We start from the raw sequence: 58,523 nt of genomic DNA on the forward strand, positions 1-58,523 counted from the left end.
TCCCACTGCTGTACAGGCTCTGGGAGGTGGGGCCTGCATCTGCATCTGGTTTATTCTCCGCTCACGGCAAGTGCCTGGCACAGGGCTGAGTGTAGACAAGGTTACCCAGACGGCAAGCGCCCGAGCTGGGTTCAGACTTCCCTGCCTGGAAATGCCATGAAAACACGGCCTCTATCTACACTTCCCACCAGTGCTGCAGGCGTCCCCAGGACCTCAGCACACAGAGAGGCTGGCTGGGGGTCTCTGGATGCTGACCCTGGTAGGCCGTCAGTAGTCACTTAAAAAAAGTTTTTAATAGGCTGAGCATGACGTCTCATGCCTGTAATCCCAGCACTTTGGGAGGCCTAGGTGGGTGGATCACTTGAGGTCAGGAGTTTGAGACCAGCCTGGCCAACATGGTGAAACCCCGTCTCTACTAATAATACAAAATTAGCCAGGCGTGGTGGCGGGCACCTGTAGTCCCAGCTACTTGAGAGGCTGAGGCAGGAGAATCACTTGAACCCGGGAGGCAGAGGTTGCAGTGAGCTGAGATTGTGCCATTGCAGTCCAGCCTGGGCAACAGGAGGGAAACACGGTCTCAAAAAAAAAAAAAAAAAAAAAAAAAAAAAATATATATATATATATATATATATATATAAAATAAAGATGAGGTCTCCTTAGCTTGCCCAGGCTGGTCTTGAACTCCTGGGCTCAAGTGATCCTCCTGCCTTGGCCTTCAAAAATGCTGAGATTACATGTGTGAGCCACTGCGTCAGGCCAGCAGTCACCTTTGCCTCCAACTTGGGCATCAGTAACATCTCAGGGGACTCTGGGACCTGGGGAACAATTAATTTTGTTACTTATAAAGGGCAGGGGGTCCCTCCTCGAGTTCTGCCCTGGGGCCTACAGTCCCCAGCAGCCACATGGTGGGGAACGGGGACAGTGATTCTCCCAAGAGCCACTGGGCCGTTGTGGTCACAGTGGAAGCATCTTTGGTTAAGCAGTGCATTTATTAAGTCAGCTGAGCGAAAGAGACCAAGGAAGCACCCTCTTTTCCGGCCGGCATGGACAGGAGGGACGTCACTGTGCTGTGGACACTTGAGTCCGGCCGCTGCTTCCGCACTTCCCAAACTGGCTCCAGCGTGGTCCCAGTGCACAGTCCACACCCACAGGGTGGGTTTTTCCAGCCACCTCTGGTGCCCCAGTGATGCCTCGTGGTTTGGTTTGCCTCCCCGTAGGAAGGGACTAAACAACAGATTCCTGGTGAAGCCAGCATGAGAGGTCAGTGAAGGTCATCATATGGGTTGGCAGCATTGGCGCCGCACCCACTGAGCTCGTGTTGCCCTTTGCCAGGTGCCATCTGCGGGGCTCTCCTCTCCTTTTCCACGGCCACTCCTCAAATGCCTCTTCAAATGCTGTGCCTGCCCAGTGGCGTTCTCTGCACCCACGAGGGACCTGCCGACTCCAGCAGGCAGCCTCCTTTTGCAGGCACAAGCCAAAGGTCAAAATTCCAGTTCAGCGAAAGAAGGTCCTCCTGCCTTCGAGCTCATGGTGCCAGCCTCTCACAGGGGTCTTCAGTGTGCTCAGGTTAGTGTGTGCAGAGCCCGTACTTTCTCTTGGGACACTCCGTTTGGGTAGATTTTTCTCTAAATTGGGCCTCTGTACCATGACTCCACTGTCCAAAACGTAGGGGGCTGTCCTGTGTGCAGGATGCTGAGCAGGGTCCCTGTCTCTACCCACTCAATGCCAGAAGCACTCCCCTCACCGATTGTCCCCAGACATTGACAGATGTCCTATTGGGGGCAAAGTCTTCCCCAGTAGAGAATCACTGCTCTAGGCAGGGTGTTCCTGAGGACGGCACTGAGGCTCCATGTGTCCCTGCTCAGTGAGGGGGCCTGCCTCATGGCCCCCTCTGTCTGATGCTGGAATGGCCCAGCCCAATCCTCTTACCCGGGTCCTGGGAGTGCAGTGTGCATGGCGTAAGCTGTAGGGCTGTGACTCTGGGCTGAAGTCTCAGCTCTGCCACCCACTCCCATTGGACTCAGCAAGTTACTCCCTCTCTCTGTCTCGCCTGCCACATCCATAACGTGGGGATTGAAATGTGAGATCACTCCTGGGGCACTTGTGAAGATCAAGCACTCAGCATAACCTGAGATTACTGTTTTTATCAAGGTTAACCACAGTAGACAGCTCCATTTTTCTCTTTGAGTACGGGGGGCAGCTGGCCCTGGGTCCCTCCTCAAGGAGATTATTTAATTTATTTATTTTTGAGATGGAGTTTCACTCTTATCGCCCAGGCTGGAGTGCAATGGCATGATCTCGGCTCACTGCAGCCTCTGCCTCCCAGGTTCAAGCGATCCTCCTGCCTCAGCCTCCCGGGTAGCTGGGACTACAGGTGTGCGCCGTTAAGCCTGGCTAAGTTTTTTGTATTTTTAGTAGAGACGGGGTTTCACCATTTTGGCCAGGCTAGTCTTGAACTCCTGACCTCAGGTGATCCACCTGCCTCAGCCCCCCAAAATGCTGGGATTACAGGCATGAGCCACCAAGCCTGGCCATTTTATTTTCAAGACAGGGCCTTGCTCTGTTGCCCAGGCTGGAGGGCAGTGGTGCGATTGTGGCTCACTGTAGTCTCGAGCTCCTGGGCTCAAGTGGTCTTCCCACCTCAGCCTCCTGAGTAGCTGGAATTACAGGGGTGTGCCACCACACCAGGCTGATTTTTGTATTTTTTGTAGAGATGGGGTTTCCCCATGTTGCCCACGCTGGTCTCGAACTCCTGGGCTTAAGCGATCCTCCCACCTTGGCCTCCCAAAGTACTGGGATTACAGGTGTGAGCCACTGCACCCAGCCAAGGAGGTTCTTAACATGGGCATTTTTCTTTCTTTTTCTAAATTAGAGATGGGGTCTCACTGTGCTGTCCAAGCTGGTCTCAAGTGATCCTCCTGTCTTGGCCTCCTAAAGTGCTCAGATTACAGGCGTGAGCCACGACACCTGACCAACACAGATATTTTTCAAGGGCTCTTCGGGTCCCTGCAAAGGTCACCTGCCATCCACAGGATGATGATGGTCAGGGCATTGTTCCTCATGCAAGGTTGGCACTGAGGTGCCCTCTCAACCTCCCGATGTCTCTGGTAATGGTCGCTGACTGCTCTGTTGAGCTGTGGTCTCAGGGCACCCTCAGGGCAGCCCACTTCCCACCCTGGAGTCCCCGAGAGGCCTGCGCAGCATCTGGCCCACAGTTGATGACCATGCAGGGTCAGGAATGAGCTGCCTGGGCTCCCGTCCCTGCTTTGCCCTGTCACGAGTTCTGAGACATGGGCACGTCCCTGTACCACTCCTGGAACCTCCTGTGTAGTATAAAGATGATAGGAGCACACAGTTTCAGGGATGTCGTGAATGAATTACACGAGATTACGTGACAGGCTCTGGGTGCAAGATGCATCACATGTACTAACTCGTGGCATTGTTATGATTCATTTAATTTTACAAAAATTAGGATAACAGAAAGCGTTCAGGTGCAGCAGAACAGCCAAGCTCGTCCCGCCCGTCCCCTCCCACACACTTGGAGGCTCCTGTCGTGGCAATGTGTCCAAATGGTCAGGGAGCTGCCTGGAAAGGTATTTTCAAAGTGGACAGACTTTCTGTTCCTGATTTGTAGGTGGACGAGGAGGGTCGATCATGGAGGAGAGGCCCCGCCCTGGCCATGCAAGTCTGGTTGAGGGTCTGCAAGATTACAAACAAAAATGATTGCTGGGGAGCCTGTGAGAAGCTGAATCCCAGGAAACATCCAGGGCTAGGACTAAGGTGGCCTCGGCCTTGGGGTGGGCTCAGGGTGGCTGAGACGATGGGGCAGCCAGCTCCGGGACAAGCCCTGCCCCTTCCCTCCCTCCAAGAGGTGGCTCAGGACTCAGTGCCCAGTGAGTCAGTGGGGGCTAGTGATTTGCAGGGGGTGAGAAGTCAGGGCCTGATGCTCCCCACCCATCATCCAGTGCTGCTTTAAGGGGGAGTTGAGCCCCCCACTTGTGAGAGCAGGGCAATACCAAGAGGTGGGAAAGGAAGGCACACCGGGACAGCGCGGCAGTCGAAGGCTGACTTCTAGGCTAAGTCTTCTTCCACTTCTTCATCCCCTTCTTCCCCTGCTGCTTCCTCTTCCTCCTCCACCGCCTGGTCTTCCTCTGGACTTGGTTGCTGCTGCAGGGGAAGACAGCACAGAAGTGTTGGTGTTGGTAGGGGGCAGGCCTTCCCCACTTCCCTGGGATGTGAACCCCACGAGGCCCAAAGCAGCCAAATGGCTGAAGCCTGGGTCGCTGAGCACCCTGGAACCCATGGTGCCAGCTCTGTGGCTGGTGAGGGCCCAGACGGTGCCGAAGGTGGGCAGAGCTGGGGGAATCTGGCAGACTTGGGTACACGCCTGGCTTCTGCCACATGCAGACTGGGAGGCCTCGGGCTAGCTCCTCCTAAGTCTCCTTGGCTCCCTCACCCATAGAGAGGACAGGACACCTTGCAGGCTGTGGCCAGGATTAGAAATAGTGGGCATAAAGACCCAGCCTATGTCAAACGGCTTCAGTACCACGCGGTACTTTGTGACCACCAGCGTTTTGGGCCAGCTGCAGACTGAGAGAGACAGGAAGTGTGTGGCAGGCAGGAGGAGGAAGGGGCCAAGTTCTGTGAACCTGAACCCCTTCCAAGGCTCAACTTCTTCATGTAGAATGTTCAAGCCATGGTGAGGAGTACGTTTTGGGACATATGTCACAAAGCATGGTGCCTGCCAGCCACCATTGCATTGTAAAAGGTGGCCAGTGTCATCTTTGCCTTCTGCAGGGCTGGATAGGCCAGGAGTGGTGAGTGGGAGGAGCCCTGGACTAGGCATCAGAATCCAGGATTCTAATTTTGCCTCCACCAGAAGTGGAGGGAGCTCTCTGTCCCACCTGTATTACCCAATGTGAGAAGAAAACATCTCATAACCAAGCACTCTCAAATGCAAAATGCATCTGTGGAAATCACAGCTTTAGTCCCAGGGGGAGGGGGCAGAAGAGGGAAGAAGTCACAAGATGGAACCAGTTATCTTCCCTGTGTGCTCATGCACCATCCTTCCCTCTGTCCACTCTATCAGGGACAAAGAACTTGCCATACAGCTCCTTTTCAAGCAGGCATCATGCGTGGGAGCTCTGTGCAGATACACTGGACCCTGTCTCAGCAGGGCCCACACTTGGTTTAACGCTTTATTGTCACCGTTTTAAAATTCTCAATACTTTTTAAACAAGGGCCCTCACATTTTCATTTTGCAGTGCCCTCATTCCCCAAGTCTGCAGCCAGTCTTGCCTACAAGGGTAAATCCTGGCACATACCCGCTGCTTCTTTTCCCTTCCATGCTGCTCTTTGGCTCTTTCATATCTTGGCATCTTATCTGTGGGGCCTAAAGGAGGTGACCCAGACAGACAGTGTCTTTTCCTCCTCTCTCCGCTGGTACAAAAGAGGGCCTGGAAGGTGACCAGACACCATCTTTACAGCAACATCTCCTCATTTTCCAGATGGAAATGAAGGAAGCCAGAAGTGAAGTGACCAGCTCAGGTGATACAGCTAGAAAGTGCTTTAGAGCTGGGGCCACGGGCAGATGAGCTGACCACAGGTCATACTCCTCACACCAAACCTGGGTAAGCCAGCATGACGTGCACACCGCTAATGTCACAGCCCTTCCGTCCAGGGGTCTCAAGACTCATTCCTCTCTGACAGCTCACTTACCTCTAGGACCCTCGTTCAGTCACTCAACACACATGTTCCCTCTTTCAGTCACTCAACATGCATGTTCAAGATGTGCCTTTTCTGGGGGGAGGGGAGGATACAAGGAGGCATGGAGTATGGTTCCTGCCTGTAAGGAGCCTGAAGTCTGTTTGGAGACTTAGGATTCTTTGGAAGGAAGGGAATAATTCTTCCCACTTGCCAGGTGAATAAATTAAGGTCCAGCAGGTAAGGCTACTTGCTCGAGGTCACCCAGGAAGTCAGCAAGCAGAAGCAGAACCCAAGTGCCATGTGTCCCGCCCAGTCCCCAATCCACCCAACCCCTGTCCAGGCCCCTACAGGCACGGGCTTCAGCTTTATGGCGTCTGCCTCCTTCTTCTTCAGCTCTGCGAAGATGATGTCGAAGAACTCCTCCTCGGCCTTGCTGACCAGCGCTTCCAGGTCTACAGCCAGCTCCTCACTTGTCTGCTCCTTGTCTCTGCCCTCCGCCTTGCCCTTCTCCTTCAGCCGCATCTCCCGGTGCCTGGCCTCCAGGATCTTCTCTCGCCGGGTCTCACGCTCAAACATCTGGGCACACAGGGACAGAGAGAGCCCAGTGAGAAGAGGGCAGGACGGCAAGTGACTCCAGTGCAGGGTCCAGGTGGGGCTTCTGCTGAGCTCTCCTTGCTCTCCATACAGTCCCTGTACTGTAGGGGTCTGTAGCCAGGGCTGGTGTCAAGGAAGGAGGGCTGAATATTGGGGTTGGAAGGCTGCAGCAGGGACACTGAGTTACTCAATGCCAAGAAGCGTGGAGTTCCAGGACCACAGACAGAAGAGCACCCTTTGGAGCTATGAAATATGGCAGCTTTGGCCCAACAAGGACCAGCTCAGTGGTGAGATCCCAGTCTCGGGCAGAGCCAGGAGGCTCGCCAGGCCTCAGCACTAGGGGTTTTCCCTTTTTGTTTTGTTTTTGAGACAGAGTTTCACTCTTGTTGCCCAGGCTGGAGTGTAATGTCACGATCTTGGTTCACTGCAACCTCTGCCTCCCAGGTTCAAGCAATTCTCCTGCCTCAGCCTCTTGAGGAGCTGGGATTACAGGCATGTGCCACCATGCCTGGCTAATTTTCTATTTTTAGTAGAGACAGGGTTTCTCCATGTTGGTCAGGCTGGTCTCGAACTCCCGACCTCAGGTGGTCTGCCAGCCTCGACCTCCCAAAGTGCTGGGATTACAGGCATGAGCCACCACACCCTGTCCTAGCACTAGGGGTTTTCAATTCCACAGTGTTCCCCATGGTTCTGGGGGGTTGCCTGCAGGGCTGTCCACTGGGGAAAGGATGTAGGAATGGATCTCAGTCCCCCTCTTCAAGTCCCCTTCCATCTGGCTTCTCTGTTGGCATTCTACTAAGTCTTCAGGCTGGGCATGGTGGCTCACACCTATAATCCCAGCAGTTAGGGAGGCTGAGGTGGGAGGATTGCTTGAGCCCTGGAGTTTGAGAACAGCCTGGGCAACATAAGGAGACCCTGTCTCTACAAAAATTAAAAAATGAGCCAGGCATGGTGGTGCATGCCTGTGGTCCCAGCAACTCAGGAAGCTGAGGTGGGAGGACTGATTCAGCCTGGGAGGTGGAGGCTGCAGTGGGCCATGATTGTGCCACTGCACTCCAGCCTGGGCAATAAAGCAAGACCCTGTCTCAAAATGAAATAAAATAAAATAAATTGATAAAAATAAATAAAATAATCAGGCTGGGCACGGTAGCTCACGCCTATAATCCTAGCACTTTTGGAGGCCAGGGTGGGCAGATCATCTTAAGGCCAAGAGTTCAAGACCAGCCTGGCCAATACGGTGAGATCCCGTCTCTATTAAAAATACAAAAATTAGCTGGGCATGGTGGTGTGCACCTGTAATCCCAGGTACTCCGGAGGCTGAGGCAGGAGAATCACTTGAACCTGGGAAGCAGAGATTGCAGTGAGCCTAGATCTCGCCATTGTACTCCAGCCTGGGCAACAGAGCGTGACTTTGTCTCAAAAATAAATAAATAAATAAAAATAATTAAATTAAAATACAATATAATACAATAAAATACTAAGCCTTCATTGGAAAGGTTCCACAAAAAAAAAAAAAAAAGTTATTTGAAACTAGACAAACTGACCAAGTGAAACCTCTTTGATTTACAGGTAGAAAACTGAATCCTGGAGAGTGAAGTGACTTACCCAGCAGTTGAGCAAGGGCAAATGGACACACCAACACCTATTTATGCAGCCCAAGTCAGGACACCACACTGCCTCCCCCAAAATGTGCCCCTATGTCCTGGGGGTTGGAAGGCGAGGCCATCTGTTTGTCTGACTAGCCTGCTCTACTGTGGGGCCAGGTCGGGACATGCTGGAGGGTTTCTTCCCAGCCAACCGGCGCTTACGGAAGAGGCTATGTTCTTCTCATTCCTCTGGAGGGTAGACAGCCCAGGCGAGACCTCCAGCAGGGTGGTTGTCCCCAGCTGGGAGCCGCAGGCGATGAGACGCCCATTGTCCTGCACTCGGAGGCAGAAGAGGGCCTCATCACACACCTATTGAAGGGGCCAGGCAGACCCAGGTAGAGGAGAGAGGAGCAAAGTTACATGTGTGTGATTAACTGGCCCCTGGGGAGGCTCAGCCACTTGGCCCTATCCAAACATCCTCGGGGATACCTCTGCCCCACAGGGTGAAGTTCAAACTCGGAGACTGGCTGTCAAGGCCCCTGGCTTCCCTGCCTCATCTCCCGTCCCACCCCTTCAGTTCTGCCTCACGGTCACTCTGTGGTTCCCCAACGCCCCCACCCTTCCATGGCCCCAGCCAGTGGGGCTCAGCTCTGGCCATCCTGACATGAAGGGGAAGGTCCAGCAGCCAACCCCCAGTGGCTCTGAAGGAATCGGCCTGTGGGCAGGAGATGCCAGGTACCTGCTTCTGTTTCTTTTTGAATTTCCCCCAGGTGGTTCTGTTGTGCCACCAGGGTGCCAAGTCCCCCAGGCCCCTCAACCTTTGTAGGAGCACACACTCCAAAGCAATCGCTGCAGTCAGCCTGCACATGGCTCCCCCACAGAGGCCCAAACACACCTGGCCACACACTGCACACGTGCTCACAGCACCCCACACTCACACACACACCAGGGCCTGGCTCCCTAAGGACCTGGATGCACAGGGAGGGACGCGCGCGTGACCTTCAGGCGGAGGGTGGGATCACACTGCTTGAACATGAAGTCCCAGATATCCAGGGTTCCGTCCATCTTGGTGGTAAAGAAAACGGCTGGCCTCACGGGGCTCCAGGCAGCATCAGTGAGGTAAGCCATGTGGTACCTGTGGGAGGTAGCCCACATCATGGTTGGAGGGACAGAGGCTTCTGAGCTACAGCTCGGCTCGCTTGGTCCCTTCTAGGCTCCAGGCTCTCAGAGTCTTGCTAGGCAGGAAGTTCTTCCTTGTGTCTGACTTCTAGCTGTGCTGACCTCACTCACCCACAGCTCACAGGTTGCTTTTTTTTTTTTTTTTTTTTTTTTTTTTTTTGAGACAGTCTTGCTCTGTTGCCCAGGCCGGAGTGCAGTAGTACAATGTCGGCTCACTGCAACCTCCGCCTCCCAGGTTCAAGCAATTCTCCTGTCTCAGCCTCCCGAGTAACTAGGATTACTGGTGCCTGTCACCACACCCAGCTAATATTTTATTTTTACTAGAGATGGGGTTTCACCATGTTGGCCAGGCTGATCTCAAACTCTTGACCTCAGGTGGCTGACAGGCTGTTCTTTAAAGGGCTCTGGGCTGGTCATGTGCCTGTAATCCCAGCACTTTGGGAGGCCAAGGCAGGAGGATTGCTTGAAGCCAGGATTTTGAGACCAGCCTGGACAACATGGCAAGACCCTGTTTCTACAAAAAATAAAAAAATTAGCCGGGTGTGGTGGTGAGCACCTGTGGTCCCAGCTCCTCGGGAGGCTGAGATGGGAGGATCGCTTGAGCCCAGGAGGTCGAGGCTGCAGTGAGCCATGTTTGTGCCACTGTACTCCAGCCTGGGCAACAGTGAGACCCTGTCTCAAATAAAGAAAGGGCACTGGGCACAGTCCTTCCCGTGGGCTGGCCACTGGCATTTCTCTGCTGTTAACTCCAGGCAGCAGGCATGTGTTGATGGACCTGGTCCCAGCACTGGGACTCACGGATGGGAGTCAGAGGAAGGACATGCCCAGAAAAGCTGCTACCACTGAGATAAGGAGAGTGTCACTTCCTACTTGGTTTCATCTGGATTTTCAAGAGTTTCTTCAGTGAGGATGGAACATTTTTTAAAAAGAGACACACACACAGTGGAGCCTTCAGATTTTCACCCAGATCTCCTCTCCCTTCCTCCATTGCAATATAGTTGTAGCTGGGCCCCTGGTGGGCAAGGAAGAGACTACATTTCCCAGTCACCTTTGTAAATGGAGTGTGTTGACAGACCACAGTGGGAGAAATGATCAAGACTAAAGAAAGGATCTGGGCAGGGCGTGGTGGCTCATGCCTGTAATCCCAGGACTTTGGGAGGCCGAGGACGGTGGATCACATGAGGTCAGGAGTTTGAGATCAGCCTGGCCAACATGGCAAAACGCTGCCTCTACTAAAAATACAAAAATTATCCAGGGGTGGTGGCGGGCGCCTGTAATCCCAGCTACTCAGGAGGCTGAGGCAGGAGAATTGCTTGAACCCAGGAGCTGAAGGTTGTAGTAAGCCAAGATCGTGCCACTGCACTCCAGCCTGGGCAACAAAGAGATTTCATCTCAAAAAAAAAAAAAAAAAGATCTGGAGATTTTTGGACAATGAATAATTTTTAGTATAAGTATATACCAAATATTGCATGAGACATACTTATACTAAAAAAAAATAATTTTTTTTTAACTTCAGATTTAACTAAGTGCCAAATATTATTTTTTTTGAGACAGAGTCTCACTCTGTCGCCCAGGCTGGAGTGCGGTGGCGCAATCTCGGCCTGTCTTGAACTCCTGACCTCAGGTAATCCACCCGCCTCGGCCTCCCAAAGTGCTGGGATTACAGGCATGAGCCATCCTGCCCAGCCCTCTTTTTTTTTTTTTTAAGACTGAGTCTCACTCTGTCATCCAGGCTGGAGTGCAGTGGCATGATCTCGGTTCACTGCAACCTCCAATTCCCAGGTTCAAGTGATTCTCCTGTCTCAGCCTCCTAAATATCTGGGATTACAGGCATGTGCCACCAAGCCCAGCTGATTTTTTGTATTTTTATTAGAGACGGGGTTTCACCATATTGGCCAGGCTCGTCTCGAACTCCTGACCTCAAGTGATCCTCCCGCCTCAGCCTCCCAAAGTGCTGGGATTACAGGCATGAGCCCACCGCACCCGGCCCAGTGCCAAATATTCTTATTTGCTAAATTTGTTTAACCCATACAGGAGGAGGACAAGGGAGACCCAGGTTCTGGGACACAGGTCCACCAAATCCCTCTAGGAACCAGCCCTGCAAAAGGCCTATGGGTGCTGTGCTCGACACCCTGCCCTCACTGCTCCTTTCACACAGCCCTGGCAGCCTGCAGGGCCTGAAGACATTGGGAAGGCTCCTAAAGCCTGTGAAGGGCTTCACATCTACTGGGAACCCTCTACTTGCTATGAGGCCTGGAACAATGCACTGCCCTTCTCTGCCAGCGTTCCCACCCCTGTAGAATGAGGACATCGAACCAGGTTTCTGCTCCCAAAGCAAGGACTGGCTGAGTCACAAGCCCCGGGGAGCTCCTTAACAAGCCCATTCCTGGGCTAAGCCCAAGATTCTCTGTTAGTACCCCCAGGGTTGGGGCTGAGAATCTGGATTTTAAAAAATCACTCCTCCGCCAGGCACAGTGGCTCATGCCTGTAATCCCAACACTTTGGGAGGCTGAGGCGGGCGAATCACCTGAGGTCAGGAGTTTGAGACCAGCCTGGCCAACATGGTGAAACTCCATCTCTACTAAAAATACAAAAATTAGCCGGGTGTGCTGGCGTGCGCCTGTAATCCCAGCTACTCAGGAGGATGAGGCAGGAGAATTGCTTGAACTCGGGAGGCAAAGGTTGCAGTGAGCTGAGATCGCGTCATTGCACTCCAGCCTGGGTGACAGAGTAAGACTCCATCTCAAAAACGTTTTAACAAACAAAAACTCCTCCCAAGATATTCTAATGCAACCAGTTGTGGGAAGCACTGGAACCAAAGATGCTCATTAGGGTTGATGGGGGCATCGACATTGCGGGAGTCTGTGGTTCTGTGGGCAGGAAGGGAAGCCCAGGATGTTTTTTTAGCAAGAAAAAAAAGGAATTTATTTATACATGCAATGCACAATACACATGGCAGTGCTCGGTAGTGAATGACTCAAGGGGGTGGTTAGCATTCAGGGCTTATTACCTAACTTAGGAGATGAAGGGGAGGAGGAGAAAGGGCACTTTTAGACAAGGTAAATGGGCCCTAAGAAGAACAGAGGGGTATGTGACAGTCCAAGCTTCTCTGGTCTAACCATTGTGTTCATAGCTCTGTCTCAAGCTCCCTGTCTCTTGCTCCCCTCAGAGGAGTATGCCGCATTGCTGAATCATGCCAAGGCACCCACATTTCCCAGCCAAGCTTCCTGGGTTCACACCCCAGCTCGGCTCCTCACTAGCTGGGAGAGCAGGAGCAAGCGGCTGGGCCTCTCTGTAGCCCAGTTCCCTAACATGAAAAATGAGATGAGGAGAAGAGCAATGCTGCCTCCTCCTGGGGGTATTTTGAGGATTATGGAAATTAAGCCAGCCAGATGCAGTGGCTCATGTCTGTAATCCCAACGCTTTGGGAGGCCAAGGTGGGTGGATCACCTGAGGTCAGGAGTTCAAGACCAGCCTGGCCAATGTGGCGAAACCCCATCTCTACTAAAAATACAAAAATTAGTTGGGCATGGTGGCAGGTGCTTGTAGTCCCAGCTACTCAGGAGGCTGAGGCAGGAGAGTCACTTGAACCTGGGAGGCGGAGGCTGCAGTGAGCCGAGCTCACGCCACTGCACTCAGTCTGGGGAACTGAGACTGTCTCAAAAAAAAAAAAAGGAAATAAAATTAAGCCATGGCCATTATTTTTAGTAACTGAGTGGTTTGAAGCTTATCACTTTGTGGAGTGGCTGAAGTAAGTCACTTGCTAACACGAGGTCGCATGTTTGTGGAAGGGTTTTTCTCCATTTTACATATGGAGGCTCGGGACTCTCTGGGGCCCAGTTGGGCTCCCTCCATCCCCTCCTGTCCCTTGCATCCCCTCCCGTCCCCAGCATCGCCTCTTACTTGGTACACATGATGGACGACTCCCGGCTGTCTTCAGACCAAATGCGGGCTGTCCAGTCACCAACCGTCAGGAAGTTCTTCGGGTGGAAGGGGTTTCTCTGGAGGGCGTAGATGGGGCCATGATGGCCGGGGAAGGTGCACACAATCTTCTCAGCTGACGTCTTGGCCTTGCGGTTGCAGGAGATGACAATGCCCTGCTCAGTCCCCACCATGAACTTGGTGGGCTGTGGAAGGAGTGACAAGGAGGGGAAGGCTCCATGAACCATCAACTCTGGGATTAGTGGGCATGGACAGAAGCTTGCTTGGGGGATCTGCAGGCGCTAGAAAGGCCCTCAGATCAAGCCTCGGCAAGGGCTGTGGCCCCTCCTGGAGAGCTGTCCCCACTCTTCCCGGGCTCCTCAGACCCCACCTTTTTGGAAGCTACTCAAGGAGCCTGTGCTGAATGAAGCCCTCCCTGGCTCCTCCAGTCCTGGAGGGTTGTCACATCACTAGCCCCCTCTGCAGAGCATCACTGTGTCCTCAATGCATTTGGCCATAAAGATCCTGAATGTTTACAGAGAGAATAAAGAAGACCTAGGGAGGGGACGCAGGGTGGCCCACCCAGATCACTCATGGGATGGGCAGAGCCTTCCCTGGCATGACAGTGACATTTGTCATAGCATTGTCCAGGCTGGTGTCCCTGAGAACTCAGAGCAGGTGACCAACCAGCACTCAGGAAGCCATCGGGCAGTCGGTGATGTAATTCGTCCCCCTACCGCTGGTGGGTGAGCTCTTTGAGGGGCGCAAGCTTGTCTGACATGGGTCCAGCGCCCACAAACTGAGCTTTAGTAGTTACTCACTTCACTGCGGACTGAATGCACAAAGGCTGGTCTCCTGACTCCTGGTCCAGTACACCCCTCTGCGTCTGTGAGCATGACCCCCTCCATCATGCAATGCCCTTCCTTGTTTACTGTTCTATGTCTTAACTTCTGGGCTAGACTGGACAACCTCCACCAGCAGGGCCTGAGCCTACAATGGCGCTGTGTCCTCAGCATTCCAAATGGAAAGAACAGCTGAGTGAGGTAGGGGAGGAGCACACTGAGGGGAGGGCCTTTGTCAACGGGCTCAGATGTCCTCTGCAGGTGGTGAACCTGCCCCTACAGAACTCCCAGGTTTTAGGCAGAGGTTGCAGTGAGCCGAGATCATGCCACTGCACTCCAGCCTGGCCTACAGAGCAAGACCGCACCTCAAAAAAAAAAACAAAAAAGAATTCCTAGTTTATTTATTTATTTATTTATTGAGACAGAGTCTGGCTCCATTGCCCAGGCTGGAGTGCAGTGGTGCGATCTCAGCTCACTGCATCCTTGACCTTCTGGGCTGAAGCAATACTCCCACCTCAGCCTCCCACGTAACTAGGACCACAAGCACACACCACCAGGGTCGGCTAATTTTTGTATTTTTGTAGAGATGGAGTCTCCCTATGTTGTCCAGAGTGGTCTCAAACTCCTAAGCTCAAGCGATCTGCACACATCAGCTTCCCAAAGTGCTGAGATTACAGACCTGAGCCACTGCACCTGGCCCCCCAGCTTTTTTATTTTTATTTTTTTTAAAAACATATTGTTTTATTGTGCAGTTTTTTTCTACCAGAAAATTACTAAAATGATAAAGATAAAATCTCTAGAAAATACCCAGAACATGGCCAGGTGTGGTGGCTGAGGCACGAGAATCACTTGAACCTGGGAGGCAGGGGTTGCAGTGAGTGCATGTCAAGATCATGTCAGTGCACACCAGCCTGGGCAACAGAGTGAGACTCTGTCTTGAAAAAAAAAAAAAAAAAAAATTAGCCTGGCATGGGCATGTGCCTGTGGTCCCAGCTACTCAAGAGGCTGAGGCTTGAGCCCAGGAGGTGGATGTTGCAGTAAGCTGAGATCACACAACTGCACTCCAGCATGGACAACAGAGCAAAACCATGTGTCAACAAAACAAAACAAAAACCTGAGCTTCAAGGTGGGTGTCAAGTGAAAAGACCAAGCTTGAGAGGTCCAGAGAAGAAAGTATTCAAGCCGACTGCATGCCGCCTGTCAGTGAGCCAGGGAGAAAGGCCACCCAGATCTGAGTGGCCCATCATGCCTCTGGCCTCAGACTTCGTGGTGGGCTGCAGGTGGACACCCCGGGCCTCAGAGTTGGAGCCCTGGGTTTGAGTCCCGGCTTTACCGGGTACTAGGACTCACAACCTAATCTCACGAAGACTCATCGTGTGTATCTGGCAAGTACGGATTATAACATTACCCCTTGAGATGGTTATAGTTGACTGTACAAGCTTATTAAATCAGGCAGCCACAAGTGTCCAGCACAGAGTGTGCACCCTGCAAGGGCCAGGCATGGAGGAGATGGCCCTAGCAGTGATGTGGTCGCATGTCTAGCACTTGACCTAGAAAGCATCGTCTCTGGGACAAAATGTTTTCCTGAGCCCTCGCCACCCCAACCTCCATGCCCAGTGCATTGTCCTCTTGGGAGGGGGTCAGTTGAATTGTCTCCTCCTTCCATCAACATTCATCTCTCAGCCTTGAGCTAGGATTGGCCAGGTATGTTCCAGGCCAGAGCCTCCCAAAGCCCTAGGAATGATGGCCCATGACCCCGAAGCAAACAAGTGACACCCCCAAGGGGGAACCAGGCCTAGGCTGCACTAAGATATAAACCAAGACTCAGCCCAAACCAAAAGCCAACAACAAGGGAAGGTTGTCTTCTTTAGCGAGGAAGTCTTCCTTTACTGCTTCTAGAAGCTTCCCTCCTCTAACACATTTGCATTATGCTCAAACTTTGATATTTCCTATTTTTCTTTTCTTTTCTTTGTTCTTTTGAGATGGAGTTTCACTCTTGTCATCCAGGCTGGAGTGCAGTGGTGTGATCTTGGCTCACTGCAACCTCTGCCTCCCGAGTTCAAGTGATTCTCCTGCCTCAGGCTCCCTAATGGCTGCAATTACAGGCATGTGTCTCCATGCCTGGCTAATTTTGTATGTGTAGTAGAGACTGGGTTTATTCATATTGGTCAGGCTGGTCTCGAACACCCAACCTCAGGTGATCTGCCCGCCTTGGCCTCCCAAAGTGCTGGGATTACAGGTGTGAGCCACCGTGCCCGGCCCTTTTTTTCTTTTCTTATGTAGGGACAGGGTCTTGCTATGTTGCCCAGGCTGGTCTTGAACTCCTGGGCTCAAGTGATCCTCCCACCGCAGCCTCCCAAAGTGCTGGGATTACAGGTGTGAGCCACCGTGCCTGGCCTCATATTTATATTTTTCTTCCTTTCTTTTTCCTTTCTTTCCTTCTTTCCTTCCTTTTTCTTTCCCTTTTTTTTCTCTCTCTCTCCCTCTCTTGCTTTCTTTCTTTTTTTGGTAAAGATTGGGCAAGGGGAGGGTCTCATTATGTACCCAGACTGGTCTTGAATTCTTGGCCTCCCAAAGTGCTGGGATTACAGGCGTGAGCCACCCTGCCCGAACTGAACTTTGATATTTCTTTGTCATTCTCAGTTACTGAACACCGAGACCATGCTTGTGCTCTGGTTTTCCAAGGAGGCTGCTCTGACCTCATTTTCCTCTCCAGTATCTCTTCTTTCCCCAGAGGAGAACAGGTGACCAGCCTGGGGACCCCGTGCCAGGCAGGGCCAGGACCTGGGTTGGAGTCCAGGCCTCCAGATGTTGGTCCTGGGCGTGACCACGAAACAGGGCTTTTCTGGAATTGTTCCATCAAAAGATTGCCCTCTGTGTTTAGCTGGGCCACTGGCCAAAAGGTGACTTGGTGCCACGATGACTATGGTGTCCTTCTTTGAGAAGCTCTGCTTCCCCCTGCTGGAAAGTTTTTGTAAAGGCCACACACATCTAGGATGGCTGCAGTGAGGTTGGCCTCCCTGGGCTGGTGCTGGGTTCCACAAGCACCTGAAATCCTAGCAATGGCCTGTCTTTAGCCCTGGCTGCCCTGGCAATGCAAGTCGGGGAAGGGACACTCACCAAAGTAGATTCGAACTCCAGGGAGATGGCCCCCAGGGCATTTTCCAACTGTTCCTTCTTGGTGATGTCCATGATCATGACCTCAGTGGGCTCGCCCATCTTTCGGATGTCCCACCACATGACCTGGCAGGAGGAGGGGCGACAGTGAGACTTCGAGGCCCTGTATTTCCCCTGGCTTTTGACTTCTCCGCCCTCACCCCACCTTCCTGGGGTTAGCCACTGGGCCACAAAGGATGGAGGTCCCGGCAATTCGTGGGACCAAATATACTTTGAGGATTGCTGTTCTGTCCACAGTTCCCACACCTGGCTGATCATCAGAGTCACCGGCAAGCTTCATACAACCCAGATGCTGAGGCCTCACCCTCGACCTACTGAATCAAAGCCTCCAGGTGCAAGGCCAAGAATCTGTAGATGCCAAGACTCCCCGCAATAAAGTGATATCCGGCAATGTTAAAAATGCATGTGCGCTCCAACCTAGAAGTCCCGCTGCCAGCAATGTCTGCTGTAGATGTATCCCCACATGTGTGCAATAATCTGTGTACAAAGTTGCTCTTTGCTACATTTTTTTGGAGGTAGCAACAAAATATTAGAATCCATATATAAATTATGGTACACCCACAGGATGCAGTTATTAATAGGCATGGGGCAGCGGTGTATGAAATATGAAACTATCTCCAAGGTACACACAATGAAAAACATCGAGTACAGAATAGTGTGTAAAGTGTGCAAAAAGAATGAAGAAGAGAGAGGCGTGTTTCCTTGCATATGCAGAGACTAGCTCCGAAGGCAGACATAAGAGAGGAAGGGAGGGGAGGAGGTGCAGGCAGAGGTGAGAGGAAGGCATTTTCTTTTTTGCACCTTTAGATTCTGTTCCGTGGGCATGTATTATCACTACTCAACTTAAAAATAAAGTGTTAGGCCGGGCACAGTGGCTCATGCCTGTAATCCCAGCACTTTGGGAGGCCAAGGTGGGTGGATCACTTGAGGTCAGAGTTCGAGACCAGCCTGGCCAACATGGTGAAGCACCATCTCTACTAAAAATAAAAAAGTAGCCAGGCATAGTGACAGGCGCCTGTAATCCCAGCTACTTGGGAGGCTGAGGCAGGAGAATTGCTTGAACCCAGGAGGCAGAGGTTGCAGTGAACCAAGATTGCGCCATTGCAGTCCAGCCTAGGCAACAAGAGTGAAACTCCATCTCAAAATAAAATGTGTTAAAGGAAATGTCCCCAGGGGTTCTGATGGGGAACAAGGGAACAGTTACTGCCTCTCCCTTCCCTCCCCTCCCCAGTGTCTGGCTGGTGGGTACCTGCCCGTCCGTGGATGCTGAGAAGCACTCGGTGCCCGTCTTCGACTGCAGCCAGATGGTGCCATACACGGGGTCTCGGTGGCTGAATTCAATGGTGGATATCTCTGCCACCAGGCTGCCCTTTCGGGTGTCCCAGCAGGCTGGCGAGGAAGGAGATGAAGAAGGAGTGGAGGGGGGCACAGGCTTCCTTCCTTGGGGCAGGGAGCAGGGGAGAGAGGGGGGCTGCTGCTTCTGGTTTGGCAGGTATGTGGTTTTCTAGAATCAGGGCTTGGTTCAAATCAGCCTGAGTTTCCTACCAGTCCCCACAGACTCTGTGGAGAGACTCCCAGAGTGCAAGCTTCATTCAGTTCCTTGAGCCCCTCCCAGGCATTGACTCCCTACCCAACACTTGGCCCTGGGCAAGCCTCTGGGGATAGGGCAGGCATAGTGGCAGGGGAACACATGAGGGTGGTCAGGGAAGGCCTCCTAGAGGAAGTGACAGGTAGCTGAGATGGAAGATGAGCTCAGGATGGAGGGAGCCAGGAGAGAGGAGAGCCGAGTCCCTGACGCAGGGAAAAGCACATGGAAAGGCCCCACTTAGGCAAATCTCTCTGCTGCATTAGCTCATTTCCTCTTATCCTTTGTACCTCTGCTGCCTCTGTTGGAAAGAAACTCACAGAGGAGCTTTAGCCTTTACTGTGATCTGTTATTAGTGCTTTGCCAAGAAAGATGGAAAGGTTATCTGTCCTTTGTCCTGTTAGATTTAGTTTCCATTTTCCCATGAATGCACAATGAGGGCTCACCCTGTCACTCAGAGCTGTTTCTAGGAAAGGCCGTTTTGTAAAATAACAGAAGTACTTAGTTCATAAGCTTTGACTTAGTATTTCTCCAAGTCCAAGGCATTTGCCCTGAACTAAGCTGGCCCAGAAATATGTTTTCTTAGATAAGCCTGCTCAGCCAAGCACAGTGGCTCATGCTTGTAATCCTAGCACATTAGGAGGCCGAGGCAAAAGGATTGCTTGAGCCCAGGAATCCAAGAGCAGCTTGGGCAACATAGTGAGACCCTGTCTCTACAAAAAATTTAAAAGCTAGCTGGGCATGGTGGCACATGCCTATAGTCCCTGCTACTCGGGAGGCTGAGGTGGGAAAATTGCTTGAGCCTGGGAGGCTGAGGCTGCAGTGAGCCATGATTGTGCCACTGCACTCCAGCCTGGGTGACAGAGCAAGACCCTGTCTCAAAAAATAAAAATAGGCCAGGCCTGGTGGCTCACACCTGTAATCCCAGCACTTTGGGAGGCTGAGGCGGGTGGATCACTTGAGGTGAGGAGTTCAAGACCAGCCTGGCCAACATGATGAAACCTCATCTCTACTAAAAATACAAAAAGATTAACTGGGCGTGATGGCAGGCACCTGTAATCCCAGCTTCTTAGAAGGCTGAGGCATGAGAATTGCTCGCACCTGGCAGGCAAAGGTTGCAGTGAACCGAGATCACACCATTGCACTCTAGCCTGGGCAACAAAGCAAGACTGTCTCAAAAACAAAACAAAAAATAAAAATAAAAGATAAGCCTGTTCTACTTTGGCAAAGCAGTGCTCAAGGGTAGGTCCCACTGAGTCCCAGATGGCCCTAGAGGGGCCCTTCTTGGAGCAGCGGAGTGCCAGAGTCTGGGCTGGTGTGAGCTGGCATGAAAAGCCACTGAAAGAGGTTATGAATGAGTGGGTCAAGGCTCCTGAATTAATCATGGCAAACTGGCTCCGCTTCAGTCTTTTAGAGCTCTGGCACCCAGATAATTTGGCAGGGAAGTTTATGGGAGCCCGGGTCTATTCCATAATCTGAAAGTTCCCCTGGGCAGGAGGCAGCAGGTCTGAGAGGGAGATCGGGACATCAGGAAGCAGCTGACTATAGAGAGTTCAGAGGAGGAGTTTCTCAGCCATCCTGGCTCCCACTCCCAAAGAAGCAGCAAAAGTATAAGAACATACAGAGCAGGGAGGAGTGGGGAATGCTTTTTACACCCAGGGTCAAGACTGGCCTGGGTGTAGTCATGGGTTGGGTGTCTGGTGACTCCAGGGTTAGGGGAACAGAGCAGGTAGGGACATTCAGAGCCAATCCAGGCAGGTGACTTCTGATCTCACTAGAGATTTTAAAAAAGCAGTTTGGGCTGGGCTCGGTGGCTCATGCCTGTAATCCCAGCACTTTGGGAGGTCAAGGTGGGTGGATCACTTCAGGCCAGGAGTTTGAGACCAGCCTGGCCAACATGGCAAAACTCCATTTCTATTAAAAATACAAAAAGTAGCCACACGTGGTGGCATGCACCAGCCACTGGGGAGGCTGAGGCAGGAGGATCGCTTGAACCCAGGAGGCGGAGATGGCAGTGAGCTGAGATTGCACCACTGTACTCCAGCCTGGGTGACAGAGCAAGACTCTGTCTCAAAAAAAAAAAAAAAAAAAAAAAGTCTGGGCACGGTGGCTCATGCCTGTAATCCCAGCACTTTGGGAGGCCGAGGCAGGCAGATCACGAGGTCAGGAGATCAAGACCATCCTGGCTAACACAGTGAAACCCAGTCTCTACTAAAAAAAATACAAAACATTAGCTGGGCGTGGTGGTGGGCACCTGTAGTCCCAGCTACTCGGGAGGCTGAGGCAGGAGAATGGCATGAACCCGGGAGGCGGAGCTTGCAGTGAGCCAAGATCGCGACACTGCTCTACAGCCTGGGTGACAGAGCGAGACTCCGTCTCAAAGAAACAAAGAAACAAAAATCAGTTTTCCAGGTGTGCCATCAGCAAAATCCGTGAAGTAAGGACCTCCAAAAATTCTCTTCTCCATAATAGCAGTGAGAAAACTGGCAAAAATGGTCAGAATCAACTTTTTCAGAACTCTGGAAATTAGCCAGAGGCTTAGGGCAGTCGGGAGAATGTTTATTCAAGAAAAACAGCAGAATCTTGGTAAAAACAGTGGCATTTTCACTTGCCCTAGTTAAGATCGCACACTCTGCAGTTCCGTGGTGGCCTTGAAAATTCACATTCTGCACTCCTGATGAAAAACAGCAGCCTGGCACCACAAGAGGGAGCAGAATGAGGCTGGAGCTCCTTTCGAGTCTCATGCCTGAAGAATTGTCATTATCTGACCTGTCTGGTGGTTCCCTGATAAGGCTCCTCTTGCAAGGTTGGCTGTAATTGACTTGGTTCAGCCTTTGCCTGGTGTGAAAAGTCTTTTCATCAGGGTGTAATTGCAGGCAACTGACTAACTTTGCAGCTTCCTGAGGCAGTGGATAACAGGGGGGGCAAGGAATAGACCTACTGAAAAGCTTAAAAGGAAAGGCTGGGCCGGGTACAGTGGCTCACGCCTGTACTTTGGGAGGCTGAGGCAGGACTGCTTGAGGCCAGGAGTTCACAACCAACCTGGTCAACATAGCAAGACCCCGTCCCTATTTTCTTTCTTTCTCTCTCTCTTGCTCCCTCCCTCCTTCCCCCTTCCTCTCGCTCTCTCTCTCTCTCTCTCTAGAGGCAAGATCTCACTATGCTGCCCAGGCTAGTTTCAAACTCCTGAACTCAGGCGATCCTCCTGCCTCGGCTTCCCAAAGTGTTAGGATTACAGATGTGAGCCACTGTGCTCAGCCTCTATTACATTTAAACAACAAAAGTAAATAAATAAAAGGAAAAGCTGAAGCATGATGTGTCCACAGGGCTTTGAAAAGATCTGATATATTCCTGGGAGTCTAGAAGGCCACAAGCATGGATAGAGCTGTGTGTCCAGAGCTGTGTCATGCTCAGGAAAGCCGATAAAGCCCTAAACTCTTATCTCTGGCTGACCTCATCTCTGCACAGACACTAAGACAGAGTTGACAACTGCCTGGCTGAGTATATAAAGACATGCTCACACATGCACACAGAGTCCCTTAGCAGAGAAGGGGAGATTTTTTGGTGACAAATGCTTAAGGAAACCTTTGTTCAATCATTAACTAATCACTAAGCTAAGCAGACACTACAAGTGGTCACACGTGACAGAGAATACAGACTTTCCAGAACTAGCTAAGAAAATTCATTAATGAAACAAAGAACAACTACAACAAACAGCAACAACACAAACTCTGGGAGGTATGTCAATCTGATCTGCAAAGTTGCCACATTAAATCATACAAAAAGTCCCTTCCTTCCTTCCTTCCTTCCTTCCTTCCTTCCTTCCCTCCCTCCCTCCCTCCCTCCCTCCTTCCTTCCTTCCTTCCTTTCTTTCTTTCTTTCTTTCCCTCTCTGGCCCAGGCTACAATCTACTCGGCTTGCTGCTGCCCGCGCCGCGGACTGCCTGGGAGTGCCGGCGCCCGCCACCGCTGCCTGCCTTTTCTCCTTTGGATGCAGGCACGCGTTCGCCATCTTGGCCACGCTGGTCGCCAGCTCCTGACGCCGAGTGCTCTGCCCGCCTCAGCCTCCCGAGGTACTGGGACTACAGACGGAGTCTCGCTCACCCAGTGCTCGGTGTTGCCCGGGCTGGAGTGCGGTGGCGTGGTCTGGCCTCGCGGCAGCCTCTACCCCCCGGCCGCCTGCCTTGGCCTGCCAGGGTGCTGGGATTGCAGCCCCTGCCCGGGCGCCGCCCCATCTGGAAGGTGGGGAGCGCCTCTGCCCGGCCGCCCCGTCTGGGAGGTGAGGAGCACCTCTGCCTGGCCACCCCATCTGGGAAGTGAGGAGCGCCTCTGCCCGGCCACCCACCGTCTGGGAAGTGAGGAGCGCCTCTGCCCGGCCACCCATCGTCTGGGAAGTGAGGAGCGCCTCTGCCCGGCCACCATGTCTGGGAAGTGAGGAGCGCCTCTGCCCGGCCGCCCCGTCCGGGAAGAAGTGAGGAGCGCCTCTGCCCGGCCGCCCCGTCCGGGAAGAAGTGAGGAGCGCCTCTGCCCGGCCGCCCCGTCCGGGAAGAAGTGAGGAGCGCCTCTGCCCGGCCGCCCCGTCCGGGAAGAAGTGAGGAGCGCCTCTGCCCGGCCGCCCCGTCCGGGAAGAAGTGAGGAGCGCCTCTGCCCGGCCGCCCCGTCCGGGAAGAAGTGAGGAGCGCCTCTGCCCAGGCGCCCCGTCCGGGAAGAAGTGAGGAGCGCCTCTGCCCGGGCGCCCCGTCCGGGAAGAAGTGAGGAGCGCCTCTGCCCGGCCGCCCCGTCCGGGAAGAAGTGAGGAGCGCCTCTGCCCGGCCGCCCCGTCTGGGAAGTGAGGAGCGCCTCTGCCCGGCCGCCCCGTCCGGGAAGAAATGAGGAGCGCCTCTGCCCAGGCGCCCCATCTGGGAAGAAGTGAGGAGTGCCTCTGCCCGGCCGCCCCATCCGGGAAGAAGTGAGGAGCGCCTCTGCCCGGCCACCCATCGTCTGGGAAGTGAGGAGCGCCTCTGCCCGGCCACCCACCGTCTGGGAAGTGAGGAGCGCCTCTGCCCGGCCGCCCCGTCTGGGAAGTGAGGAGCGCCTCTGACCGGCCACCCACTGTCTGGGAAGTGAGGAGCGCCTCTGCCCGGCCACCCACCGTCTGGGAAGTGAGGAGCGCCTCTGCCCGGCCACCCACCATCTGGGAAGTGAGGAGCGCCACTGCCCGGCCACCCACCGTCTGGGAAGTGAGGAGCGCCTCTGCCCGGCCGCCCCGTCTGGGAAGTGAGGAGCGCCTCTGCCCGGCCACCCATCGTCTGGGAAGTGAGGAGCGCCTCTGCCCGGCCACCCATCGTCTGGGAAGTGAGGAGCACCTCTGCCCGGCCACCCTGTCTGGGAAGTGAGGAGCGCCTCTGCCCGGCCGCCCCGTCTGGGAAGTGAGGAGCGCCTCTGCCCGGCCACCCATCGTCTGGGAAGTGAGGAGCGCCTCTGCCCGGCCTCCCATCGTCTGGGAGGTGAGGAGCGCCTCTGCCCGGCCGCCCCGTCCGGGAGGAAGTGAGGAGCGCCTCTGCCCGGCCGCCCCGGCCGGGAAGAAGTGAGGAGCGCCTCTGCCCGGCCGCCCCGTCCGGGAAGAAGTGAGGAGCGCCTCTGCCCGGCTGCCCCGTCCGGGAAGAAATGAGGAGCGCCTCTGCCCGGGCGCCCCATCCGGGAAGAAGTGAGGAGCGCCTCTGCCCGGCCGCCCCATCCGGGAAGAAGTGAGGAGTGCCTCTGCCCGGCCGCCCCATCCGGGAAGAAGTGAGGAGCGCCTCTGCCCGGCCACCCATCGTCTGGGAAATGAGGAGCGCCTCTGCCCGGCCACCCACCGTCTGGGAAGTGAGGAGCGCCTCTGCCCGGCCGCCCCGTCCGGGAAGAAGTGAGGAGTGCCTCTGCCCGGCTGCCCCGTCTGGGAAGTGAGGAGCGCCTCTGCCCGGCCACCCACCGTCTGGGAAGTGAGGAGCGCCTCTGCCCGGCCGCCCCGTCTGGGAAGTGAGGAGCGCCTCTGCCCGGCCACCCATCCTCTGGGAAGCGAGGAGCGCCTCTGCCCGGCCACCCATCGTCTGGGAAGTGAGGAGCACCTCTGCCCGGCCACCCTGTCTGGGAAGTGAGGAGCGCCTCTGCCCGGCCGCCCCGTCTGGGAAGTGAGGAGCGCCTCTGCCCGGCCACCCATCGTCTGGGAAGTGAGGAGCGCCTCTGCCCGGCCTCCCATCGTCTGGGAGGTGAGGAGCGCCTCTGCCCGGCCGCCCCGTCCGGGAGGAAGTGAGGAGCGCCTCTGCCCGGCCGCCCATCGTCTGGGAAGTGAGGAGCACCTCTGCCCGGCCTCCCATCGTCTGGGAGGTGAGGAGCGCCTCTGCCCGGCCGCCCCGTCCGGGAGGAAGTGAGGAGCGCCTCTGCCCGGCCGCCCCATCCGGGAAGAAGTGAGGAGTGCGTCTGCCCGGCCGCCCCATCCGGGAAGAAGTGAGGAGCGCCTCTGCCTGGCCACCCATCGTCTGGGAAATGAGGAGCGCCTCTGCCCGGCCACCCACCGTCTGGGAAGTGAGGAGCGCCTCTGCCCGGCTGCCCCGTCCGGGAAGAAATGAGGAGCGCCTCTGCCCGGGCGCCCCATCCGGGAAGAAGTGAGGAGCGCCTCTGCCCGGCCGCCCCATCCGGGAAGAAGTGAGGAGTGCGTCTGCCCGGCCGCCCCATCCGGGAAGAAGTGAGGAGCGCCTCTGCCTGGCCACCCATTGTCTGGGAAATGAGGAGCACCTCTGCCCGGCCACCCACCGTCTGGGAAGTGAGGAGCGCCTCTGCCCGGCCGCCCCGTCCGGGAAGAAGTGAGGAGCGCCTCTGCCCGGCCACCCCGTCCGGGAAGAAGTGAGGAGCGCCTCTGCCCGGCTGCCCCGTCTGGGAAGTGAGGAGCGCCTCTGCCCGGCCACCCACCGTCTGGGAAGTGAGGAGTGCCTCTGCCCGGCCGCCCCGTCCGGGAAGAAGTGAGGAGCGCCTCTGCCCGGCCGCCCCGTCCGGGAAGAAGTGAGGAGCGCCTCTTCCCGGCCGCCCCGTCGGGAAGAAGTGAGGAGCGCCTCTGCCCGGCCGCCCCGTCTGGGAAGAAGTGAGGAGTGCCTCTGCCCGGCCGCCCCATCTGGGAGGTGAGGAGCGCCTCTGCCCGGCCACCCATCGTCTGGGAGGTGAGGAGCGCCTCTGCCCGGCCACCCGTCGTCTGGAAAGTGAGGAGCGCCTCTGCCCGGCTGCCCCATCTGGGAAGTGAGGAGTGCCTCTGCCCGGCCACCCATCATCTGGGAGGTGAGGAGCGCCTCTGCCCGGCCGCCCATCGCCTGGGAAGTGGGGAGCGCCTCTGCCCGACCACCCATCGTCTGGGAAGTGAGGAGCGCTTCTGCTCGGCCACCTATCGTCTGGGAAGAAGTGAGGAGCGTCTCTGCCTGGCCGCCCCGTCTGGGAAGTGAGGAGCCGCTCTGCCCGGCCACCCCGTGTCTGGGTAGAAGTGAGGAGCTCCTCTGCCTGGCCGCTCCGTCTGGGAGGTCTACCATGGAGGCCAGAAGCAATGTGGGGGCTGGATGTGGTGGCTCACGCCTGTGGTCCCGGCACTCTGGGGGGCGAGGCGGGTTGATCACTTCGGGCTAGGAGTTCCAGACCAGTCTGGCCAACTTGGCAAAACATGAAGAATACAACAGACAAACCAACCAACCAACTCAATGACAACAAAACAGGTCTACCCTGGAGTCATACTCTAATTTTTTCTATTTTCCTCCCTTTCTGATCCTTTATCCCACTTTCTTTTTCTTCCTCTTCCTTCTCCCTCTTCTTTGTCAAATAGAGGATTGAGTTATTATCACTGATCCATATAAAGTCCCTCTCTCATTTATTTTAACTCCCACCCCCATTTCTATTCCCCGACTTCCAATGTGCAACCTTCCTAATATGTTTGATACGCATCTTTTTGTTTGTATGTATTTTTAGAAAATGTTTATTGTTTTTGTATGCAAAAAAATTAATAAATCATACAAAAAGTATAGTTTGTAATAAAAAAATTATAAGACATGCCAAGAAATACAAATGTATGGCCCAAACACAGGAATAAAAAAGCAATAAATAGAGATTGTCCCCAAGAAGCCCAGATATTGGACTAACTAGACAAAGGCCTCACATCAGCTATGTTAAACATGTTCAAAGAACTAAAGGAAGTCACATCGAAAGAACTAAAGAAAAGCATGAGATGATATCTCACCAAATAAAAAATACAAATAGACAAAAATTATTATCATTATTATTTTTGAAGACAGAGTTTCACTTTGTTGCCCAGCCTGGAGTGCAGTGGCACAATCTCAGGTTTCCGCAACCTCTCCCTCCTGGGTTCAAGTAATTCTCTTGCCTCAGCCTCCCAAGTAGCTGAGATTGCAGGCGCACTCCACCACACCTGGCTGATTTTTTTGTTTTGTTTTGTTTTGTTTTTAGTAGAGATGGGGTTTGACCATGTTGCCCACGCTGGTCTTGAACTCCTGAGTTCAGGTAATCCACCCACCTCAGCCTCCCAAAGTGCTAGGATTACAGGCATGAGCCACCACATCTGAACAAGACAGAAATTGTTTTTAAAAGAAAGAACAAAATAGAAATTCTGGAGTCATTAACCAAAATAAAAATATAGTAGAGAAGCTGCAGGATGGCATATTTGAGCAGGCAGAAGATTCATTGAACGTGAAGATGGGTCAATTGAGATTATGTAGTCTGAGGAATAGAAAGAAAAGAGAACAAAGAAAAACAGAGTCTAAAGACCTATAGGACACCATCAAGCATGCCAACATGCATGTAATGGAAGTCACAGAAGGAGAGGAGAGAGAGAAAGGGTAGGAAAGAATATTTAAATAAATGATAGTTGTAAATATTCCATATTTGATTTTTTTTTTAAATCCACACATCCAAGAAACTCAATGAATTCCAAGTGGGTAAACTCAAAGATATCCATACCTAGAAACATTATAATCAAAGCTGAAGCCAGAGTCTCTTGAAAGCAGCAGGAGTAAAATGACTCATCACATACACGGGATCATCAATAAGATCAACAGCTGAAGTTGGGTGTGGTGGCTCATGCCTGAAATCCCAGCACTTTGGGAGGCCAAGGTGGGAGAATTGCTTGAGGCCAGGAGTTCAAGACCAGCCTGGGTAACATAGCAAGACCCCATCTCTACAAAAATTAAAAAATAAAAAAGTAGCTGGGTGTGGTGATGCGCACCTGTTGTCCCAGCTACTCAGGAGGCTGCGGTGGGAGGATTGCTTGAGCCCAGGAGTTTGAGGCTGCAGTGAGCTATGATCACGGCATGCACTCCAGCTTGGGTGACAGAGTGAGACCTTGTCTCTAAAAAAAAAGAAAAGAAAAAAAAGAAAATGATAAGGGAATTAAAATGGTACACTAGAAAATATGTGACACAAAAGAAGGAAGTTATGGAGAAAGAACAAAAAGATTTAAGACATATAGAAAAAAAGCAAAAAAGGCAGATGTAAACTTTATCAGTAATTAAATTAACGTAAACAGATTAAACTCTCCACTTAAAACCAGAGATTGACAGAATAGATTAAAAGGAAAAAACCATGATCCAGGCTGGGCGCAGTGGCTCACGCCTGTAATCCCAGCATTTTGGGAGGCCGAGGTGGGCATATCGCTTGAGGCCAGGAGTTCGAGATCAGCCTGGCCAACATGGTAAAACCTCATCTCTCCAAAAATACAAAAATTAGCTGGGCGTGGTGGCATGCACCTGTAATCCCCGCTACTCAGGAGGCTGAGGCAGGAAAATCGCTTGAACCCAGGAGGCGGAGGTTGCAGTGAGCTGAGATCATGCCACTGCACTCCAGCCTGGGTGACAGAGTAAGACTCTGTCTCAAAAAAAAAAAAGAAAAAGAAAAAAGAAAAAGAAAATGATTATAAGGGAATACTGTGAACAATTATATGTCAACAAACTAGACAACTTGATGAAATGGAAAAGTTCCTAGAAAGACAGAAACTACCAAAACCAATTAAAGAAGAAACAGAAAATGGGAAGAGGATCTATAACAAGTAAACGGACTGAATTGTAACTTTTAAGCTTCCAGTAAAGAAAATGGACCAGACGGCTTCACTGATGAGTTCTACCAAACATTTCAAGAATTAATACCAGCCAGGCATGGTGGCTCACGCCAGTAATCCCAGCACTTTGGAAGGCCAAGGAGGGAGGATCACTTGAGGTCAGGAATTTGAGACCCGTCTGGCCAACATGGTGAAACCCTAACTCTACTGAAAAAAGACAAAAATTAGCCAGGCGTGGTGGTATGAGCCTATAGTCCCAGCTACTCAGGAGGCTGAGGCAGGAGAATCACTTGAATCCGAGAGGTGGAGGCTGCAGTGAGCTGAGACTGCACCACTGCACTCCAGCCTGGGTGACAGAGCAAGACTCCATCTCAAAAAAAAAAAAAAAAAAAAAAAAGAATTAATACCAATTATTCACAAACTTCCAGAAGGGAACACTTCCCAACTCTTTCTATAAGGCCAGTATTACCCATATCTGTTAGCATGTAGGTTTCCCAGACTGCCTCTCCCAAAATGGGGCTCCCCAATGCTCTCATCATCCCTTTATGGCGGCCCCTAGTCAAATATTCTCTGATTTTACTTGAACTGTAGTTTTTAAAAACTGTTTATTTTGAGCTAATTTTAGATTTACAGTAATAACAGGAGACACTGCTGAGGTGTCAGCCAAACCTGCCTCACCCATGTCTGTTGTTGGTCAGCTGTGGGAGGCCCTCACCCCACTTAGTCTTCTATGGCCAAGCCCAGGCTGCCATGTGGGCTCTGCCCTACAGCAGCAGGATTGGCTCTGACTATGAACCTGGGTCCCGGCCAGGCTCGGTGGCTCACACCTGTAATCCCAGCACTTTGGGAGGCCCAGGTGGGTGAATTACCTGAGGTCAGGGGTGCGAGACCAGCCTGGCCAACATGACAAGACCCCGTCTCTACTAAAAATAATAAAAAAATTAGCTGGGCATGGTGGTGGGCACCTGTAATCCCAGAGACTCAGGAAGCTGAGGCAAGAGAATCGCTTGAACCCAGGAGGTGGAGGTTGCAGTGAGCTGAAATTGTTCCACTGCACTCCAGCCTGGGCAACAAGAGTGAAATTCCGTCTAAAAGAAAAGAAAAGAAAAGAAAAAGCCTGGGTGCCTCCTTACCTATTTGTCCATTGTAGCAGCCACCAAGAAGCACGTGGGAATCTTTGGGGTTGAACTCCAAGGTCATGAGTGGAGACGATGGCTTCAGAGCAAGTTCAGGCTTGCTGGGGTTTTCTATAAAGCACAAAAAAAATTATCCCACCAGGCCCGGAAAGAAAAGGACAGGATCAGCCAGTTTCACCCCTCCTGCGTGTGGGTGGCAGGGGCAAGGTGGCAGAGGGGGAAGCCTGGAAGCCCCTCCAGTCTTTCCCCAGGCTGCACCCCCTTGTCCACCTTGGCCAGAATCTGGCATTATTGACCCTAGGGGCTTTGCTAATGGTTTTTATTTTTGGTGAACAGGATTGGGGTGTGCATATGTGTGTGATAATTATATTTCTAGTCCAGTGCCCAGGTTTGGTGTCAAATGAGGTTTTGATTATAAAGTTTTTACATAAAGTCAACTCTCTGCCAGTTTCTTTGAACCAGGTCTGTGGACTGCAGATAATGATGGAGTCCACCCCATGGGGCTGCTGCCAGAACTCACTGAGCTGTTGGAGTGTTGGGCGTTAGCTCTGTGCCTGGCACCTACACGTTTATTTTAATAATGCTGACAATGAAGGGAAGCTGGAAAGCGTGAAGCCACCACCACCCTGTCCCTGCCTGTGTCTTGCCAACCCCTCTGTAGACAATAGTTTGTGCTAATAAAGGGACACGCTGCCCCTGCAGGCCATGAATTAAAGGCAAGTGTCAGGACAGATGGGAAAAAGGCACAAGTTCCATTCCGCCGCCCCTTCAGTCCCTTCTCAGTCTGCTGGGCACTCTTTCTTGTTGTTGTTGTTGAGATAGAGTCTCACTCTGTTGCCCAGGATGGAGTGCAGTGGCATGATCTTGGCTCACTGCAACCTCTGACTCCTGGGTTCAAGCGATTCTCCTGCCTCAGTCTCCCAAGTAGCTGGGATTAGAGGCACCCACCACCAAGCAAAGCTAATTTTTGTATTTTTAGTAGAGACAGGGTTTTATCATGTTAGCCAGGCTAGTCTTGAACTCCTGACTTCAGGTGATCCGGCTGCCTTGGCCTCCCAAAGTGCTGGGATTACAGGCATGGGCCACCGCACCCGGCCTGATACGCTGTTAGGAGCTAAGAATTGAGATCCCATGGGGTCGGGTCTTCATGCCTTGAACTAAGAATCTGGAATTGGAGGGGGTTTCCTGCTTCTGATTTGACTCTGCTTGGCTCTGCCTAAAATCAGACAAGGGAGGAAGGAGAAGAGTGGCTTCCTCCTCGACTGTGGGCCCTTCCCTTGAGGCACCAACCCCGTGAGTGTCCTTGACCTCCTGCCCCTCCCTCCCACTCATCCGCTTGTGATGGTCCCAGCCCTCAGCCCTCCCAGGCCACCAGGACCCCGCTGCTTCTCACCCAGGTCCCAGATGTATGAATCGCTGCTCATGCCCACAGGTGCCCGCTGAAAATCCAAGCAGGAGTATGCCACTGCCAACTTCCTGTTGCCATCGGGGTGCCAGGAAAGGTGCGTGGCAGCCCTCTTGATTTCCTGGGGGTCCCTGCAGGCGAGAGGGAAGAGAGCAGAAGGCTGGATGTGAGGCTCCCCAATTTCTCCCTTTTTTTTTTTTTTTTGTCAGATGGAGTCTTGCTCTGTCCCCCAGGCAGTGGCATAATCTCGGCTCACTGCAACCTCTGCCTCCTGGGTTCAAACGATTCTCCTGCCTCAGCCTCCCGAGTAGCTGGGATTACAGGTGCCTACCACCACACCCAGCTAATTTTTGTATTTTTAGTAGAGACAGGGTTTCACCATGTTTCCTAGGCTGGCCTCAAACTCCTGACCTCAGATGATATGCCCACCTGGGCCTCCCAAAGTGCTAAGATTATAGGCATGAGCCACCACACCCAGCCCCTCGGATGATTTCTAATGCATCACCCTGCTCGGGTGGTCCATATACGAGGTCAGAGCCCAGCAGGGCTGGAGGGCAACAGGAAGGGCAGCCTCTGCCCCACCAATGCCCTCTCCTGCACACCCCTTGCTGATAGCCATTGGCCCTGCTTGCACACCATGAGTCAGCCCTGCCTCAGAAAAGAGTCCTTTCTTGCTGTGCTGGGACTGGGCTAGGTACTTCCCAGGCCCCTAAGTCAGTTGTGGTAGTGAAATGAATTCCCCAGAGTTGGGATCTGAGGCAAGTCATTTCCAAAACCCCTTTCACTCCCCTAGTCCTGCATCACCCAGACCCAAGGTCTGACCCCTGCCCCAGGTCCAGAAGCTTCCTCTCCACATTCCCCCAGCACCTCCCGCTGCTCTATTCCAGCCTCCTGCTCATCTCCACTCATCTGATTGGATGGCCTTGCTTTTTCTTCATGGTCAAAACCAAGGCCACAGAGCACGGTCTTTCTCATTTCCACCCACTTTCCGCAACCTGTTCCACCAGACTTCTAGGCCAAGGAGTCCTTCTTCCCCAGTCCTCTCCCCATCCCTGTTCCCAAGCTCTCCTTCCTATCAGCTTCTTTTGTGCACCCTACAAAGGTGCTCTGGGGTTCCTTCCTTCCTTCCTCCCTCCCTCCCTCCCTCCCTCTCTCTCTCTCTTTCTTTCTTTCTTCTTTCCCCTCTCTGGCCCAGGCTACAATCTACTCGGCTTGCTGCTGCCCCCGCCGCAGACTGCCTGGGACTGCCGGCGCGCGCCACCGCTGCCTGCCTTTTCTCCTTTGGATGCAGGCACGCGTTCGCCATCTTGGCCACGCTGGTCGCCAGCCCCTGACGCCGAGTGCTCTGCCCGCCTCAGCCTCCCGAGGTACTGGGACTACAGACGGAGTCTCGCTCACCCAGTGCTCGGTGTTGCCCGGGCTGGAGGGCGGTGGCGTGGTCTGGCCTCGCGGCGGCCTCTACCCCCCGGCCGCCTGCCTTGGCCTGCCAGGGTGCTGGGATTGCAGCCCCTGCCCGGCCGCCGCCCCATCTGGAAGGTGGGGAGCGCCTCTGCCCGGCGGCCCCGTCTGGGAGGTGAGGAGCACCTCTGCCCGGCCACCCACCGTCTGGGAAGTGAGGAGCGCCTCTGCCCGGCCACCCACCGTCTGGGAAGTGAGGAGCGCCTCTGCCCGGCCACCCACCGTCTGGGAAGTGAGGAGCGCCTCTGCCCGGCCGCCCCGTCTGGGAAGTGAGGAGCGCCTCTGCCCGGCCACCCACCGTCTGGGAAGTGAGGAGCGCCTCTGCCCGGCCACCCACCGTCTGGGAAGTGAGGAGCACCTCTGCCCGGCCGCCCCGTCTGGGAAGTGAGGAGCGCCTCTGCCCGGCCACCCACCGTCTGGGAACTGAGTAGCGCCTCTGCCCGGCCACCCACCGTCTGGGAAGTGAGGAGCGCCTCTGCCCGGCCACCCACCGTCTGGGAAGTGAGGAGCGCCTCTGCCCGGCCACCCACCGTCTGGGAAGTGAGGAGCGCCTCTGCCCGGCCACCCACCGTCTGGGAAGTGAGGAGCGCCTCTGCCCGGCCACCCACCGTCTGGGAAGTGAGGAGCGCCTCTGCCCGGCCGCCCCGTCTGGGAAGTGAGGAGCGCCTCTGCCCGGCCGCCCCGTCTGGGAAGTGAGGAGCGCCTCTGCCCGGCCGCCCCGTCTGGGAAGTGAGGAGCGCCTCTGCCCGGCCACCCACCGTCTGGGAAGTGAGGAGCGCCTCTGCCCGGCCGCCCCGTCTGGGAAGTGAGGAGCGCCTCTGCCCGGCCACCCATCGTCTGGGAAGTGAGGAGCGCCTCTGCCCGGCCACCCATCGTCTGGGAAGTGAGGAGCGCCTCTGCCCGGCCACCCTGTCTGGGAAGTGAGGAGCGCCTCTGCCCGGCCGCCCCGTCCGGGAAGAAGTGAGGAGCGCCTCTGCCCGGCCACCCATCGTCTGGGAAGTGAGGAGCACCTCTGCCCGGCCTCCCATCGTCTGGGAGGTGAGGAGCGCCTCTACCCGGCCGCCCCGTCCGGGAGGAAGTGAGGAGCGCCTCTGCCCGGCCGCCCCGCCCGGGAAGAAGTGAGGAGCGCCTCTGCCCGGCCGCCCCGTCCGGGAAGAAGTGAGGAGCGCCTCTGCCCGGCCGCCCCGTCCGGGAAGAAGTGAGGAGCGCCTCTGCCCGGCCGCCCCCGTCTGGGAAGAAGTGAGGAGCGCCTCTGCCCGGCCGCCCCGTCTGGGAAGTGAGGAGCGCCTCTGCCCGGCCGCCCCGTCCGGGAAGAAATGAGGAGCGCCTCTGCCCGGGCGCCCCATCCGGGAAGAAGTGAGGAGCGCCTCTGCCCGGCCGCCCCATCCGGGAAGAAGTGAGGAGCGCCTCTGCCCGGCCACCCACCGTCTGGGAAGTGAGGAGCGCCTCTGCCCGGCCGCCCCGTCTGGGAAGTGAGGAGCGCCTCTGCCCGGGCGCCCCGTCCGGGAAGAAATGAGGAGCGCCTCTGCCCGGGCGCCCCATCCGGGAAGAAGTGAGGAGCGCCTCTGCCCGGCCGCCCCATCCGGGAAGAAGTGAGGAGTGCCTCTGCCCGGCCGCCCCGTCTGGGAAGTGAGGAGTGCCTCTGCCCGGCTGCCCCGTCTGGGAAGTGAGGAGCGCCTCTGCCCGGCCACCCACCGTCTGGGAAGTGAGGAGCGCCTCTGCCCGGCCACCCACCGTCTGGGAAGTGAGGAGCGCCTCTGCCCGGCCACCCACCGTCTGGGAAGTGAGGAGCGCCTCTGCCCGGCCACCCACCGTCTGGGAAGTGAGGAGCGCCTCTGCCCGGCCACCCACCGTCTGGGAAGTGAGGAGCACCTCTGCCCGGCCGCCCCATCTGGGAAGTGAGGAGCGCCTCTGCCCGGCCGCCCCATCCGGGAAGAAGTGAGGAGCGCCTCTGCCCGGGCGCCCCATCCGGGAAGAAGTGAGGAGTGCCTCTGCCCGGCTGCCCCATCCGGGAAAAAGTGAGGAGCGCCTCTGCCCGGCCACCCACCGTCTGGGAAGTGAGGAGCGCCTCTGCCCGGCCGCCCCGTCTGGGAAGTGAGGAGCACCTCTGCCCGGCCACCCACCGTCTGGGAAGTGAGGAGCGCCTCTGCCCGGCCACCCACCGTCTGGGAAGTGAGGAGCGCCTCTGCCCGGCCACCCACCGTCTGGGAAGTGAGGAGCGCCTCTGCCCGGCCACCCACCGTCTGGGAAGTGAGGAGCGCCTCTGCCCGGCCACCCACCGTCTGGGAAGTGAGGAGCACCTCTGCCCGGCCGCCCCGTCTGGGAAGTGAGGAGCGCCGCTGCCCGGCCACCCATCGTCTGGGAAGTGAGGAGCGCCTCTGCCCGGCCACCCATCGTCCGGGAAGTGAGGAGCGCCTCTGCCCGGCCACCCTGTCTGGGAAGTGAGGAGCTCCTCTGCCCGGCCGCCCCGTCTGGGAAGTGAGGAGCGCCTCTGCCCGGCCACCCATCGTCTGGGAAGTGAGGAGCGCCTCTGCCCGGCCTCCCATCGTCTGGGAGGTGAGGAGCGCCTCTGCCCGGCCGCCCCGTCCTGGAGGAAGTGAGGAGCGCCTCTGCCCGGCCGCCCCGTCCGGGAAGAAGTGAGGAGCGCCTCTGCCCGGCCGCCCCGTCCGGGAAGAAGTGAGGAACGCCTCTGCCCGGCCGCCCCGTCCGGGAAGAAGTGAGGAGCGCCTCTGCCCGGCCGCCCCGTCTGGGAGGTGAGGAGCGCCTCTGCCCGGCCACCCATCGTCTGGGAGGTGAGGAGCGCCTCTGCCCGGCCACCCATCGTCTGGGAGGTGAGGAGCGCCTCTGCCCGGCTGCCCCATATGGGAAGTGAGGAGCGCCTCTGCCCGGACACCCATCGTCTGGGAGGTGAGGAGCGCCTCTGCCCGGCCGCCCATTGTCTGGGAAGTGAGGAGCGCCTCTGCCCGGCCACCCATCTTCTGGGAAGTGGGGAGCGCCTCTGCCCGGCCACCTATCGTCTGGGAAGAAGTGAGGAGCTCCTCTGCCTGGCCGCTCCGTCTGGGAGGTCTACCACGGAGGCCAAAAGCAATGTGGGGGCTGGACGTGGTGGCTCACGCCTGTGGTCCCGGCACTCTGGGGGGCGAGGCGGGTTGATCACTTCGGGCTAGGAGTTCAAGACCAGTCTGGCCAACTTGGCGAAACATGAAGAATACAACAGACAAACCAACCAACCAACTCAATGACAACAAAACAGGTCTACCCTGGAGTCATACTCTAATTTTTTCTATTTTCCTCCCTTTCTGATCCTTTATCCCACTTTCTTTTTCTTCCTCTTCCTTCTCCCTCTTCTTTGTCAAATAGAGGATTGAGTTATTATCACTGATCCATATAAAGTCCCTCTCTCATTTATTTTAACTCCCACCCCCATTTCTATTCCCCGACTTCCCATGTGCAACCTTCCTAATATGTTTGATACGCATCTTTTTGTTTGTATGTATTTTTAGAAAATGTTTATTGTTTTTGTATGCAAAAAAAATAAAAAAAAAATGTAAAAAAAAAAAAAAAAAAGGTGCTCTGGGATGGGGTATTCCATTCCTGGGGCTGCTGCAACGAGGTCCCACAAACTGGGTGACTTCAAATAACAGAAATTGATTCTATCACAGTTCCAGATGCCGGAAGTCCAAAATCACAGATATTCTCCTCACATCAGGCATGTAAACATACATATACATATATATACACACATACACATATGCATATATTTATGCACATATACAGATGCTCCTTGACTAATGATGTTGGCTACATCTGATAAACCCCATAGTAAGTTGGAAGTAATCAGGAGCTGAAAATGCACTGAATGCAGCTAACCTACCCAGCATCACGTGGTAGTCGAGCCTACATGCCCAGAACACTTATATTAGCCTATACTTGGGCAAAATCACCTAGCAAAAAGCTTATTTTATAATAAAGAGGTGAACAGCTCATGTAATTTTCTGAATACTGTACTGAGAGTGAAAAACAGATTTGTTGTATGGCTACTTGAAGTACGGTTTCTACTGGATTTGTATTGCTTTTGCACACTTGCAAAGTCAAAAAATGGTTTAAGTTGGGGACTGCCACAAAAAGTGGCACTCTGCACACACTGTTCTGCACCGGCTTTGTTTTGGTTTGGTTTTCACATACTGAATCCTGGAAATGACTCCATATCAGCACACAAGAAGTTGCACTTCTCTTTTTTTTTTTTTTTTTTTTTTTTGAGATACAGTCTTGCTGCATTGCCCAGGCTGGAGTGCAATAGCGCCATCTCGGCTCACTGCAACTCCGCCTCCTGGGTTCAAGTGATTCTCCTGCCTCAGCATCCCGAGTAGCTGGGATTACAGGCATGTGCCACCACACCCAGTTAATTTTTGTATTTTTAGTAGAGACGGGGTTTCGCCATGTTGGCCAGGCTAGTCTCGAACTCCTGACCTCAGGTGATGCACCCACCTTGGCCTCCCAAAGTGCTAGGATTACAGATGTGAGCCACCATGCCCAGACTGCCCCGCTCGCTTTACCAGCTGCATGGCATTCCGTTGTGTGAGTGTGCCAGAACTGCTAGAACCAGTCCCCTGTGGATGGACTTAGTTCATTCTAGTCTTTGGCTGGCACACACCCTCTGCAGTAAATATCCACACCTGCGGTGATTTCACACACACACACACACACACACACACACCTGTGGGATTAATCCCTGGTGTCAAACTTCTATCCTCTGGGGTTATTCATGGACATACTCGCATGAGTGCAGGCCACGGCGGGGGCCTGTTTGCCCACAGTGCTGCTAGCTGCTCACGTTTGGTACTTGTACTTACTCTGCACTGCAGGAACACATCCCACCTGTACACAGCTTGGCAATCTCACTTTCTCTGGAGTCTGTACTCCCTTTCCATCAACCAGACCCGCCCCCAGAGCAGGGCCACTTCTCTGCTGGGCGCCTTATCACCACGTCACTTATCAAGATCAGAGCACAGAGAATGCTGCACCCAGGGCATGCAGCGACTGGCAAGGAGTTGCCTTTGGAGGCGCCCATGCATGAGGGTGACGGAGGGTGGCCAGACACCTGCCTGGCTATGGCGCTACCTGAAAACATTGATGGTTTTAGCTGAAGGGGCCTCCTCCGTCACTTCCACAGCCTCCTCCTCGTTGAAATACTCCTCGTAGATGTCAATGGCATTGTTCTGCTTGATGCAGTGCTCCATGATCTAGGGGGGACACATTGGAAGTTCTTCACAGTAAAGGGAGGTCCTTTCAGATTGCCCAGGCCTGCAATGGAGTCTGGGAGGGACAGAACATAGCCAGGGGCCTTTTCCCATCCACCTAACAATGTGCTTTCAATGGAGGAATTTTCAATTGGTTGTTGGGGGTAAAATAATATTACTTTTTATGTACAAAGCATAGAAATACACGCAGCGCATTAACAGATATACGGTATGTCTATAGCATTAACATTTGATGGGCTGGGTGCGGTGGCTCATGCCTGTAATCCCAGCACTTTGGGAGGCCGAAGTGGGCGGATCACTTGAGGCCAGGAGTTTGAGACGAGCCCAACCAACATGGTGAAACCCCATCTCTACCAAAAATACAAAAGAAAATTAGCCCGGCATGGTGGCAGGCGCCTGTAATCCCAGCTACTTGGGAGGCCGAGGCAGGAGAATTGCTTGAACCCAGGAGGGGGAGATTGCAGGGACCCAAGATCACGCCACTGCACTCCAGCCTGGGTGACAGAATGAGACCCTGTCTCAACAACAACAACAACAACAACAACAACAAACATTTTATGGAGGCAGGAGGCCATTAGAAAAAACATGAGGGACAATATGAAAAAAAGGTTGAAGAACACCATGCTAGCCAAACAAAATAATAATAATAATTATTATTATTATTTTGAGACACAGTCTTCCTCTGCCACCCAGGTTAGAGTGCAGGGGTGCGATCTGGGCTCACTCTAGCTTCTGTCTCTTGGGTTCAAGCAACTCTTCTGCCTCAGCCTCCCGAGTAGCTGGGACTACAGGCATATGCCACCACACCTGGCTAATTTTTGTATTTTTAGTAGAGATGGGGTTTTGCTAAGTTGGCCAGGCTGGTCTCAAACTCCTGAGCTCGAGTGATCTGCCTGCCTCAGCCTCCCAAAGTGCTGGGATTACAGGTGTGAGCCACCAAGCCCAGCCCAAATGAAATTATTTCTCTCTCTCTCTCCTCTCTCTCTCTCTCTATATATATATATATGGCACTTATCTCCTTCTTCCTATCCTTGCAGACAGCTGGTTCCTCCACCCAGAATGCGCTCCCCTTTATTGCAAATGTCCACCAAAGGACAACCAAGCCCTGCCACTTCTTCCAGGAAGCCTTCCCTGATCCCTTCAGCAGGAGATTGACCCTCCCTCCTCATGGAATCAAAGGACAAGTCACCCTTCTCTTTCAGCATTTCTTTCTTTTTATGTTATCTGGTGATGTCTCTGTATTTGTATTTGACCTCCAATGGACTGCAATCTCTTTGGGACAGGATGTATAAGAGATTCTTTTTCTTTTAATTTAAATTTTAAATTTCTTTTTCCTTAAAACGATTTTTCTTTTTGCACTGGCAAGTATGTAGAACAATTATGTGAGATTCATTTTGCAACCTCTACTGTGCCTGGCAGAGGCTTGAAGTTCAGTCCAAATTTTTCAAATGAATGAATGATCCCTATTGGCTGCTGGGTGGGGCTCTTTGGGAGTCACCTTTGCCCAAGGTCAGACTCCTCCTAATGCCCGGTCAGCCCTTGCACCTCCCTGCCTTCCCCGTTGGCCTGCGATTGGGACCTCTGCCTGCTCCCAGACAGAAGGCTCCTTGAGGTAGCAGCTGGTCCCCTTCCCCCAGCATCCACACGAGCCTCACAGGGATGGCCAGGCACAGCTGGGGCACTGCACCCCTAGGGGAACTGCAGTGATGGATGGGGCTTTCGCAGCTGGGGCGGGAGGAAACCTTACAGAGCCGAGCTGCATGATGGCGTTAACGTAGTTCTCATCTTTCTCCACCTTCTTCCGGAAACGGATGGTCTGCTCCAGCTCCAGGGGGTTCACGTCCTTGGGCCAGCCCCCCTCGACATGGTTAACTCCCCGGGTCTCCATCTCAAACCGCTCTGTGTTGGCCTAAACAGAGAGCCGCAGTAGGGAAGACGTCACCCTGGTATACTCCCAAACCCTCGGCCACTTCTGCAATCCAGGTCCCACGCGGGCTCCCAGGGCTGGATGCTGAGGCGCCCTGGCCGAAGCCACAGTTTTTTCAGATGCAGGCTGCAACAGCGCAACCCTGTGGAGCTAAGCAGCTTTGCAACTGGTAGCTGTGGTCATGAAAATCCTGTTCTGACCTTATCTGAATTCTAATAGACCAGAGAAGCCTTTCCATCTGCTCTGTGAGAATCCAAAGAAAAGGTGAATAATCGGCCAGGCGCAGTGGCTCACGCCTGTAATCCCAGGACTTTGGGAGGCCGAGGCAAGCAGATCACGAGGTCAGGAGATCGAGACCATCCAGGCAAACACAGTGAAACCCCGTCTCTACTAAAAATACAAAACGTTAGCTGGGCGTGGTGGTGGGCTCCTGTAGTCCCAGCTACTCGGGAGGCTGAGGCAGGAGAATCACTTGAACCCAGGAGGCAGAGGTTGCAGTGAGCTGAGATCACACTGCTACACTCCAGCCTGGGCGACAGAGCGAGACTCCGTCTCAAAAAAAAAAAAAGAAAAAAGAAAAAGTGAATAGTCTTTCTTCACTCTGTCATTAACAATGCCACCCTATCATTGACAATGTCAGTGTCACAGAAATTGAATGTTAAAACTCCGAGTTTGGATTTGCTTTGCCTGTCCTCTGTAGCAGGGAGGACAGTTTTACACGTTGGTCTCGCCACTTTCCCTTCTTTCCTTTTTTTTTTTAAGAGAGGGTCTCTCACTCTGTTGCCCAGGCTGGAGTGCAGTGGCATGATCTCGACTCACTACAGCTTTTTTTTTTTTGAAACGGAGTTTCGCTCTTGTTGCCCAGGCTGGAATGCAGTGGTGCAATCTCGGCTCACTGCAACCTTCGCCTCCCGGATTCAAGTGATTCTCCTGCTTCAGGCTCCCCAGTAGCTGGGATTACAGGTGCTTGCCATCATGGCCAGCTAATTTTTGTATTTTTAGTAGAGACAGGGTTTCACCATGTTGGCCAGGCTGGTTTTGAACTCCTGACCTCAGGTGATCCACTGGCCTCAGCCTCTGGAAGTGCTGGGATTATAGGCATGAGCCACTGCGCCCAGCCAGTACAGCTTTGGCTTCTCAGGCTGAAGGGATACTCCAGCCTCAGACTCCCAAGTAGCTGGGACTACAGGCACGTAACACCACACGTGGCTAATTTTTGTTTTTGTTTTTCTTTTGTAGAGACAGTGTTTCACCATGTTGCCCAGGCTGGTATCAAACTCCTAAGCTGAAGTGATCCTCTCGCCTCTGCCTTCTTTTCACTTTATTTTTTAAAAATTATTTATTTAGTTATTTATTTTTAGACACAGGGTCTCGTTCTGTTGCCCAAGCTGGAGTGCAGTGGTGCAATCACAGCTCACTGCTGCAGTGAACTCCAGGCCATAAGCAATCCGCCCGCCTCCACCTCCCAAGGAACTGGGGCCACAGGTGCGAGCCACCACAACTGGGTAATTAAAAACAAAATGTATAGAAATGAAGTCTCACTATGTTGCCCAGGTTGGTCTGAAACTTGTGGCCTCAAGCATCCTCCCACCTTGGTCTCCCAAAGTACTGGGATTACAGGCTTGAGCCAGCACACCCAGCCCTTCCTATTTTTAAAAAATTGTGGTAAAATACGCATAACATAAAATTTACCACATAACCACTTTAAAGCATACACTGCAGCAGCGTTATTATACACAGTGCTGTGCAACCATCAACCCCACCTAGTTCCAAAACTCTTACATCACCCAGAATGGAAACCCCATCTTCATGAAGTCACTCCCATCTCCTTCCCATTTTTAAGCCAGCTTTCATGAAAGGTAAGTCTGGATCAGCACCATAGGAAAGGTTAAAACAAAACAAGTCTGGAAAAGGCAGAGCTGCTGGAAATGACAGGAGGGCCCCCAGGGTGTGGCCCACATGGTGGCCATTCTGCTTGTTGGCTACACCACGGCCACAGACCTTCTTATCCCCGAGACAGCAGTTGGTTCTGGGAGAGAAGCACCTAATTCATTTGAACTGTGAGTCACTGAAACCACCCACACCCACCTGACTCTTGGATGTGTTTTGTCCAAATCAAGTGATTTGGTTATCGTTTTATCTCAGCAGTTGTTGACCTAATTAGGGTGAATCACTTAGTTCATAGAGACAGGGAATTCTCTGGCCTCTGAACACATGACCATGACCCTCAAGATAATTTCTCTTATCGTGGAGGCCCCTCTGGCTGGAACTTTCTGTGGGACACTTCCCTTTTTTCAAGCTGGGTAGTTGCCTGTATATATGAACCTCTGCTCCCTCGGAATCTCTCTCCCGGGCTGGGCACAGTGGCTCATGCCTGTATTCCCAGCACTTTGGGAGGCCAAGGCGGGAGGACCACTTGGGCCCAGGAGCTTGAGACCAGCCTGGGCAACATGGCAAAACCTGGTCTCTACAAGAATTGCAAAAATTAGACAGGCTTGGTGGTGCACACCTGTAGTCCCAGCTACCAGGGAGGCTGAAGTAGGAGGATTTATTGAATTTGGGAAATGAAGGTTACAGTGAGTCGAGTTTGTGCCACCGCACTCCTGGGCGACAGAGTAAGACCCTGTTTAAAAAAAATATATCTCCCAGCTACACCAAATATCCAAAACAACTCTGGTAAGTGTCTTCGAGGTGAAACAAGAGCTCTTGGGAGAGAGAACATTGTAATTTGCACTCCCCTGACTCGAGGAAGGCTGGTGCTGGGTCTTCTTCTGACCCTAGGCACTGTGTGGAACTCAGGGGGAGCCTCTGCCCTCACTTCCAGCATCCGCATTTGGTCCACTCTAACTGGCTTTCAGGTGGACAAGGACCCCCAGAACCACTCACCTGCCCCGGGTGGCCGCCCTGCCTGGCCACACCTCACAGGCCTGGGCCCTTGGAGCAGGGACCCACCTCATGTTCCGACATGCTGACCGAGCACTGGATGCCCGTGTCCACTGGGTTCCGCTCCACGAACTGCTCAGCCAGCTCAGGGTTGGGCATGATGTCGATGTTCAGCTCGGCCTGGCGGTCTGAGAAATTGCACTGCTTCCCGAACTCGCTGCGCTTCTTGACGTACGCGTACACAATCTCCATGGTGCCGGCTGCTGGGTGGCAGAGGGAGGGTGTGGGGTGAGGGACCCCACCGGCCCCTTCCCCATCTCCACAGGTCCCACCAGGACAGCTCCAGGTTCTCAATCTGGTTGGGGCAGGAAGCAAGGAGTGGTGGGGAGATCCTAGGAATTTGTCCAGAAGCTGCATCTGCATTAAAAAAAAATCCTGAGTGCTGACTATATGCTAAGCATTACCCTGTTTAGTTATTGCAATTGCTCTCTGAGGAGGGTAATAAAAATTTTGGCCAGGCGCGGTAGCTGACAACTGTAATCCCAGCATATTGGGAGGCCAAGCCAGGTGGATCACCTGAGGTCAGGAGTTCAAGACCAGTCTGGTCGACATGGTGAAACCCCATCTCTGCAAAAATACAAAAGTTAGCCGGGCATGGTGGCGCACCTGTAATCCCAACTACTCGGGAGTCTGAGGTGGGAGAATCGCTTGAACCCGGGAGGAGAAGGTTGCAGTGAGCCGAGATCACACCAATGCACTCCAGCATGGGTGACAGAGCAAGACTCTGTCTCAAAAAAATAAAATAACCACTTTCTTTGAAGGCGTTTGATGCTTAGATGTCCTCAGTGACTTGCCCAAGGTCCTATAGCTAATACATGCTGCAGCTGGCCTGCCCCGATTCCAAAGCTCTTACCCACCAAATGATACAGTTTTTGTCTTTTGTTTTTAGAGGGTTTTTTTTGGTTTTTTTTTTTTTTTTTTTTGAGACAAAGACTTGTTTTGTCACACAGGCTGGAGTGCAGTAGTGTGCTCACAGCTCACTGCAGCCTCAACCCCTGGGCTCAAGTGATCCTCCCACCTCAGCCTCCCAAGTAGCTGGGACCACAGGTGTGCAGCACCATGCCTGGCTAAGATTTGTATTGTTTTGTAGAGATGGGGTCTTGCCATTTTGCCCAGGCTGGTCTTGAACTTCTGGGCTCAAGTGATCCACCTGCCTCAGCCTCCCAAAGTGCTGGGATTACAGGTATGAGCCATCGCACCTGGTACAATACAGTTTTTACTGAATCAGTGTTTATTGACAGGGCAGCAGGAAATATTGATGGTGATGATGTTGGACTAAATTCCCTGCCATGCTGGGCATGAAACACACAGGACACAGATTTGAGACCCCTGGGCCTCTTCTTGAACCCCTCCTCCCCAACCCAATGACCCAACTCCCCACCCAATTGTCCAAAAGGCTCATTGGTTGCCAGACTCTGGCCTCCACCACTGTCCAGGTGCCACCCTGGAAATCTCTTCCCTCCAACCAGGACAGAGCTGAGAGTCCACCCCAGAGAGAAAGCCAGGGGCTTCCCCAACAGGCGGGACACGGAGGCCTTCGGAAAAGCCTCTGACGTGTGCTACTGGTCATGGGACACAGCAGGGAATTGGGAAGCGGGCTGGGCTGGGCCCTGACTTCAAGTTCTGGGCCTGCTGTCACCAGCTGCGTGACCTGGGCAGGGCCACTTAGTCTTTCCGAGACCTGACCCACCCACAGGATGCTGAGAAGTGAAATGAAAGTGCTCCAGCAGCGTCAGAGGTGGGGTTCACAGGCCACGCAAGGAAGGGTTTCTCAATGATGCTGATTAGAAGTTGTAAAAATGCAATGGGCTGGGCCATTCCCACATATTGCCCTTGACCTTTCTGACCCCTCCATGACATCACTAGACTCCACTGGGTCTGAGGGCTTGCTCAGTGAGTTCAATGGTTGGCCCTTTGACCTGTGTGACTGCCATGTCACACCATGGCGTTAGCAGAGATATCCATCTGCTAGCCACCTGGACTTTCAGAAATTGTGCCTCTGATAGCAAGTTCCCAGGGGCTCAGATTGTGGATCTGTGCAAGGCTCCTGGGGTTGCATTGAGCCCTAGGACAAAAGATATGGATGAGTGGCGGGTGCTGGTGTGGGGAAGATAAACTGAAGGAGAGCTTGCCTTGGTAGATTTACAACCAAACGCCTTTCAACGCCCAAGAGATTAGGTGAGCAGGCCGGGCATTTTGGCTCATGCCTATAATCCCAGCACTTTGGGCGGCCGAGGCTGGTGGATCACTTGAGGTTAGGAGTTCAAGACCAGCCTGGCCAACATGGTGAAAACCCATCTCTGCTAAAAATACAAAAAATTAGCCAGGCATGGTGGTGCGTGCCTGTAATCCCAGCTACTCAGGAGGCTGAGGTAGAAGAATTGCTTAAACCTGGGAGGTGGACGTTGCAGTGAGTCAAGACTGTGCCACTGCACTCCAGCCAGGATGACAGAGTGAGACGCCATCTCAGAAAAAAGATTAGGTGAAGGTAAGCAGGTTTGCCTGTGAGCAGCTTTTGCTATTTTTTTAAGTTTTAATTTTTAATTTTTGTGGTTACATAGTAGGTGTATATATTTATGGGGCACAGGACATGTTTTGCTATAGGCATGCAATATAGAATATACAATCATGGGAAATGGGGTATTCATCCATCCCCTCAAGCATTTATCCTTTGTGTTACAAACAATCCAATTATACTCTTTCAGTTATTTTTAAATGTATAATTAAATTATTTTGACTATAGTCACCCTGTTGTGCTATCAAATACTAGATATTAATAGTCACATCATGGAGAATGGGGTATCCATCCTCTCAAGAATTTATCCTTTGTTAGTTATTTTTATTTATTTATTTATTTTGAGATGGAGTCTCGCTCTGTCACCCAGGCTGGAGTGCAGTGGCGCGATCTCAGCTCACTGCGAGCTCCGCCTCCCGGACTCATGGCATTCTCCTGCCTCAGCCTCCCGAGTAGCTGGGACTACAGGTGCCCACCAGCATGCCCGGCTAATTTTTTTATTTTTAGTAGAGATGGGTTTTCACCGTGTTAGCTAGGATGGTCTCGATCTCCTGACCTCGTGATCCACCTGCCTCGCCCTCCCAAAGTGCTGGGATTACAGGCATGAGCCACCACGCCTGGCCTGTTAGTTATTTTTAAATGTACAATTAAGTTATTACTGACTATAGTCATCTTGTTGTCCTATCATATAGTAGGTCTTATTCATTCTTTTCTTTTCTTTCTTTTTTTTGAGACGGAATCTCATTTTGTTACCCATGCTGGAGTGTAGTGGCATGATCTAGGCTCACTGCAAACTCCGTCTCCCAGGTGCAAGTGATTCTCCTGCCTCAGCCTACCATAGCTGGGATTACAGGCACATGCCACCATTCCCAACTAATTATTGTATTTTTAGTAGAGATGGGGTTTCACCATGTTGGCCAGGCTGTTCTTGAACTCCTGATCTCAAGTGATCCGCCCGCCTCGGCCTCCCAAAGTGCTGAGATTACAGGCATGAGCCACCATACCCAGCCTTGTTTTCTTCTCTTTCTTATAGTTTGGAAATTCTCTTTCCTGGGTGGAAGCAATGGCTTAGAGGGCACAGGGTGGGATGAGAAGCCCAGATTGTAGCAGGGTGCCCCAATGTGTTTATACCACGTGGACAAAGCTACGTACGGCCTTGTGAAAAAGCATGCAAATCCCGTGGCATCCTCCCCTTTGCCAACACAGTGTGAAGCACCTGTGCCTCCCACATGGGGCTGCAGGACTCAGGCAATTAGGGCTGCCTGTCTCTGACTTTTAAAAGAAATTGCTGCAAGCCAGCTGGCTCCTAGGGGACACAAGGAGACTGAAGAGAATGAGGAAACTCCAGGAAGACAGAAATAACCTCTTTAGCCCAGATCAGATTTTTAACAGCTTTGCTTTCCTTCTTGGTGCTTCCCAAGGCCAAGCCCCAAGCAAGAACAGAGGCATTGTCTTGTGTCTGGAGGCAGACAGAGGGGACATTTAAAGACTGGCCTGGTGACGGGAAGACAACCCATTCAAGGACCCAGAGCAAGCTCATCTCACAAGCTAGCAGGGCACGCAGATGAATAGCAAGGTCAGCAGAGGGCGTCTCAGGAGGTCTCCCCCAACCTCTTGTGAGATAAGTGCTAGAGGGTGGGCTTCCCCAAGCAAGGCCTGAGCAGGGGTGTCTGCATGGGGTGACAGCGGGGACGGGAGCAGTATCACTGCCCTCTGGGAGTTTTGGGGGTAGATCCTCCCCCCATGGGAACCTAGAGTCCCACAGGCATGAAGAACACCACTGTGAGTCTCAAACATGGGAACACGCAGAATCAGGGATGCTGTGGTCCAGACATCAAAGATTCAGGCATCTCCCGCATCCCCGGGGAGGCAGTCAGATGGGAACCTTCACTGACTATAAAAACAAAACTCATCTTGTGCAGTGAAAGTAATTCCTGGAGAGAACCTCCGGTGGCTTAAGGGAAAGTGTGTTTTCCAAGCCGGGAGTGAGGCCAAGGGAGTGAGGGGAGAAGGAGTGTCAGCGTGGGAGACTGGGAAGGAGGCAAGCTGGAAGGTCAGCCCTCCGCATTGAACTCCCTAGTGGAATAAGGAGATGAGAACACTTTCCTCTTCTTCTTGGTCCCTGGGGCAGCCCCTACTGGGTTCCTGCGACTGGTGGGCCCTGGATGGCACCTGGCAGGAGAGGGCCCTGGATGGCACCTGGCAGGAGACGGCTTCCTTCCCTCTTTCTTTGTTGTTGGTTGTTTTTGAGACAGTCTTGCTCTGTCACCCAGGCTGGAGTGCAGTGGTGTGATCTTGGCTCACTCCAACCTCTGCCTCCCAAGTTCAAGTGATTCTTGTGCCTCAGTCTCCCGAGTAGCTGAGACTACCAGTGAGTGTCACCACACTCGGCTAATTTTTTTTTTTTTTTGAGACGGAGTCTCACTCTGTCACCCAGGCTGGAATGCAGTGGCCTGATCTCAGCTCATTGCAACCTCTACCTCCCAGGTTCAAGCAATTCTCCTGCCTCAACCTGCTGAGTAGCTGGGACTACAGGCGTGAGCCACTGCACCTGGCCAGAATTTTTGTATTTTTGGTAGAGATGGGGTTTCACCGTGTTGGTCAGGCTGGTCTCAAACTCCTAACCTCAAGTGATCCATCCGCCTGGGCCTCTCAAAGCACTGGGATTACAGGCGTGAAAACCGCACCCGGCTTTCCTTCCCTTTCTTATGTCCTTGTGCACCTTCTGGAATTCCGGGGTCCTGAGGGACTCACTCTACCCTCAAAAGAGGCAGACCTCCCTAGAAAGTCCCCATTTATTTTCCCCCAGGATAACACTAAGCAGGCTGAGTCCCCCAAGGAAAGTGAAGGTTGAGGGCAGGACGAGTTGGGAAGAGGTCCCCAGAATTGGAGAGCGATGGGGGTCAGTGACTACCTGCCCTCACCACTACCTTGTGGTCTCCTTGACGGAAAGACTGTGGTCTTTTATTCACTCCCGTCCCCAGGGCCTGGCACATAGAAGGGGCCCAAGACTCCTGTCGCCTGCTGCATTAGTGACTGTGATACCAATGCCTACCAGGCTTCTCTCTACAGCTCTCTCCCCTGTTCCTCCTCTGCTGACCATGACAAACAAGCAAAGGATTTGAAACCAAGGATTCGAGAGGAAAACACGCAGGGTCTGAAAGCTGGAAGAAGACGCACTTCTGTGGTTCAAGAGAATGTGGTAAACCTTGACCTTGAGCAGGAAGGAGGAACTGCACACGCTCCGAAGGAACTCGCCAACTGTATGACCTCGATCACAAGAGAACGCCAGCTCCCAGGCTGAGGAAGAAATGAAAGAAAGCACTTAAAACACCTGCCACCTAGCAGGTGTGCAATACTGTTAATTTACATCCCTCTATCCTGAGCAGAAAGCTCTCCTCTTAAAGGGCCCATCTTCCCATCATCCTAGCCCGAGGCTGTTTTTGTTTTTTCCATCCATTCAGCTGTAAATCCTTCAGAGGTCTCCAGTCCACTCCAGGACACGGAATGTATCAGGACCTGAGTGGGTAGGAGGGTACGAGGCAGGGTGTACAGAGGCTGCAGGGTCCTGCGACTTGGGGCGGATCCAGGGCAGCGAGGACTAAGGGGACAGAGGGCACTAGGAGCGCCGGTCCTGGCAGCCACCATCCGGCAGAGCTATCCCAGAAGGAAGACCCCCCAAGAGAAATTTTTGGCACTCTTGGTGATTATTACCCTGTAAATCTCTGCCTGTCCCTCTCCACTCCAGTCTTTAGCCTCCGACGTCCTCCTGGCGCCCGCCCCTTACCCTGGGTCCGCTCCTCCTGCTTCTGGGTCTCTGGGGAAAAGCCCAATCCACTTCCCGGCTCCAGTGCTCCTCAAACGGCGGCGTTTACCGGTTGCTTGGCAACCCTGGCCTGGCTCCGGACGCGCGGGGCGACGCGGAAGGACCCCAGAACACGTGACTCCTGTCCGGCCACGTCGGAAGCGCAGCCCTTCCCTCTTCTTTTTGGAGGTCTCACGAGTTAGGAGAATAATTAACCAATAAGTTGGTAACATACCAGTAATGATCATGAACATTTGTAGGGGCGTTGCCAAGGCGCTTATCCAAGCCTACGTTTGTATGCATTTGCATCGAGCAAGATACCCAGAAAATGCAAGGAAGAATAGTCAGTGCTTGGGAAGCCCTGATCCCTGGGTGGTGATGGCGGGCTCTGCTTACCATCTTGGCCGACTGTGTTGTCCTGCCTTCCTTCGGTTTCCGCATCCATTCAGTGGGAATTATAGCCCTGCCCTCCCCTCTGCTACGATCCTTCCTCCACTTTGTGTAATAAAGACACTTTCCTGCACCACCAGAATGGAAACTCCTTGGGAGTAGAAGCTGGGAATTTTTTTTTTTTTTTTTTTGGGACGGAGTCTCGCTCTGTCGCCCAGGCTGGAGTGCAGTGGCGAGATCTCGGCTCACTGCAAGCTCCGCCTCCCGGGTTCACGCCATTCTCCTGCCTCAGCCTCCCGAGTAGCTGGGACTACAGGCGCCCGCCACCACGCCCGGCTAATTTTTTGTATTTTTAGTAGAGACGGGGTTTCTCCGTGTTAGGATGGTCTCGATCTCCTGACCTCGTGATCCGTCCGCCTTGGCCTCCCAAAGTGCTGGGATTACAGGCGTGAGCCACAGCGCCTGGCAAAGCTGGGAATTTTTACAGCTTAGCTGGGTGGTTGGCACGAAATGTACTGTGTTCATTGAATGAATGGATGAATGAATGAATGAATGAATGAAACGAGTCATGTTTCTCAGGGAGTTAAGGCAATTGAGATCATGTAAATTAAAACAAGGGAATTTGGGGCTAGAAAAAAATGAATTTGAATCCCAGATTGGCTACCTGCTAATCTCATGACCCCAGGCAAGTTCCTTTAAGACTCAGCTATCCTCATCTGCAAAATGGCAGGACAGTGGCGGTGCTTATTAGATAATGGGGAGGATTAAGTGAGAGACAACACAGGGGCGTGTCCAGGCCCTGTCCAGAGCTACTGGTGCCTGAATGAGCGGCAGCTCGGGGAATGAGGTTATCCCGAGTTCAGACGCTGACACTGGAAATTTGGACTGGGACAGAAGAGGAGTGTGTCATCCAAGAAGTGAGATTGGGGTTGGAACTGGGCCTTGGAAAATGGTTATGAGTTGCAGGGAAGAGGATAGGGGAGGGCGTTCCAGATTGGGGGAGGGCATGGCGTGAGCAAGGAAGGAAGGGGCAGTCATCATGGAAGAAAGGCATTTTGCGAGGATGGTTGGTGGATCAGTCTGGCTGGGGTTGAGAGTCCCTGCAGGGGAAAAATGAGAGAGGAATTTGCAAAGGTCAGGTGGGGCCATTCTGTGGGGTGTCCCAAGAGAGGCAGGCTGAGGGGCCCAGACAGCTTTCCATGGGAAGCCCTCAGCGGGTTTGGGATCTGTGAAAGGACAGGAAGGAAGCAAACATTTCTCTCCCACTTCCCAACTTCTCCATATATGTGTTGTCACCACTACCCACCTGCCTTTAGTGGGGCAGGTACAAGGAAATTCCCAATGAGACGGCACCTTGCAGGGCCACACTAACCAAAGACAAGCCCCTAAATGACTGCTGCCACCAACCTCTCCTGATCCGTTCTGGCTCCCACCAGTTTCTTGGGACAAAGAACTCTTAGAGGTGGGTGCTGAGGGTCCTGATGGGCTAGGTGGAGGAACTACTGAAAGCCCCACTGAAATGGCTTTGTGTGGTCAGAGGTGAATCAGACCCAAAGTCTCCAAGAATAGGAAACGATCCGCTCCATGATGAGGCAGTGGCTGGCTGGGGCTGCAATCATAATGCAACCCTTTCCACTCCACCTCCAGCCCTGGGAAGCCGAGGGCTCTCTGAAGACACATTATTTTGTGGGTGGGAAAGTGGGTTAGAAGGGGAAATAGGAAAAGTTGAAAGGAAACTGCAGCCACCTTTACCATATTATCCAACAGTTTAGTACAGGCTCCCCACCCCCACCCTCACCCAGAAGGCTGCAGGCCGCCGACCACAGAGGGCAGCTGTGTTCACTGGCCAAACAGTCACCCCTTGGCTGGCCCGCCTCGGCATGAGGTCATATCATTAGAAGTATTCACAAGGACCTAGTTTGAAAACAATTGCGGTGCCTCTCAGCTCTTCACCCAATCATAGCATAATTGGCAACAGAAATTATTTGCTGAGAGCTGCCCCTGGCCCTGGACATCCCCAGGCATTGCCACAACCCATTGCACTGCTGTGTCCCCCTTTAGTCCCAATTTGTGTGTGTGTGGTGAACTACACATAAAATTTACCATCTTAACCATTTTTCAGTGTATAGTTCAGTGGTATTAAGTTCATTCACATTGTGTTTTGGTCTCATGCTGTCACCCAGGCTGGGGTACAGTGGTGTAATCATGGCTCACTGCAGCCTCAACCTCCAGGCTCAAGCGAGACCCCCTCCTCAGCCTCCCAAGTAGCTGGGAACACAGGCTCACATACCCACGCTCGGCTAATTTTTTCATTTTTTGTAGCCACAGGTAAGAGGCAGGACTTGATTCTGGAGGCAGGGCTCAGACACCGGACCAGACTGAGGGCTAGCTAAAATATGGAAGAGGCAGAAGCAGCTCTCCATAAGACACGCCCACCAGTGTGCCATGTCAGTTTACTATTGCCATGGCAACACCTGGAAGTTATCCACCCTTTGCATGGCAATGACCCAAAAGTTACCACCCTTTTTCTAGAAATGTCTGCATATCCACCTCTTAATTTGCATGTAATTAAAAATGGGCATAAATATGACTGCAAAACTGCTTCTGAGCTGCTAGTCTCTGCACACTGCTTACGGGTAGCCCTGCTCTGCAGGAACAGTCATGAGGTGTAGCACTGCCACCTCAATCAAGCAGTTTTCCTCTACCACCGGCTCACCCTTGAATTCTTTCCTGGGCAAAGCCAAGAACCCTCCTGGGCTAAGCCTCAATTTGGGCCTTACCTGCCCTGTGTCATCCCTATGTTGCCCAAGCTGGCCTCCAACTCCTAGGCTCAAGCGATCCTCCTGCCTTGGCCTCCAAAAGTGCTGGGATTACAGGTGTGAGCCACTGCACCCAGCCTATATTTTACCGTTCTTTTTTTTTTTTTTTGAGACAGGGTCTCCCTCTGTCACCCAGGCTAGAAGGCAGTGGTGCAGTCTCACCCCACTGCAACTTCCGCCCCACCCCAGCTCAAGTGATCCTTCCACCTCAGTGCCCCGAGTAGCTGGGACCACAGGTGTGCACCACCACACCTGGCTATTTTTTTGTACTTTTTGTAGAGACAGGGTCTTGCCATGTTGCTCAGGCTGGTCTTAAACTCCTGAGCTCAAGCGATTCACCCACCTTGGCCTCCCAAAGTGCTGGTATTACAGATATGAGCCACCACACCCAGCCTTGTGCTACCTTCTTGAAGGCAGAGTATCTAGATAAATTATTTGGAATCCTGCATGAGAGATTCATTAGTCACTTTTCTAGACTTAACTTTGCTTGGCTCATAATGTGCAATACAATAACATTTGGTAGGAACCATCTGCTCTTCCCACCAATGTTGAAAACAAGCTGCACGTGGTTTGCAGGAGTGAGGTGCAGGCAGCACGTTCTGCCGGCTCACTGCTGCGGCACCCCCTTACCAAAGCGTCTGACTGCCTCGCCAGCTTCCTTCCAGGACTGTGAGTGCTAGAAAGTGGAGACCTCAATCTATTCATCTTCATAGTCACAGTGCTTGTGGGAGGGCCTGGTTTGTAAAAGCTTCCCAGGATGGAATTCATCACATCAATGGCAAGCCCACCAAGCCCTCATGTTGCTAGCAGTTAAGTAACACTAGTTGCACTTTTGCTAATGCAGACCAGATCTCTCTCTGCCATTCTGCCACCCCAGGGCAAGGCTCCCTTGCATTCTTTTTGTTGTTGTTGTTTTGAGACGGAGTTTCGCTCTTTTGCCCAGGCTGGAGCGCACTGGCATGAACTCGGCTCACTGCAACCTCCGCCTCCCTGGTTCTAGTGATTCTCCTGCCTCAGCCTCCCAAGTAGCTGGGATTACAGGCATGCGCCACCATGCCCAGCTAATTTTTGTATTTTTTAGTAGAGACGGGGTTTCGCCATGTTGGCCAGGCTGGTCTTGAACTCCTGACCTCAGGTGATCCACCTGCCTCAGCCTCCCAAAGTGCTGGATTACAGACATAAGGCACCATGCCCAAGCTCCCTTGTATTCTTTCTGGAACTGTAGTCCTAGGGTCAGTCCTGCTGAGCCCTCCTCAAGGCCTCTTGCCCTCTCTTTTTCTAAAGCCCTGAGCAGTATTTGACTAACTATTTGACTAACCAGAGGCAGCTGTTCTTGCCAAGGGACACGCTTCACTCATGCAGGTGTGGCTTTTCTTGGGAAATAGGGGGCCCCAGAATGAAAAAAAGTCATTCATAGTCCATGTCCCAAGAAAGCAAAATAGAAGAGTGGAAGACAGAGCAGGAGCCATATCTGAGTGCATTTCTGGGGTCAACTGGAAAAGGAGGCTTTGGAAAGTTGAAACTTTTTTTTTTTTTTTTTTTTGAGACAAAGTTTCTCTCTGTCCCTAGGCTGGAGTGCAGTGGTATGACCTTGGCTTCCTACAACCTCCACTTCCCAGGTTCAAGCAATTCTCATGCCTCAGCCTCCTACAGAGCTGGGACTACAGATGCCCGCCATCATGCTCGGCTTATTTTTGTATTTTTAGTAAAGATGGTGTTTCACCATATTGGCCAGGCTGGTCTCAAACTCCTGGCCTCAAGTGATTCACCTGCCTCGGCCTCCCAAAGTGCTGGGATTACAGGCTTGAGCCACCAGACCCGACCCCCTTTTTTTCTTTAATATTTTATTTATTTTTTGAGACAATCTCACTCGGTGCCTCAGGCTGGAGTGCAGTGGTGCAATCACTGCAGCCTCGAACTCCTAGCTCAATCGATCCTCCCACCTCAGCCTCCTGAGTAGCCAGGACCACAGGTGCATACCACCATGCTCAGCTAATTTTTGTATCTTTAGTAGAGACAGGGTTTCACCATGTTTCCCAGGCTTGTCCCAAATTCCTGGGCTCAAGTGATTCTCCTTCCTTGGTCCCCCAAAGTGCTAGGGTTACAGGCATGAGCCACTGTGCTTGGCCAGAAACTCTTTTTTTTTTTTTTTTTTTTTTTGAGACGGAGTCTCGCTCTGTCGTCCAGGCTGGAGTGCAGTGGCGCAGTCTTGGCTCACTGCAAGCTCCGCCTCCTGGGTTCACGCCATTCTCCCGCCTCAGCCTCTCCGAGTAGCTGGGACTACAGGCGCCCGCCACCACGCCCGGCTAATTTTTTTGTATTTTTAGTAGAGACGGGGTTTCACCGTGGTCTCGATCTCCTGACCTCGTGATCCGCCCGCCTCTTTTAAGGCATTTTGGGAAGACCCCACATCCTTGTAAGCCCTGGGTGGCTAGCACCTTCTGCTTCTCTGACAAGGCGCCTCTATTTTGCCTGAAAAGCTCCCAGTGCACAGCACATCTGCTGGGAACGGTGGAGATGGGAAGGCTGGAGAGGGATGGGGCAACTGCCAGGAATTGCAGCAGAGGTGGAATCAGATTGCTCTCCTCCCACTCTGGCTGAGACCCGGGAGACTGTGGAGTCAGGGTGTGGGGCTCTGGGTCACCACAGGGCATCCGGAGTTTGAGGGAGTCCTGGAAGAGGCTGTGCCAGGCTGTCAACCACAAACTTCAAACATTTCTCCATGGTCAGCTCTTCTTTCCCTCCCCCATAGGAGGAGGAACCCCTCCCTTGAGAGCCAGGCGAAGACTAAGACCTTTTGCCCCGTCGCTTGTGCTCTCTAGCCCTTGTTCTACCTGGGGTGGTTTGTCGGTGTGGACCACCCCGTGCCCCTCCGCGAGGCCTCCCCTCATTGCTTCCCCTATGCCAGCTCTCCGGTTTCCTTCCTGCTTCTTTATTCTTTCTCAGCTCTTTCTTCTGCCTGTGCCTTAATTTTTTTTTTTTTTTTTTTTTTTTTTTTTTTTTAGACGGCGTCTGGCTCTGTTGCCCAGGCTGAAGTGCAGTGGTGTGATCTTGGCTCACTGCAACCTCGACCTCCCGGGTTCAAGTGATTCTCGTGCCTCAGCCTGCCAAGTAGCTGAGACTACAGGCATGTGCCGCCACGTCCGGCTAATTTTTATATATATATTTTTAGTAGACATGGAGTTTTGCCATGTTGGCCCAGCTGGTCTCCAATTTCACCATGTTGGCCCGGTTGGCCTCAGCCTCCCAAAGTGCTGGGGTTATAGGCTCAGCCACCGCACCCAGCCTGCTCCTCAAATGTTGGGGTCCCATGCTGGATTCTGCCCACTCTTCCTGGGCTCTTCCACTCTCTCCTTAGCATTAGTGACGGCATCTATGTGTTGTCTCCCAGATCCAGGCCTCATCAGTCCAGACTTTGAGTTGCCTGCCTGATGTTGCCCTCAGATGTTGCAAAAACCCTTCAAACCTATCAGCAATGAAGTCCTCTTCTCCCCATTAGCACCTCCCCGGTGTTTGATGGGTTACTAGCACCCATTTGTCTACCTGATCACCTAGGACTTAACAGCTCTTGTCAGATTCCTATGAAACAGGGTGACACACTTGTGTACCACTACCATGGCCATGGGCGCTGACTTGCATTCACCTGTTCAAAGACAGACATGAGTGCTGCTTTGTGGGTGTGAGCCTCAGGAAGGTGTTTGCATTGTGCTTGCAGAAAGCACCCATCAAATCAACAAATCGTTGGCAGGCGGGAAGAGTGTTTTTTCTCTCTCCTTTTTTTTTTTTTTTTTTTGAGATGGAGTCTTGCTCAGTCGCCCAGGTTAGAGTGCAGTGGCGGACCTTCGTGGTAAGTGTTACAGCTCTTAAAGATGGCACAGAACCAGAGTCAGCAGCAGCAAGATTTATTGTGCAGTGAGAAAGAACAAAGCTTCCACAGTGTTGAAGGGGACCCAAGTGAGTTGCCACTGCTGGCTGCGGGGTGGCCAACTTTTATTCCCTTATTTGTCCCCTCCCATGTTCCATTTTTGTCCTATCAGAGTGCCCTTTTTTCAATCCTCCCTGAGATTCGCTACTTTTAGATTCCTGCTGATTGGTGCGTTTTACAGAGTGCTGACCGGTGCATTTTTACAGCGTGCCAATTGGTGCATTTTACAATCCCCTTGCTAGCTACAGAACACTGATTGGTACGTTTTACAATCCTAGCTGCAGAGTGCTGATTGGTGCATTTTACAATCCTCTTGTAAGACAGAAAAGTTCTCCAAGTCCCCACTCGACCCAGGAAGTCCAGCTGGCTTCACCTCTCACTGCCACCAAGCCCAGCTAATTTTTGTATTTTTAGTAGAGGCGGGGTTTCACCATGTTAGCCAGGGTGGTCTCGAACTCTTGACCTCAGGTGATCTGCCTGCCTCAGCCTCCCAGAGTGCTGTAGTTACAGGTGAGAGCCACCATGCCCAGCCAGAGTGTTTTTTCTCAATGGGATTCTGGTGCTGACATAGTTTCCACTCTTCTCTGTACTCCTGCATTGGTGGTTGAAAGTGGAACATATTTTTGTTGTTGTTCTGTCAGACCAGCTGCTTTTGCGTGATGGGTATGTGGGGAAACCATTGGCGTCCAGGGGCATGAGCCCATTGCTTTACTTCTTTTATTTTTATTTTTTGAGAAAGGGCCCTTGCTGTCACCAGGCCAGAGTGCAGTGGCACGATCACAGCTCACTGTAGATCCTCTCACCTCAGCCTCCCGTGTAGCTGGGACCACACACAGGTGCACACCACTACGCCTCGGTAATTATTGTATTTTTTTTTTTTAGAGATGGGGTCTCACTATGTTGCCCAGGCTGGTCTCGGCTTCCCAAAGTGCTGGGATTATAGATATGAGCCACTGTACCTGGCCCACAAGTGGGGCAAAGTTCTAAAGAATGACAGGAAGATGTCCAAGATAAAGCACAAGGTAGAAAAAGCAATCACAGAACAATATGTATAGTGTGACTATATTCTGCACATACATTAGGACAAAACCTGGAGAATATGAACCAAACTGGTCCTGGTATTTTGCTCTGGGTTGATGGATTATGGGGGATTTTCACTTTCTCACACATTTTTGTAAAGTTTGAAATGTTTGCACCACACACATTCTTTTGTAATCAGAAAAGATGATGATGGGCCGCGTATGGTGGCTCATGACTGTAATCTGAACATTTGGGAGGCTGAGGCAGATCGCTTGAGTCCAGGAATTCAAGACCCAGCCGGGCAACATGGTGAAACCCCATCTCTACAAAAAAAATACAAAAATTAGCCAGACGTAGTGGTGCACGCCTGTAATCCCAGTTACTTGGGAGGCTGAGGCATGAGAATTGCTTGAACTTCAGAGGCAGAGGTTGCAGTGAGCCAAGATTGTGCCACTACACTCCAGCCTGGGTGATGGAGCAAGTCACTGTCTCAAAAAAAGACCTCAACCAAAGACCCTGAGTCACCTTCCCAGAAGAAAAAGAAGGAAAAGGTAGAAAGAAGACAGCAAAGCAGACTGTATGACGGGCACCAGCACCAGGCACAGGGATTTCCTAGCTGAGCAGTGGCCATCTCCATGCCTCTGACCTCTGCTGACCTCTGCCCACCATGGGTGGGAACTGTTACCTTCCCTCGCTCCACAGAAGATGACAGCCAGCTGCAAGGGTCCCTGTGCTGGCCAAGCCATTGAGCCTGTGGGGAGTCTGGTCCGAGGAGAAAGTGGATCAGCTCCCATGACCTCACCCCACTCCCCCAACATGGGAAGCTTGGTATAGATATGTACAGTGTATGTATTTTTTTAAGTGACCTCCTCTCCTTCCTCAGACCCCACAGGCCTAAAGGCCTCAGGACTTCCCACCACCTTGCTCCACAGACCCAGCTAGGCCTGACCTGTGCCTCATCCCATATGCTGCTCAGTCTCTGGCTGATCCCGAGGCTTTATCTTCCTCTCGTCAGTTCTTTTGGTTGTGTTTTATGTTGTTTTTTTTTAATAACTCAAAAAAATAAAAGACTTGAAGAAAAAAAAAAAACAAAAACCAAAAAATAGTTGCAAATGTCTGATTTTTTTGTTAACCATTTAAAAACATAAAAACTATTTTATACCCACAGGCCTTCCAAGGCAGCTGGCCAGCTGGGCTCACTGGCTCTAGTTTATTGGCTCCTGTGTTAAGCAATCAATCCATTATTTATTTATTTATTTATTTATTTATT

General features: G+C 52.9%; 1 protein-coding gene across 3 annotated transcripts; it reads right to left on the minus strand.

The window, feature by feature from the left end:
- Nucleotides 1-3,434: 3,434 nt before the first annotated feature.
- On the minus strand, nucleotides 3,435-49,189 carry DNAI2 (dynein axonemal intermediate chain 2). 3 transcript variants are annotated; one of them, XM_055240773.1, is made up of 16 exons: nucleotides 49,082-49,189; nucleotides 48,553-48,594; nucleotides 42,789-42,982; nucleotides 39,657-39,818; nucleotides 37,770-37,891; nucleotides 31,179-31,321; nucleotides 29,783-29,896; nucleotides 18,255-18,394; nucleotides 16,949-17,071; nucleotides 12,969-13,192; nucleotides 8,886-9,021; nucleotides 8,109-8,255; nucleotides 6,055-6,282; nucleotides 5,325-5,456; nucleotides 4,042-4,167; nucleotides 3,435-3,699 (listed from the first exon to the last, which is right to left on the minus strand). In XM_055240773.1, the coding sequence occupies exons 3-15, from the start codon at nucleotides 42,969-42,971 to the stop codon at nucleotides 4,072-4,074; spliced, it is 1,950 nt and encodes a 649-aa protein (XP_055096748.1). In that variant the 5' UTR covers nucleotides 42,972-42,982; nucleotides 48,553-48,594; nucleotides 49,082-49,189; the 3' UTR covers nucleotides 3,435-3,699; nucleotides 4,042-4,071. The 3 variants fall into 3 exon arrangements, with proteins under 3 accessions (XP_055096748.1, XP_063473819.1, XP_055096749.1); XM_063617749.1 differs by lacking the exon at nucleotides 5,325-5,456 and having other exon boundaries at nucleotides 4,042-4,164; XM_055240774.2 differs by lacking the exon at nucleotides 5,325-5,456.
- Between the last annotated feature and the right edge of the window lie 9,334 nt (nucleotides 49,190-58,523).

The sequence above is a fragment of the Symphalangus syndactylus genome, chromosome 14 (genome assembly GCF_028878055.3).
Source record: "Symphalangus syndactylus isolate Jambi chromosome 14, NHGRI_mSymSyn1-v2.1_pri, whole genome shotgun sequence".
Taxonomy (NCBI): Eukaryota; Metazoa; Chordata; class Mammalia; order Primates; family Hylobatidae; genus Symphalangus; species Symphalangus syndactylus.

Excerpts from the sequence above, each read along its gene's own strand:
- DNAI2 (XM_055240773.1), bottom strand. The coding sequence starts at position 42,971 with ATGGAGATTGTGTACGCGTACGTCAAGAAGCGCAGCGAGTTCGGGAAG. Across the intron at positions 37,892-39,656 it reads CCATCATGCAGCTCGGCTCT|ATCATGGAGCACTGCATCAA; the intron begins GTAAGGTTTCCT and ends TGTCCCCCCTAG. Across the intron at positions 31,322-37,769 it reads AAAACCATCAATGTTTTCAG|GGACCCCCAGGAAATCAAGA; the intron begins GTAGCGCCATAG and ends TCTCGCCTGCAG.